Source organism: Adiantum capillus-veneris, chromosome 12, assembly GCF_014529385.1.
Source record: "Adiantum capillus-veneris isolate H3 chromosome 12, ASM1452938v2, whole genome shotgun sequence".
Lineage (NCBI taxonomy): Eukaryota > Viridiplantae > Streptophyta > Polypodiopsida > Polypodiales > Pteridaceae > Adiantum > Adiantum capillus-veneris.
The window spans coordinates 115313853-115385941 of NC_140942.1; the positions used below are offsets into that span (position 1 = coordinate 115313853).

General features: G+C 40.9%; 1 long non-coding RNA gene across 2 annotated transcripts; it reads left to right on the forward strand.

The window, feature by feature from the left end:
* The first annotated feature begins 9846 nt into the window (after positions 1-9846).
* On the forward strand, positions 9847-58178 carry LOC147446367 (uncharacterized). 2 transcript variants are annotated; one of them, XR_015189938.1, is made up of 2 exons: positions 9847-10246; positions 57840-58178. It is a non-coding gene; the product is annotated as an uncharacterized LOC147446367 (long non-coding RNA). The 2 variants fall into 2 exon arrangements; XR_015189937.1 differs by lacking the exon at positions 9847-10246 and adding an exon at positions 55391-57250.
* The last annotated feature ends 13911 nt before the right edge of the window (positions 58179-72089 follow it).

Below are 72089 nucleotides of genomic sequence, written 5' to 3' on the forward strand. Positions count from 1 at the left end.
GAATACTCGGCTGGAAGCTCTCAGACCGACGACGCTACAGGATGCCTTGTTAAGGGCCAAACCTCTAACTCTCGAGGTACAAAAGGCTAATCAGAACAGAAGGAATCATTGGGCAAAGAGGGCAAGGACCACTGCTTGGGATAACAGACCAGCCAACCAAGCGTATAACCAGCGCCCTATTGTGGCTACCACCACAACCATGGAGTTCCCCGATGTTCGATGCTATGGCTGCGGCGAGCATGGACATTACAGATCCAATTGCCCCAGGAACATTCAGGAAACCAACGCCAATGACATACCCTTGAATACCCGTGGGCGTGGCCAAGCTAATGGAAGAGGAGGATGAGGAAGGATGTACAGAGGGCGAGGGCGTGGAGCTACCGCCAGAGTGAATGCCACAGTAGTACAACCAAATGTGGGTGACGAAGCGGTGGAGAGAGAAACCCTACATGCTGCAATTGACAATCCCAATGGTTGCGAGCAATACGCAGTCATTCATATGCCAGGATCTCTCAGAGGTGAACAAGTTAACTTCCTTATAGATTGTGGTAGTACTCTTTCATTTCTTTCACCCCGATGCATGCGGAAGCTAAAGCTAGATAAGTATCCAACAAGCAAGCTAGTTGTAGAGTTAGCAAACGGCAAGGAGGTAGTATCTCAACACTCTGCAGGCGAAATTGACTTTGATTTAGGGGGACAACCAACTTTTGCCCAATTTCGAACCCTACCCTTAGGATTCTTTGATGGGATACTAGGGATGGACTGGCTAAAGAAAAATAGGGCCCACATACATTGTGCACAAGGGAACTTTACTTTTACAGATAACTTGGGTAATGAAGCCTTAATCCAGGGGGAAAATGGGAGACCTAAGGCTACTCTAGTTAAGGCCAACATACTTTTGAAGGGACTAAGGTAGGGTCAGCAAATATATGCAGTTAAACTCAACAAGGTGGACCAATCAGATACCTCACTTCGACCAAACTGGTTGAGGGAATATGATGATGTGTTCCCAGAAGACCTTACGAATATTCCGCCACACAAAGAGGTAGATCATGAGATTGAGACTATTCCTAGATGTGAACCTATCTCAAAAAGACCCTATAAAATGTCACTTCCAGAGGCCATCGAACTCAAAGAACAGCTTAGGCAACTCATTGAGCAAGGATTCATTCGACCCAGTACTTCTCCTTGGGGTGCTCCAATTCTTTCTCAGAAAAAGAAGGACGGGACCTTAAGGCTATGCATAGACTACCGGGGACTGAACCAGGTAACTGTCAAGAACAAGTATCCAATTCCAAGGATTGATGAACTCTTGGACAGGCTCCATGGCGCCAAAATAATTACAAAGATTGATCTAAGGTCAGGATATTACCAAATCAGGATCAAGGAATCAGATATTCCAAAGACAGCTTTCAATACTAGGTATGGGCACTACGAGTTCACAGTAATGTCTTTTGGTCTAACAAACGCTCCTGCAAGCTTCAATCGACTTATGCAGGATATTTTCAGACCTTACCTGGATGAGTTTGTCTTGGTTTTATTTGATGACATTCTGATCTACTCTAAGAACGATGCAGATCACGAAGAACATGTTTGCAAAGTACTTGATCTTCTCTGAAAACACCAACATTACGCTAAAGAGAGCAAGTGCACTTTTTGCTCGCCTAAAGTCCACTATCTTGGGTTTGTCATATCAGCTGAGGGGATTTCAGTGGACCCAGACAAGGTCATGGTCATCGTTGATTGGCCTCAACCATCCACCGTCAGCGAAGTAAGCGGATTTCTTGGAATAACGGGATGGTACAGGATTTTTGTCAAGGACTATGCACGTATTGCTGCACCTTTGACGGAACTCCTGAAGAAAGGAATGAGGATTGAATGGAAGACCAAGCACGAGTCTAGCTTTGCTAAGCTAAAAGAGTTCTTGGTCTCGGCTCCTATTTTAAAGCTTCCAGATTTCAGCAAGGAATTTGAAGTAGCGATAGACGCTAGCAATATTGCTCTAAGCGGAGTTCTTATTCAAGAAGGAAGACCAGTGGCGTATACTTCGCGAAAGTTGAGAGATCATGAGAAGAATTATCCTACTCATGATTTGGAACTTTTAGCAGTTATTCATGCGTTGAAGTTATGGAGACATTATCTTCCTGGACGCAAGTTTCAACTGGTTACAGACCACAAGAGCTTAAAGTGGATTTTTACTCAACCTATTCTCAATATGCGACAACGACGATGGATAGAGCTGTTACAGGAATATGATCTTGACATAAAGTATAGACCAGGAAAGGAAAATGCAGTTGCAGATGGTCCTAGCCGAAAATCCTTTCTTGGAGCTATCTCTATTCCAAATAACCCTATCTAGGATAGAATCAAAGAAGCATCTTTGGTAGATCCAGAGTACCAACGTATAGTATCTCTAGTCCAGCAGAATAAGATGCCTGAAGCTAAAGATTATTCTCTTATGGGAGGATGTCTTTACTACAGACATAGACTCTGTGTACCCAGAGACCCAGCTCTAAAGAAGACTATTCTGTATGAAGCACATGATAGCCCTACATCCGGACATCCAGGCTATGCTAAGACTCTTCATGCTGTCAAGAGGAGTTATTTTTGTTCTGGGATGAAAGGAGACATACTTCGCTATGTGAGGCAATGTCTTTCTTGTCAGCGGATAAAAGTCGAAAGAATCAAGTTACCAGGGCAACTTCAACCTCTTGACATACCCCAGATGAAATGGGAATGCATCAATATGGATTTTGTTACAGGATTACCTTCTACAGGAGTTTATGACTCTTTTATCGTGGTTGTTGATATGCTCACAAAAGTGGCTCATCTAATACCCGTAAAGACAACCTTTACTGCTTCAGATGTTAGTCGGGTATTCATCAAGGAGATTTTTAGGTTACATGGTCTACCCAAGCGTATCGTCAGCGATAGAGATGCCAAGTTTACATCAAAATTTTGGACTTCTCTTTTCCAATCTATTGGGTCACAATTAGCCTTTAGTACAACGTATCATCCACAGACAGATGTGCAAACTGAGAGAGCTAATCAAGTCATCGAGGACATTCTCAGAGCCTATTGTTTGCAAGAGCCAAAGAAGTGGTTACAATATCTACCTTTGGTGGAGTATGCTTACAACTCTTCCGAACACAGAAGCATTGGAATGTCACCTTTCAAAGCTCTTTATGGACAAGACTGTTTAGCACCACTGAACTTCTCAGATCCAACCATCAGGGTAGAACCCTCTAGAAAGATGTTAGAGGATATGGAAGCACAGACTAGGGCTATTCGCCAGGACATTCAGGCCGCTCAGGATAGACAGAAGCACTATGAAGATAAGAACCATTCGGAAAGAACTTTCAAAGAAGGAGATAAGGTTTTTCTGCGAGTCCGACCAAAGAAAAGCAACTTATCTCTAGGCAGATATAAGAAGCTAAGCCCAAGGTATTGTGGACCATTCGAGATCGTTAAGGTTGTGAGTGACCAAGCCTACAAGCTAAAGTTACCTGCAAACTTGAAGGTTCATGATGTATTCCACGTCAGCTTACTCAAACCCTATATTCCTAACCCTGATCAATTCTTGGACTAAGAGTAGATAGTCATGCCATCACAAGGAGTTCTCGAGCTCCAACCTGACTACGTACTGGAAACAAGGGAAAGGAAGTTATGCAACAGAACTATCACGGAGCATCTGGTAAAGTGGAAGGATTACCCTGAGGAAGATGCAACTTGGGAGGACGAACCAACGCTTATAAAGGATTACCCAAGCACATTCTTGAGATGAGGACATCTCAATTTTTCACGTTGGGGAGGTTGTAAGGTCTCTGACCCCGATCAAAAAGAGCACCCTTGTACCAAGAACTGAATATAATGGAATAAGTTACTATTTTTAGCAGTTTTCCACATTCTGTCAGTGCCATGATGTTTAGAATGTTTGAAAGCTCTGAAATGTGAATTAAAATAATTTTTGAAAAAAAAAATCCAAAAATAGTAAGTTTTTGGTCACCCGACCCGTCCAGTTTTGATCGTCTCGAAAAACTGCACCCGTACCCCGAATTTCAAAAAAATGCATTTCCGACCCCGAGGGCTGCTAAATATGGCAGGTACTCGGGCCAGAACGCCTTAGTTAGAGCTTGCTATAGCAATTTTCGGCATCAAAATCCGACTCGTATGACCCATTTTAGCCTAGAACCAATTTGCCTAAAAATTGTCCGGGAAGGTACCGGGGGCCCGGGACTGTGTGGGAACAGGTTTCAGCCCACTCCAGATCATCTTTAGCAGCTAGGGGGCGCCCTCTTGCTTTGTGGGAGTTTTGGGAGAGTTTCCAAGCCAGTAACTAAGTCTTAGAGTCAGTTAAACTAGCCAACCTGACACTTGGTGAGTAGGCAACTAGACTTGCCAATGCAGTGAACTGAGTGCTCCTCCAGATGCAAATAGCAGGGCTGGTCGATTTTCAGCCTGTAGGAGCCTATTTAAGGGCCTGCACACAGACACACACACACACACAGATGCTCACACACACACACACACACACACACACACCTACACACACTCTGGGAAGGTGCAGCCGGAACATACGCCTTTGAAGGAGAAGCAAGGAGGGAGGTGCTGTCGAATTCTCGCCTCAAGAAGCTCTATTAGATTAGAGAATCGAGAGGATTATCAGTCCTTAATCACGGTAACCACGGTCTAATTAATGCTTCTGCAAATCCTTTTCATTACCATCTAAATTTCTCGTCTATTATGCTTATTCCTAGTCGTAATTCTCTATAATCACTCTCTAAATTCTCCTTAACCATATTCTATTATGTAATCATCATCCCATAGCTGAATTATCAGCCATTCATCACTCTTAATTAATGATTAGTGCACGATTATTAGAATTTCTCTCTCTAGGTAGCATAGAAATTAATCGATAAGCTGGTAATTGTGTAGATTGATGAGAATCTCTCTCTGGTAATTCCATTAGTGAAATCCTATTATTCTTAATCATGTAAGCCGAGTAATTATCTTTAGAGCCGGTTCCCATAGGATTATGTGTCATCCATAATGATTGCTAGACGGAAAAATCTAAACCTCTCATGTAGCAGGCATTGCTTGATGTCGCTAATCTATTATTTGGCTTGTTATGACGCTTACGGACATTAGCTCTTTTCCCCAAGTTAATTACTTAAAGTAGTGAGTTTAAAATGGCCCCGGTAAAGAGGACTCGCTTTGGTGGAGCCCACAACCACGAGGCAGGAACGAGCAAGGTGAACGGAAAGGGAAAAGCTCCCATGGAGGAACAAATACCGGCCATCTCACGGGCCATCGACGAAGAAATGGAAGAGGTAGATCATAATTTCATTCAAGTTGTTTAATTTAACATTGCACACGTTTAGTTAAGAATGAAAATATCCCCAAACATGTTGGAGAAATCCGACGGAAACCTCGGCATTGAATTCATTGTACATTAAGTTCTAAAGTAGGAAGGAAATGATTGATGGGTATTCTGGTTGCAATTAGGAAAGAATGTTTGCTAGGGAAAATTTAGCTCGACATGTTCATTTTATTTCCAATGTTGAATCAGTCCTGACCTCCCTACTGATCATAGGGGGCAGAGTTCCTCATTAAGAACCTTTGAATCCACGACTTGCTTTCTATGCGGTGGGAACCCACGTCTTTCTTTCTATGCGGTGGGAGTGTCCATGACGTGCTTTCTATGCGGTGGACATACCTAGTTGTATGGGCAGCTAGGCGACAACGGGAGGAGTGAACTCTTGCTGGAGGGGGGATGTTGTACCTCCAGAACATTGGAACTTTTATGAATAAGTTTGAGTAGAATTTTTAGTAGAATTCTGTCTTGGTGTTGTTTGCAATACTTGTTGAAGGGCTGTATTAACGAACAATGCGATTCGGAATTAAACAAGGAATCTTTATGTTGAACAACCTTTGTGGTAGTAATTAGGTCACACAAGGAAGTGTGAGTGTGGGGGTGGAAAGTGGGGGCTTGGCTCAGGTTGCCAATGCCTACGAGATGGGTGGTCCCGATTGGTCGGGAACTCTCTGTCCCCATTGTGCTTACTTCGATATTAGTAATACTCATTGCTCCTAGAGCGGTGAAATCTCGAGAATACGTGCCTCTGAAACATGGGGAAAAAGGAACTCGAGGTTTCTCTCCTCTTGGAAGGTGGGTCTTAGGATCACTACATAGGTTAAATCACGCTTCCCCTACGAGGTGGAGCTAGATTTCCTTGCTAGTAGGCTCGAACTCAATTCACTTTGTGATGAGAGATCGTCCGCTAGATGAATCCAGACCACCTTGTTTGCTTCTGCTATAGATCTAGTGGCCACCAGTTTTACCATCAGATTCGTTGTTGAGACGACGGGGTGGGGACCTCACATTATACGATTGGTTATCGAGTCGATTAGGTGTAATACTCTCACACGAGTTCACTTCATTAGGATTGACACCCTAGTGAGTTTCCATGCCTCATCCTGGTCGCTTCCCCTATATTGATATTTTGTGTTGATGCTTGAGAGCTATGCTATGGATGTCCGTCGCGGCGACCCGCAAACAAGTTTAGAGAAGCTCACGAAATTTGAAGAGGGAGAAAGAACATCACTTTCCTTACCTATGATGGAACCTTTGGAGCAATTGATAAAGTGTTGGCCTTCATCCAACAATTTGACATGGCATTTTGAGATGAAATTTTCTCCAAATTTTCAATGTTACGTAATGTTTCTATGCACCTCCAAAAATCTACCCGTCAATGGTGGGCAAGACTTTGTGCCCAAGGAGAAGCTTTAAAGAATTGGAAGGCCGTGAAGACTACCATCATGAAGCAATTCTTTTCAAGAGATGCCAAAGACAAAGTCCTTACAGAACGACAAAGCTTAAAGATGGCACTCTATGAGTTGATTTAAAGGTATATAGACAAGTTTTGGGATTTACATCTCAAAGACAATATCTCTAAAAGAATATACTTTGCAAAACAAAAGCAACAATTTCGTGTCAGCCTATGCAAGGGATGAGTGAGTATGTCAAATCACAAAGGCCCAAAACCATCTCAGCTAGCATACATCATACAATGATCACCTCAAGGATCCATTCCTAGCAAGGAGGTACAAATTTTGTCCCTTCATCGTTCAATTAAAGCTGGTTGGAGCATTAGTCAGCCCAAAAGGGATTAGAGTTATTTGTATAAGACAAATGTTGTACGAAAGGCCGTCTTGTGAGTATCTTTTGGCACAATCCTTATTTGATGATAATCACTTTCAAGATCTATTTTACTAAAGTAGGTAGATCCTTGTAGCTTATCAAATAGATCTTCTATCTTGGGAATATGAAATATATTCTTTATGGCTATCCAATTTAGTGCACAATAGTTCACACACATTCTATAAGTACCATCTTTCTTTTGTACTAATAGAATGAGTGAACAGAATTGAGTTGAGCTAGACCTTACCATCCCTTTTTGTACAAGTTTGTTCACTTGCCTCATAACTTCCTCTTGTTGAGCCTAAGATACTCTATAAGGAGGCTATATTAGGGGGTGAACTGCCATGTAGAAGCTCTATTTTATGATCATATTGTCCTCTTGGGGGAGGTAACTTGCTAGGGATGTCATCTGTGAACACATCTTGAAACTTATTTAGGAGATTTGGCAATTCCGACTCCTCTTTAGTTTCTCTACATGACTCTTTATGAACACATACATCTTCTTTAGACTCTTTGACAAAAACCATGTAACAAGAAATAAAGCTTTCTACTAATTTTTCAAAAGCATGAGCATGTACAAATGGTATAGTGCTACTTGCACTTTTTACATCTAGTGTTAGCTTTTTGCCTCTACAAGAAAAGAGGACTTTTCTTTTAAGGAACTTCATTATGGCAGCCATGGAATCAAACCAAGGTGCCCCTAAAATAACATCTTCATGCTTGAGTGGGGAGATAAAGAAATATTATTTATCTTCATATCTTTGCACATGGAGCCTTGACTTTGCAATAAACGGAGTAACCAAAACCTCTTGCCCCTTAAAAGCTCCATCAGCTTTCATAGCATCCCCCTCTCGAAATCATTTTTCCTGGCTTGGTAGCGAGCTCAAAAGAGATGAAATTATGTGTGGAGCCAAGATCAAAAAGTATGAGAGCATCATGCTCTTTTACTTTTTCTCAAGCATAAGAAAGTGGTGATTCTTTGCAGTCTCGTCCTCATTTAGAGCTTCCACTGTGGTCACTCTAGGAAGGTCATTGCATTCACTTCTCTTGGACAAAAACATGCAAAACACATCCTTGCTCCCCACACTTGAAGCACTTGTTATCATTTTGCTAATGCACTATCTCTTTGATGAAAGCATAGCTTTACCTCTGTAGCCTTTGTCCTTCACCTTTGCTTTGTTATTGCCAAGAGCTTTGGAAGAATTTGGACAATAGTTTTCTTCCCCTTTTGCTCATGTTTCTTCCTAGCTTCCATAGGTATGGAGCCCTTAGTTTAATAGCTTTGATTGAACTGGAAGTAGAATAAACATAATGAGCATTTCATTGAAGAGATTCCTTCATATAGAAAGAGGGAGTGCTTGGTTGGAGATAGCAACAATTTACACATTTCTATTTAACATGGCATGAACAATAGTTTGTAAAAGTGAGAGAAATAGAGAAATTGACAATAGTTGAGGATCGGATTTACTTGGAGATGGTTCCCCCTCTAAAAGGCTTTGGTATTATATGTTCTCCCATAAAGAGAGACTTGGTACAATACAATCTTTGTGCTTTTTGAGACCTCTTTGGTGCTATGAAGATGGAGAGCTTCATGCACCAAGATTAAGCTTTAAACAACAATTATCTAACTTGTAATCAATAAGAAGTTATCCCCGGACTCTACCCCAATACCTCAAACACCATGAAAGGTGGCGAGAGCTGGCACGGAGTGAGGAGATAGAGAGAAAAAGAAGTAGCCGTACAAGAAAGAAGTAATCCTCTCACACATAATCACTCTTAGAGCTTAGTTTAACATAGTGAAAATGTATATGGAGAAGATGATTAGCATGCTTTGTAGCTTGACACTTGGTTGGATTTGCATTCCATAGCCAAGAGGTGTTGTAGTAGGCTCTCAACTTCTCTAGGTTTGTAAGGTCCCTCTCGTACTTCTTTACATTATTAAATTGATGAATTTATCATGGGGTATTTTCTTTTCAAAATGATAATTTTATTTATTAACTCTATTATAGAAAAGTGTGGAACAAGCCTCTTATAGACATGGCACAACTTAAAAGGGAAAATTCTATAGAGAAAAGAAGTTCACATTTGACTTTTACTCACTAGTGAAACACACCTCTTATGGACTTGAAACCACTCAAAAATTATATTTTATAAAAAGTAGGTGTCCACTTTTGACTTTTCACACTAGTGGGAAAATCCTCTCACCATTTGATTTTTCATTTTCTTCTAAGAATAAGAAAATACTTGTCCTACAAAAAGTACCCCATTATTTCAATTGTCACATGATAAGTATTTGTAAGGCATGTAAGAAAATGTAAGGATTGACATGTGAAGTGTAAGGAGAGACTTTTGAATTGTAAGGAAGAGTAAGAAATGACATGTGAAGGTGTAAGGAAAAGCATGTGATTTGTAAGAAGAGACATGTGAAGTGTAAGAACGTGTAAGAAAAAGCATGTGATTTTTAAGAAAATGTAAGATAAAGCATGTGAATTGCATTAAACACTTAACTTAACTCAAGTTAAACTTGCGTGGATTTGGAGCATACCAAATAAACTAAAATCTATAAGATCTTGGAGTCCATTGCTATATAAAAAGCTTTAATTTTGAAGAATGGAGACATGTAAATATCCATGCTACATCACACTTAAGCTTCTCCCATCTCCATAGCCCTCAACAAAACCCACTCTTTCCCTGTAAGTAATTCCAAATCCTCTCTCCATTTTGAACTTCCATAACTCAACCATGGAACCTTAAACATCATTTCCCCTTTCTTTCCTGATTTTCCTTCTCTCTACAATTGAGAGAAAACTCTTACCTAATCTTGAAGAAGTAATTTATCCTTTGCTTTAGAATATCTTCCTCTTAGCCACCTTCTATTCTTTTCCCTCACGTCACCTTGGACTACACATCACACTCAAGCTCTTGAAGGTCATCATCCTTGGAAGAAGAAGGGGGAAAAGATTTTGAAGAATAAGAGGCCAACCTCTCCCAAGTATCTCTCTCAGTTTCTTTAAAACAAGTAACACTACTCTCTATTTATTAACGGTATGTCTAAACTCCCTTCTATGTATTTTATTAACATGTTTACACACCTACTCAACCTTGAGCGGGTTGCATACTAGGTGTCATGCCACTCATTCAATTAACCTAAAGAAATCATAAACAAAGTTATAAACACTCACATAATTGCATGAGACCCATCATGCATTCATAAAAGGGTTGCATCCTACAAATTCTAAGAAGGATAAAAAATGTTATTGCACTCACACACTCCTACATGTCTTTTGTAATAAAGTAATCCATGATCACAAAATGCTAGGAAAATATATAGAAAATTTATATTACTCATCCCACTTAATCCAAGTAGGAAAGAATGCATCGTCACTTTTTGATGTAAATTGGTTGCTTGTTCACAAATAACAAACAAAGACTTTTGGTGAGTAGAAGAAGTCTCACATAGCATATCGCACCATTTGTACTTTAATATTCTTTCTTTGTTATTTTAAGTTTGTTTTTTGGGGCTTCAAGGGGAAGTAAGGGGATAGCTTCATGGAAGTGATAACCGTGTTGCTTGAACTTAAACTCCCATAGCTTCCATGGAGATGTTCCATGGATGGCAAGTGATGCAAAAACTAAGGATACTAATAAAAGACAAGGTTAACTTGAAACCTACTACGAGACATAACTCTTAAACACTCAAGAAACTAGTTGTATTCTTAAGGTCTTGTTTTATTAAAGCTCAAAATGAACTAAAAACCAAGAGAGTATAACTCAAAAAACTTAATCCAAATTTAAGCTAAGATTAAAACTTTACCGAGAATATGTGACATGGATAGACCTAGAATAACATAGAAAATTTAAGTGTGAACATTGTCGTACATGTTTGGAAAAGGCCGACACAGGTGTTTACTGTGGGATACAACAGGGGATGGTCCTTTCTAACTAGGATTGATAACCATTGGTCTATGTTTTGAGCTCGGGTTCATTCTCTGCCATAGAAATGTGATTGAATGGGAGTGTGTCGTGATCAAGTGATAGAGACCTGCGGATGCATCTGGAAATCGAAATAGTCCAGGTAGGCCTAATGGATCCATGAAGGGATCAGGAAAAGGGAGGAGGATGTGAATTTATTTAAGGTACTCTTCTAATTGTTTAATAAAAAGGAACTTTGGAAAGGCTAAGAACCTAAATAGGCTATTTTGCAATTGTCTACATCAGTCGAACCTTTGCTATGCTTCTCGGATTATTGATTTAAAAAGAATCTATAGTACATTATTTTTTGTAAGCCTTTCCCACACAAGATAAAGAAAAATAAGAATTAGAAATTGTGTCATGGTGCCACCTCCACATGTGGCGAAGGAAACAGGATACCCAAGTCTTGGGACAAGGATAGGATATGCTTGAGAGATAACTATAAAAATTTACTAATACTAAAGGAAAAAGGAAGTAAAATATTCTAAAAAGGAAAAAAGGTGGAAACAACCTAATAAATGCACACTTGTAAGGGTATACAACGGTTTGCATGCTTCTTTCAAATGTTTGAAATGTATTCTTGGTTTGACATGATTGAAATATTGTTTTCTAGTATGATTATATTACCTTGGAAAGGTGCATTTACCAAACGGTTTGGTGGGGGGGTGGATTTTGGAGGGTTATGTTGTTGGCCGAAAAGTTGATCCAAACTTTTATGTTCTAAATAAAGATTGTTTAAAGGTGGAAAAGAGACTCTCAATTCATAGAGTGGGGTTCTAACTTGGGAATGGGGGATACGTGTAGTTGATAATAACCCTCATCTTAGCAGCACTTGCTGCTTTGACCTTGGCTTCTTGCTCTTCTTATCTAGTGGGGTAGATGTGTCTTCCTCATTACTCTTTTCATACTCCGAGGGCCCTTTGGCTTCAGCCCCTTTCTGGCTTGCTTCTTTGTCGAAGCCTTGAGAATCTTCTTCTTTGTCGGTATCAGTCTTCTCGTCATCACTTGAACTCTTTTTAGAAGACCTTGTTGCCCTTGAAGAAGTTGCAATGGTTGTAGTTTTAATTGGCTTTGCCACAAATCTTGCATGTTGTAATTAGAGAAGCCCGGGATCCACCGGCCGCTGGTAGATCCTCGATCATACCCAAAGCCTGATAAGGAATCCTGGCTAACATCGGCCCGGCACTCATATAGAGTTTATTTTTTGGCGGAGCCCTTCAGGTTGGGTTCTACTAGGTTCTCCAGGATGAACTTTCCATAATCGTACCTTATCGTGCGGTTCTCTGCAACTGCTAAGGCCATAACCACTGCAATATGTAGTAGTGGTTTAGTGTATCTTGGTGGCTTCTGAACTCTGAAGTGCTGAGAGATCAGTCGGAGGGGAAGTTCTAGCTCACCGTATATCATATCACTGTACTTGTACTTGTTTCCCTTTTCTTTTAGGAAAGCCTTTTCGTTGTGAATGGACTTTGTTTTTGCCAGAAGATCATACTGTCTCGGATAGAAGTGTAGTGCTTCATTAATGATTTCCCTTGTAATCAAAATCCTTGACTTTGTGCCATCCTTGTCGGTCAACAATGCTTGACCATCATATTGTATTGAGCTCATTAGCTCATGCGCTTGCATGTAATCTGTTCCCCAGGGTGGCAACCTCAAAAATTGTTCGAGGTGAATTGCCCTCACTGCATTGACAACTTTTGGTCTTCAGTGAAGAGTCCAAATTTCTCTTGGCATTATGGTGGTCTTTATGCTTTCACCTTCAGCATCCTTGAATTTTGCGACGAAGATGTGGGCAGGGATCTGAGCCAAGACTTCATTAGATAAATGAGACTTCTCATGTGTCGAGAGCTCATCCACTTCATATGGTTCTTTCACCCATTGCTTGGCTTGCTTTTGGCGAGGCATTTTGCAATTACAGGCTATCAGAATTTTTTTTAGAATCGGTAGTTTGCAGACGTTTAGTAAAAACAAGTCAAAAAGCTAAAATTGATCATAACTTGAACAAATCTTATCCATTCTTGGCCAATATTTCCACAGTGGGACTAAGAAGACTAGGACTATCACTGATGAGGATCTGGGTCAAATCTGGGTCATAGGTACACCGATCGTGATCGTAGTACCTGGGCCAAATTAAGATTTGACTATATAGCTATGTTCCTGATAGTTAGTCGGTCATTTTGGTCCTACTACCCTGTGATTTGGATAACTTTTGAATTTGTTAGACCCAATTTTGGACTGTAAGTCTGTTTTGGACCAGATATTGATTTTCTATGGGTTTTTGGTGTCCAAATGGCTTGAAACTTAATGAGGGGCTTGGTCTTGATGCCTATGAGACAGTTGTATGGTCAAGGACTCATTTTGATGAAGAGGTACAACGATCGCAATCGTAGTACTAGCACTTTTTTTGATGAAAATTGTATGGTCATGATCCCCTATGTCTACCTAGCCCAATGATGAGTTTATGACAAGTTTGGACTTAAAATGAGTAGTTTAGAGAAATTTCTCACTATTTGACCCTATTTTACTAAGTCTGGACATAACTGACTTTTTTGGCTAACTTTGGGTGGTCCCTGGAGTTAGTAGATGTTAGTGGTCCTACTATCATCTGTCTACTCTTGTGTCAGATTCCGTCCTGTTCAGTCACTTTTAGGCCTGTCTTTGGGGATTTTCCAATTTTGGATATTTTTTGGGATACTTATAGTATATTTGAGTATCTCTAAGTCACAATATGGACTTTGAAGTCTATTCCGGGCATAATTCCTCCTCTGTGTGCACACATGTGACTGAAATGGTCATATTGGTTCTTGTGAGTGATTTTGAGCTTCGTTTCTAATTCCTCTTGATGTACAGACTCCTGGCAGTATATCTATGCTTCTGGGGTAATCCGTCTTGGTTTCTGGTCAGAGTCTAGTACCTGTGGGTCATTTTTCCTGTTTCGGCTGTGTTTGTCAATTCCTAACCATTCAATAAGAAAAACTTGTGCATTTTCTATTAAAATTCACAGAAGACTACCCTAAAGTATGGTCTAGGCCTGGGCAATGTCAGATTTGGCAAAATCACCCCCTGGGGTCACCGATTGCAATCGCAGTTGAGAGCCCAAATTGACTTTTGATTATACTAGTGAATAGACGCTGAGCTGGGGAGACATTTGGCAATTTCTGTTCTAAAAATGGGTGATGAGGTACACCGATCGCGATTGGTGTACCATCACCAAATTGTGATTTGACACTTGGAGCTTGATCTTGGCATTGAGGGGTACCCCATGGTGTTTTCTAACCTTGAATTGGACTCTTTTTGATGCCTCTATGGGCCCTAAACCTACCCATCCAAATCCCTTCCGGATGTGATTCGTGTGCATGTTTGTTCAGTGTTTTGTGCTTGCATGCATTATAGGACTCATCTTTACCTACTAGAGATCATACCTGTGAAATCTCGTGTGAAACGGTAATCCTGGATGTCCATATGGAATGAAAGTGCAGCAAGGAGCTCTAGGTCACAAAGCTCTCTCTCTCTCTCTCTAAAATCTCGCAGCGAATAATGAACTAGAAATCGGCCTACCCAACCTATTATATGTAACCGAGACTTCCGTGATGCAAGGAATGTTTTCATTACCTTTGGTCTTGAAATACTCAGTATACCGACTGTTCGTCATTCTGATGTCGTATCACGGTTTAATGCGATTCTGGCAAAATCTTGCCATCGTTCTTTAAGCTGAAAATTTGACATCTTCAGAATAACTTCATATTTTCCATGCTCAAAGATCATATCATACTATTTTGGAGGTTGCTTTCATATCTTGATTCCGACCCTTTTTGGGTATGTTTATTAAATTTGGAAGTTTCATTAGCAGAAATCAAACGAAATGAACTGAAAATACTTAGTTTCTGGCAAAAATTAGCCAAAATTTATTGTACTCACCCATAAGCATATGTTCACACTTGAAGCATCTCAATGCTCTTGATTTTGTCATTATAGGTCATTATTATGCTGGCAAAAAATTAGCCAAAATTTATTGAACTCACCCATCAGCATATGTTCACACTTGAAGCATCTCAATGCTCTCGATTTTGTCATTACAGCTCATTATTATGCTGGTTGCATGATAAAAAGAGCTAAAATTGCCAGATTTTGACCAAATTTGATCAAAATTGAATTCAAAAAAGTAAAAATCACACACAATTATACATATATACAAGCTGGACATTTTAATGACCACAATTGCTGCTAGATTCAGCTGTTATTTCCCTCTTTCCCAATCTGAGTCGTCCCGGATGAAGGTTTTGTGCTTGTGGTGCTGAGGGCCGAAATGCGGAGCCGTCAGGGGGTGGCCTGTACACCTCCTTGCCGATCCTCCTCAATGGAAATGGGGTAGAAAAAATCTGCCAAAACAATAGGGGGCACCACCTAACTTGTGTGTGGCTAGGACACAAAAGAGTGAGTATGTAACACACTATGCAATGGACCATATGGAATGATTCTTGTCATGAGAGAGAGAGAGAGCGGGAGAGAGAACACCACCAAACCCTTATGCTTTTTTTCATGAGAGAAAGAGAGAGATCACTCTATTTAAACTCAAAGAAAACATCACTCACCAATCTCCAAGACCATGAGAGAAGGAGAGAGTGAAAACATCTTGACCATTTGCATGACCTTGAGCATCGAGAGAGAGAGAGAGAGAGAGAGATTTTATTATCGTCCTCGGAGGTCAAATATGACCTATGGGACCAAAGTTACATGTGATGTAGTATGTGTATGGCTAATGAGTGACTCTCGATGCTCCAAAATTGTAGTGATGAGAGTCGCAATAGAGAGCCCACACTTTGGCTGGGAGAGGAAAGTGTGTAGGTTCAAGTTATGGCTGAAAATGTGAGAGAAGCAAGTTCGGATGTGATCAAAAGCTGAGCACTCTAGTAGTGTGTGGTACTCATACTCTCGAAATTGCAGTGAGCATAATGTGCACAATCGATTTGACTCTTCTCCATTGCCCCAATGCCCTATCTCGCATCGAAGGAAATGGGAGCTAAGCCGAATTGCTGCGATAGTGCGTATTGCGGACAAGGGAATAGGCTCAAGCATGTAAGTGTGAGTACGGTTTCCTCTCTCAGCGAAGAACATGGTTTTGTAGTTGGGGGCAATATAGGTGGTGTAATGTATGAAGCGTGACCCACCGGATTTCTCCCAAGCCGTAATACATTGGCGTTGTAGAAAAGCTTCATTCACTTGAGAGTCAATTGAAGAATCATGTAGCAAGTGTAATGCATCCCATCTCCCAAACCACTTCTTTATGTCTTGCATCCATCCCGTGCTCAAGATCTTGCTTTTATGCGTCTTTTGAACTTTTTTGCTTGCTTCCCATGCAATTGTAGGAAGTCGATGTGAGGGGTTTTGACGCATCTTTATCATGTACTCCACAACCCTTTCCATGCCCATAACTTCAATTGGAAGAGATCGCGACTCAAGAAGTAGGAGCATATATGGTGTTTGTGTCTTAACTTGGAGGAATTTTGTAAGAAAATGCTTTTGGACATTCTCAAACTCTTTCCAAGTAGACTTTGAGATGCTCCTGCCCCACACTTCAACTCCATAAAGAAGAACCGGTGTCACCAATGCATCAAAAAGATACTTCTTGAGAACCCAACACTTGATGTTTCCCGCATGACACATGTTCTCAAATGCATAATATGCTCTCTTTCCCGCTTCCAAACGACGCATAGCACATTCATGCCACTTGTGATTGGATGGAACCTCAAGGCCAAGGTACTTAAAGCTCTCAACAACTTCAAGTGTCTCGTTGTTGTACACAATGCATGGCTTCTCCTTATGGTTGGTTTTCACAAGCATAACCTTTGTTTTGGATTCATTTACAATCAGCCCACTATGCAAGCAAAAGTTCTCAAGGACAACCATAAGCTTTTGTGCATCTTCTAAAGTGTGTTCTAGAAGCACTACATCATCCGCATACAACAAAAGCATGATTACCGCATTGCAAATAGTGACCTCTTCAATGCCTTCTTCTTGCATAATTAAGTCAAGTACCATTTGTTCCAATTGATCGATGCATAGACCAAAGAGAGTTGGTGACAATGTACATCCTTGTTTAACCCCAATAGTGCTTACAAAAATTTCTGAAATTTCTCTTCCCATGCGCAATTGACAAATCATCTTCTCATAGATTCGAGAAACTGCAAGCATAAACTCACTTGGCACTTGGAGTTCTTCCATCCTTCTCCACAAATTGTTACGTGGAATCATATTAAAGGGTTTCTTAAAGTCCACAAAACAACAATACAATCGCTTGCCTTTCAACCGACTTTCCTCCATGAGAACACGAAGAGTGACAAGATGATCAATGGTGCTATGGCATCGACGAAAACCCGCTTGTCCCTTTGCACGCTTGTATTCTCTTCAGCCCAATCACTCAATTTCATCTCCATTATGCACCCAAACAACTTTTCCATAAGAGACCCAATCATTATAGTCCGGTAGTTGCTTACATTCTTTACATCCCCTCCTTTATGCAAAGGCTTAACCCAATTAGTACTCCAATCATAAGGCATACCATGTTGAAGTGCAAGGTTGAACATATCACACATCCACTCATGGGTAAAATCTCCCGTCCATTTGATCATCTCCGGCTTGATACCTTGAAGATCTCCCGCTTTGCGAGTGGCCAACTTTTCAAGCCCACCGCATACATCCTCAATAGTAAAAAAAGACGGCATACATGGGAGTGAACCATAAAATGGCATTTTTTCAGTATTTTCTTGCTCATATAATTTCCTACAATGTGTGTACATATCCACTAGACTTAAGTTACCAAAATTCTCAACCCGCTTGCCTCTCAAGTTTCTCCAAAATCTTCCACATGCATGTGCCTTTTCTTGGACTTGAAATTCTTGTTGATTTACTTCCCATCTTCTTCTCTTCTTTTGAATCAATGCTTTGTATGTATGCAAATGACTTTGATAGTTGTCTTTGTCCATAGTTGCATCAAGCTTTATCAAGGACTTTCGAGCATCTTGACATTCTTTATCAAACCACCTTTTTCGTGATCTATCTTTGTTGATACCATGGAGATGCTTTATGGCAAAGCATTCTTCCGCACAAGAACAAATAGCTTTCTTGAAAGCTTCCCATTTAGTTTCCAATGGTGCATCACATTGAAGCTTTGTCATCCATAATTTTTTTTCAACCATTTCAATGTACATTGGTGCCCGTTTGAAATCCATACATAGTGATAACTTCTCTTTCCTTTGGTTGAGATTATCATGCTTAGTTGCTTCTCCACATGAAAGGTCAATACATAAGGTGCGATGGTCGGATTCCGGGGTCCATTGACCAAACATAAAACTCTTTATGCGATACATGATGGCTTCAGAGAGTAGCATATAGTCAATCACACTATCCCCATTATGTCTCCTACATGTAAATCCATTGGTTCCACTCCACAAAGATGCACCATTGGCAATGAGCATACCCGTGCTATTACACATGTGTAAAAGTAACTTTCCATAGTGATGTGACTCTTTCTCATCCATTGAAGTACGATCATACAAGTGAACTTCCTCCAACTCCCTTGAAATGTATGGCATATCAAATTGTTGAGTATCATGTTGCAATGTTTTTGTGCGAGCATTCATATCCCCAAATACAATAACATCACCTTCACCTCTGAAATAAACAATGTCCTCTTCCAAATCAGAAAATGGTTGATCTCAATCCATGCAAGCATAAAAGGGAGAATCATGATGAGGAATGTAGCAACCGGCTACAAAAATGGGTGCTCTTTTTGGTGTCATAATTTTCAGTCATACATAACGTTTGTACTTGTCATCTTTCACAATTGATACAAAATCTTCCAATCCTTTCTTAACCATACATGCTAACCCTCCTTGTCCTCTTCGTTGCTTGAGATTCTTTGACCACATCAATGAATGTACATTGTAATCCTCCAAGCCGTTAATCCTTTGTGTATCATGCTCCCAAGTTTCAACAAGAAGTACAACATCGGCTTTGCTTGTTAGTTCATCAATGCCAACCCCCGCATTCCATGGGTATCCATTACAATTCCAAAAGCATATTTTCAATTGTAACTCGGTCTCATAGGTCACGCATCCCTATTTTCTTGAGAGACTTGACTCCTCCTTGGGCACATTTTCTTCATGAGAGATCTCCTTGTTTTTATTATTCTTTTCCTCATATGCCTTGCGACGCATATTTTGTTGCTTAATAGTGCGATCTTCACATACAAAACATTTTGTATCCCTCAAATAGATCCAACTATTATCAAGGATAATCTTTCGCTTGGTCTCATCCGGCATGGTGCATACAATTGGCCGTTCTCCCGAGCGAGGAGCTCCTTGCTTCCCCACTCTATGTGCTCCATAGACCATAACTCCGGACATGCCAAAGTGGGTTTTGAAGAAATCTTCAATAACAATGGCAAGAGAAGGAGGTGTCTCTAACTTCTCTTCGGGAATTCCACGAATAACAATGTTCTTGGAACATCGCTCCCGTTCCTTCAACTCCTCCACATCCACATTCTCAACATTCTTTGTTTGAACCATAGCTTGCATGAGTGAGGAATTAGAAACCACATTGCTACCACATACATCAGCCCAAGACTTGTTTGTGGATACATTTTTCATGTCGCATACATCCCGGCTCATAGTGTCAAATTTCTCCTCTTTCAATACATGGTCATGCTCTACTTTGCTCATCCGCTCCTTCAAAGCATTCAAGTCCACAAGAGAGCGTTTACATTCCTTGACTTCCTCTTCAAGTTGCATCAAACGTGTTGTTTGCATCTCAAGTGTCCTCTTGAGATTCTCATTCTCAACCACAAGTACCCTTAGTGTGCCATTCTCCATTGCAAGTGCTCGTAACTCTTCGCCTTGTTTGTTTACGGTCTCTTGCAATGATACCAAGTACGCCATGATCATGGTTTCCGATGTCGTTGGTTGGGTGGTTGTGTTTCTATCTCCACACTTAGGAGATTTTGGATCATTTTCCACAATGGTTGTGGACCTTGTTGAAGAAGAAGAACCCTTGCGAGTGCCGGAAGACATTGTATGTAAAATAGGAGATGAGAATCAATTTTGTTGAACCTGTTCACTTCGGAAATGCTGCTATAGAAATGCCTTCCATAACTTTGAAAATTTCTGTCTTTACATCAATGCGTAGAGGACTTCGTGCTCTTCGATTGAGGCTATAGATCACCCAAATCGGAGTTCGGATGAAGAAGTTATGATCAAAAGAGTGGACTGCTGTCTACTAGGTCAAAAAACGGTTGTGTTTTTTGAGAGAGAGAGAGAGAGTTATGGGGCTGCGTTTTAGGTATTGTATACTTATTCCATCATGAGAGAGTGATAGAGAGAAAGTTTTAGGGCTAGGAGTTCATATACCACCAAGTGATAAGCAATACATCATGCACAATAAGGAAGAGAGAGAGAGAGAGAGAGAGAGAGAGAGAGAGTTATGGGGCTGCGTTTTAGGTATTGTATACTTATTCCATCATGAGAGAGTGATGGAGAGAAAGTTTTAGGGCTAGGAGTTCATATACCACCAAGTGATAAGCAATACATCATGCACAATAAGGAAGAGAAAGAACCACGAGAGAGATTTGTGGAAATATGGCATAAGGAAACCATATGACTATCAACACAAGAACATAATTATATAATAGAGGCTTAATGGGCAGCCATGGATGCTCCAAGTGTAGGCATGAAGCTCAAGCACCAAGGCGCAAGAGGTGGTGTGTGTAGCGTAGCACTCTAGCAACCTGCTACCTTGCTGTCATGTGTGTCTTTTGTGTGTAGAAGAGGCCTCTTTATATAGGAGAGGGGAAGCTTGATTAAGATGGGGTTAATTGCTAATTGCAATTAACTTTTTCAAAGATGAAGGTGCAGTGAGGATCACGCTTCCTCCCCACCACTTCAGTTTTTTGCATGATGGCCAAGTGGTCACTAGGCCTAAAAGTTGCCTCTAGCCATGTGAGTGGCCACTCTAGCTAGAGGTCCAATGATGTGATAAGTGGGGTATGATGATGTAAAAAGGTGAGAGAAAAGGGGTGTTTTTACATGAAAGTGAGAGAAAGTAGAGGGTGAAGTGGTTTTGTGTGTGTGGAAGCAGGGAAAACAAGGCAGGAAAAAACTGTCATTGTGAGCTGTCAACTGGGTCCCACCACTTTGAACATAGATCCTTGCTCAAAGCTCCAAAAAATAAAATAAAATTATGGGCAGAAAGGTGGGCTCACAAGCTACAACTTTCATGTGTATCCCTTTGACCAATTTGGTGTGGAGTTATGCGCTAAAAATTGAGCAAAAAAAAGTGTATTTTCCCATAGCTCAAAGTCTTTTTGGTGGACCATATGACCTTACCTTTCCTTATGCTTCCAAAAATGACTCATTGATGCCTTATGTAAGCATGAGACATGCCCATGACTTTTCATGCAAGCCTCCAAGTGTAGATAATGTGAGAAATATGCACATAAAAGATAATAGATAATAGTGAATAAAGTATAGCAAAATATAGAAAAAATAATTAGTGATGAGATAATAAATAGTAAAAATATTTAAAAAATAAGTAATAGAGTATAAAGGGTCCCCTCAATTTATTGAGATAAATATGATGGATTTTATTTCATTTTTATGAAGGATAAAATAGGAAAAACAAGCCAAGTCTTACTAGTAGGAGAAATATTGCTAGAGTAAATAAGATAGAAATGCTAGAGGTGGTTCATACATGAAAACCATTTTCCTTCTTTGGAAAGGATACACATGAAAAAAGATCGAGTGGTGGTGCATGCAAAAACCACCATCATTAGCCCTCCCCCAAAGCTAGAGGTATCTATGCCTCTAGCAAATCTTCGTCCTCGCATTGTTGCCGAATGGAGGAAGCTTTATCCCCCTCCTCCTCTTCTTCTCTAGTGTCTGGTGGTAAGTCAACTACTACTTCTGCATCAAACCTTTGAAAATATGGCTTCAATCTCCATCCATTGACTCTAGTTTTATGCAGCTTACCACAAATGTCTTACAGCCTGTAGCTTCCATTTTTGTACTTCTTTCTAATGACATAAGGCCCTTTCCACCAAGACATAAACTTTTTATCATTCCTCGTGTCAAAATGGTTGTCGTAGGGTAGCACCAACATACCCCTTTTAAGCTCCTTTTCCTTGAGACCTTCATTAAATTTTTTCCTACATCGTTCAGCTTGCATTGCGTAGTGCTCAATGGCCATCTCTTGATCAAGATCTAGCCTCTCCAAATCCAAGATTCTTTGCTTTAGTTGATCACTAGGGGTTCCCTCATTTTTGGTGGCTAAGATCTTCATACTTGCCAACTGCACCTCAATGGGTAAAATTGCTTCTTTGCCAAACACTAGGTGATAAGGGGTGTAGCCAAGAGAGGTTCTAAAAGAGGTCTTGTAGGCCCATAGAGCCGCACTCAAATGCTTATCCCAATCCTTTGTCTTAGAAACCACCTGTTTGGTAATGATTTTGCAAATCATACCATTTATCTTTTCTACCAAACCATTGCACTGAGCATAGTAGGGAGTAGAGTGTCTTTTTTCAATCCCTAGCTTCTTCATGAGCTCCCCTACCAAGTCACCTCTAAAACCTAGCTCCCTGTTAGAGAGAATTTCAAGAGGAACACCAAACTTACAAAAAATAGACTCATACACAAACTTGACTACTTCTTTTGCAGTGATCCTAGTAGAGGTGGTTGCTTCTGCCCATGTGGTCATGTAGTCTACTCCCATAATAATGTAGAGTTTACCGGAACCAGACCTTGGGAGGGGACCTATAGCATCAATGCCCCACTTTTCAAATGGTCCATAGGAAAGGATAGGAGTTTGTGGTTCATAAGTGAGGTGCCTATCACCTGCTAAGCTGACACTGCTTGCATGTTTTACACCAATGTTGCATATCATGATGTAAACTAGGCCACACAAAACTTGCTTGCAAAATCTTTCTACTTGTGATGTCATGTGCAAAATTACCACCACAAACACCCTCATGGAAGCTCGTAAGGACCTGCTTGATATCTTTGGAGTGAGACACCCTTCTCAACACAAGATCCTTACCTTTACAATAGAGATGCTCATTGATTAACCTATACTTTGTTGCCTTACAGACTAGCCATTGTCGTTGACCCTTGCTCATGTCTTGTGGGCATTCCCCTGTTTCAAGAAAATTGACAATGTCATGCATGCAATCACTTCCTTGAAACAATGGATTTTGGAGTTTAATTGCTCCCACAATGACTTCTTGCAGTTGTTCGCTGGCTAAGGCATCTGATCTTGGTTTTCCTTCCTAGGAACATGGTATAGTTGGATGGCTTCAAACCTTTTCATCAACTCTTTGACTCTGCTTAACCTAGGTACTAGGCTTTGGTTGTTGCATGCCCAAGTACCATGCACCTGTTTGATTAGTAAGAGAGCATCACCAAATACATTTAGCCGATTGATACCCACACCTGTTTGATTAGTAAGAGAGCATCACCAAATACATTTAGCCGATTGATACCCACACTTACACACCACTCAAGGCCAAGAGCTAACGCAACATATTATGCTTCATTGTTGGAGTGAGTGTTCTCCATGAGTAGCCCTTTTCCAAACACCTTATGACCATTCTCATCTTGGATTGAGATGCCCACTGATGCTTTGTCTACCTTCCTCTTGTAGGCTCCATCAAAGTAGAGAGAGTGAGCTCCACTTAGCTTTGCTTGTACTTCTACTGGTTCAGGTCCTGGTGGTTTAACCTTCACCTTCCTTTCATAGCATCGATGAGTGAGCATGCCGGCTAGGCTAGCTCGAGTTGAGCTCTCCACCTGCACTGTGTACTCAAATTCTTGCAACCGCACTAACCATTTAGAGATGCGTGCAGACACATCCATGTGTTGTAGTACCAAAGGAAAAGCGTCCTCCATAGTTAGAATTACAAATAAGTATGACCTAAACCTTCCCACAGCAAACATGAGAGCCATAACCAGTTGCTCAATCACAGTGTAATCCTTCTCAAAAGGTGTCATTACTCTACTCACAAAATAGATAGGTCGCATAAAAGAAGTCTCCCCATCTTTTTGCATCAAAACTACCCCAATAGAGTCACTCCCCACACTTGGATTCACATAGAAATTTTCCTCCCACCTAGGTGGTGCAATGGTAGGGAGAGAGCTTAGTAGATCTTTGATTTCATTAAATTGCTATTCATTTTCCTCACTCCAACTGAAAGTGTTGCTATGAGTTAGCTGTTGCAAAGGGAGAACAACTTGAGAGAGTAGGTGGATGAACCTGCTAAGGTACCTTACCTTTTGAATGAAAGAAACCAACTCCGTTGCTGACTTTGGAGAGGGTAAGCCTACCAAAGCTTTCACTTTACCAGGGTTTGCTTCAATACCTCTTGAAGATACTACATGGCCAAGTTAAGTAACTTGGCTTTCAGCAATGTAACACTTGTCAACATTTAACTGACCACCCAATGATTGCAACCTAGCAAGACCTTCATTTACTTTTTCTAAGTGAAGAACACGCAAGTTGTAAATGCAAAAATCATCAATAAAAACCCTTATGGACTTGCCAAAGAAGGGTTGAAAAACATGTGTTACAAATCTTTGAAAGGTGGATGGCGCATTGGTGAGGCCAAAAGGCATCACTCTATAAGCAAATCATCCCCATGGTGTCACGAAGGTTGTCTTCTTTTGGTCTTTCTCTGCAATCCTAATTTGAAAATACCCTGAGTAGCCATTACACACAATATACCTTTCATAACCTGCTACCTCATTTGAGAATCTCATCTTGAAAAGGAAGGGGTAAGTGGTCCCTTTTGGTTCCCGCACTGAGAGGTTTATAATCAACACACACCCGCCATTTGCCATTCTTCTTTGGGGTCACTACTATGTGGGACACCCATTCTAAGTCTTCTACGGGGTAAATGAACCCTGCATTTAAAATCTTTCTTACCTCTGATAGAAAAGCATCTTGTTGTACTACACCCAGCCTTCGTAACCATTGCACCACTGGTTTGGCTCCGTCCTTTAGGTTGATGTGATGTTGCACCACAGAAACTCCTGCAATCTGGTCGTAACTGTCAATAAAAAGCTTAGGATAGCCCTCCAACATGGCCAAGTAGGCTTGCCTTTCCTCTTGTGTCAAGTCCTTAGCTAGAATTTTGGCTAGCTTGCCTTCTTCAACCTGTGATAAATTCATTGAACTTACCATGGCTAGATTAGTGAGCACTACTCCCATGATCTCGGCTTGAGAGCTATCACTGTCATCTGTGATTGTTGACTCCTCTTCTGACGTTGAGTAGTCGGATGAGTTAAACTCATCCATAGGGGTTTCTAAGTCCAATGAGTCATGCTTTCCATCCCTTAGATCAATGTGAATAGCCTTACCCTTCTTTGCCCCTTTGTGTGGTTGCAATTCAAGCATGCCAGTACCCCAGTTATGCCTTGCCTGCATTGCCGTTAGCCAATGCCTCCCAAGGATGATGGGATAGCCCTCCCCCTTGGTTGGCATAACATTAACATCAACCTCCACTTCAATCTCACATACCTTGATCTCCAAACCATTAATGACACCTAAGCACTTCACCTTTGAGTTATTGGACGTTTTTGCTTTGCATGGTGCAGGTGCATTTACCTTTAACCCAAGATGATGCATAGTTTGCTCTGTCATGACACAAATTTGAGCACCTCCATCAACATAAACATTAGAGACTCTTTGTCCCTTTACACATGCTTCTAACACAAGTGTGATGTCTTGCAAGTTTCTACCAGAGACAAGACCCACAGCTTTGGTCTTCACACTCCTTGTACTCACCATCTTGGTCCATTGCCTACACACTTTTGGAGCCAAGTGAGTAGCTAGGGCCAAGTGATCTTTGGGCCTTGTACAGACACATCATGAACTAGATTATAGGGTTGAGAAGACTCACCAAGTGCAAAGTCTTTGATAGTGAGATTTCGCCTTGGCTTTGATTTCTTCTTGCTACTGCTCTTCCCAGTCTCCTTTGACTTTCTTCTTTCCTCTGTCTCACTCATAACTACCTCCTCTTGCCTTGCTCTCTTTATGGGCATGGCATCTACATCCTCCACCGTGGCCTTTCCTTTGTCCTTTGGCAAGCTTTTACCTCTTTCTTCCTCCTCTACTTTTACCTTAGCATCCAAACTGATTACATTAACACCCCTATTCTCCGGTATAGGCAAAGGTGGAATAGGTGAAATAGGCGGTGGTGGCGGCGGCTGCTGTTGTGGCTATGGCTGCACTGGTGGCCTTAGTATTTGCACAGGTGCTGCTTGCTGGATAGGGAATGGTGGTTGTTGTTGTTGTCTCTCCCTAGGTGGTGACACTTGATTTCTAGGCCCTCTAAAGTTACCAATCCTCCTAGGGTGTGGACAATAGTACATACCATGACCGTTGTAGCAGTGATACTCTTGGGCTTGCCTCCTTGGTCCTCTAGCTTGTTCTTGATTTGGTGGTGGTTTTCTTCCTCCCCGCACTAAGTGTACTGACAAATCCTCCAATTGATGAGTGATCCTATTCAAGAAATCTTGCTGGTCTTGATTACCTTGCCTTTGATGAGCTGTTGGTGCATTCGTTGGCGGTACTACAGCCATCCCTTCTTCCTCTTGATCTGCTTCCCTTTGTTGCAATTGGTACCTTATCTTCCTCTCTTTAAGGCAGGTGCTAGGTCCCTGGCATCCATCCAAGTCACAAGGGACCTCTCCTTCACCTTCTCTCTAAGAGGAGGGCACAAGCCAGACTTAAACCAATCTTTTTTTAGAAAATCGGGTGTTGCTTCTCTCAATCTTAGCGATGCAACCCACTGCTCCTAGAGCTCAACAAACTATAACTCATACACATTATACTCAAACAAACTACCTTGCATTAATTCACACACCTCCACCACCAAAATTTGCTAAAAACAAGACCCTTAATCTTGCCCAATCTCCTCTATTGGCTGGCAATAGAGTGTTAAACCAGGCCTTTGCCTTGGCCTTCATTAAAAGTGGAAACACACATAACCTTGTAGTATCATCATCCCGTCCAGTGACAAGATATGCAAGTTCCAAGTTATCCAAGAACTCTTGGGCATCTTCGCCCGCTGCTCCATTGAAGGTGGGAAATGACATTGTTTCCAAGCTTCACAATAACTCACAATATTTTTTTTTTTTCCTTCTTCTTTTTTTTTGAAATTTTCATAGAGAGAAGTTTAAAAAGGGTACAAGAGTAGGGATTAAACTAAAATGTAAATAAGAACATCAAAAGAAGCATCATGATGTACAAGAGGAAGGATGAATGGACGATCCGAGCGATTGACCTCTACAAGCCTTTCCCTGCCAAACATAGACATGATAATTTGTTGGTATAACATGTTGCAATCTAAAACTATCTTGATAGATTGTATGGCTTGAGGAGAGAAAGGTTGACCCCTTGGAAAAGGCTGGTTAAGACGGTCCATGTTGTCTTGGATTCTTTGCTTCAGGGAGAGAGAGGAAGAGTGTAGGTCCAGTGGCACGTAGCAATCGCTTCAAGTTGCACAAACTTGTCTTTGGTGCTTGTGAAATTGGAGGCTCAAGTGGAGGTGTTGGAGCATCGAAACTTGGTGCCATGTGAATACCAAATGATGTGATGATACCTGTGTATATGTCAAAGGAGAATATGGCCGCTCCTTCTTCACTTCCTTCTGCGGCATTCATTGACAAAGTGTGGCTTTTGACAACAATGTTCACAGCTTGTAGCCCTCCCCCTTGGTAGGTTTTTTCGGCGAGTAGGATGAACAAATGATGTACTTTGAACAGAAGGTGGAGCACTTACTTCTTCTATGTTGATGACGGAGCAGCATGGCAATAACACTTCAATGAATTCCTTCAAGGCTTCCAATGCTTCTTTCTCATCAGTTCTCCAATTGGAAAACTCTTGTAGCCACTCGTCCATAGAGCATGGTTGAGCTTGTAAACTGAAGAGACAAGAACTCCTCCGTGGGGGCACCAAATGAGGGCTGGAATGCAGAGCCGTCAGGGAGTGGCCTCTACACCTCCTTGCCATTCCTCCTCAATGGAAATGGGGCAGAAAAAATCTGCCAAAACAATAGGAGGCACCACTTAGCTTGTGTGCAGCTGGACGCAAAAGAGTGAGTAGGTAACACACTATGCAATGGATCATATGGAATGCTTCTTGTCATGAGAGAGAGAGAGAGAGAGAGAGAGAGAGAGAGAGAGAGAGAGAGAGAGAGCAAATGAGAGAACACCACCAAACCCTTATTCTTTTTTTCATGAGAGAAAGAGAGAGAGCACTCTACCAAAACTCAAAGAAAATATCACTCACCAATCCCCAAGACCATGAGAGAAGGAGAAAGTGAAACCATCTTGACCATTTGCATGACCTTGAGCATCGAGAGAGAGAGAGAGAGAGAGAGAGAGAGAGAGAGAGAGAGAGAGAGAGAGAGACAGAGAGAGAGAGAGAGAGAGTTATGGGGCTGCATTTTAGGTATTGTATACTTATTCCATCATGAGAGAGTGATGGAAAGAGAGTTTTAGGGCTAGGAGTTCATATACCACCAAGTGATAAGCAATACATCATGCACAATAAGGAAGAGTAAGAACCACGAGAGAGATTTGTGGAAATATGTCATAAGGAAACCATATGACTATCAACACAAGAACATACTTACATAATAGAGGCTTAATGGTCAGCCATGGATGCTCCAAGTGTAGGCATGAAGCTCAAGCACCAAGGCGCAAGAGGTGGTGTATGTAGCATACCACTCTAGCAACTTGCTACCTTGCTGTCATGTGTGTCTTTTGTGTGTAGAAGAGGCATCTTTATATAGAAGAGGGGAAGCTTGATTAAGATGGGTTTAATTACTAATTGCAATTAACTTTTTCAAAGGTGATGGTGCAGTGACAATCACGCTTCCTCCCCACACACTTTGGTTTTTTGCATGATGGCTAAGCCTAAAAGATGCCTCTAGCCATGTGAGTGGCCACTCTAGCTAGAGGTCCAATGATGTGATTAGTGGGGTAGGATGATGTAAAAAGGTGAGAGAAAAGGGGTTTTTTACAAGGTCAAGTGAGAGAAAGTAGAGGGTGAAGTGGTTTTGTGTGTGTGGGAGCAGGGAAAACAAGGCAGGAAAAAACTGTCACTGTGAGATTTGCCAACTAGGTCCCACTATTTTGGACATATCTCCTTGCTCAAAGATCCAAAAAATAAAATAAAATTATGGGCAAAAAGGTGGGCTCACGAGCTACAACTTTCATGTGTATTCCTTTGACCAATTTGGTGTGGAGCTATGCGCTAAAAATTTAGCAAGAAAATATGTATTTTCCCATAGCTCAAAGTATTTTTGGTGGACCATATGACCTTACCTTTCCTTATGCTTCCAAAAATGACTCATTGATGCCTTATGTAATCATGAGACATGCCCATGAATTTTCATGCAAGCCTCCAAGTGTAGATAATGTGAGAAATATGCACATAAAAGTTAATAAATAATATTGAATAAAGTATAGCAAAATATAGAAAAAATAATTAGTGATGAGATAATAAATAGTAAAAATATTAGAAAAATAAGTAATAAAGTAGAAAGGGTCCCCTCAATTTATTGAGATAAATATGATGGATTTTATTTCATTTTTATGAAGTATAAAATAGGAAAAACAAGCCAAGTCTTACTAGTAGGAAAAATATTGCTAGAGTAAATAAGATAGAAATGCTAGAGGTGGTTCATACATGAAAACCATTTGCCTTCTTTGAAGAGGATACACATGAAAAAAGACCGAGTGGGGGTGCATGCAAAAAACCACCATCAGTGCCTGGGATTTTAAGCCTATGTCTATGCACGGCCTTGAAATTGGCCCTATCCTCATGTTTGAAGCAATGCATGAGTAACACAGTGCTGTGCGAGATGTGGGTATTGAACCGACCGTTCAATTGCTTTTGGCAATGAGGTTAGATATTTATGAAATAGAAAAGCTTGCAGTTGAGTTGCTCTCTCCTTGATTGCCAGTTTTGTAACAGCCACTACCTTTGGAACCCATTTTTATTCCGTTTTCACTTAAGATATAGATTTTGATGTCTATTCTTGTGTTTTCATGGGTTTCCATTGCATTTCATCGTTTCAGGCAACTTAGATTGATGTTTTGGCCGCCATTCATAGATAGAAGCTATTTTTTTGGTAGTTTTTTGCTTTGGTTGCCATTTCCATTCTGTTTTAATCTCTGAAAGTCTCCAATTAGGTTTGGTTGTGGAGACTCTTGATTTTGGAAGCCATATATGTCTGGGGTTATTATTCATTACCGTTTTCTTGATCCAAACTTGTTTAAGAGCCGTGTTTTGTGTTTTTGGCCGAATTTGTGATGTTTCTGTTTTGACTGGAATTATCGGCCGACCACAATGATCTAACTTTGCAAGCACATTCATATATGTGTTTGTATTATGTGTGTATAGCAGGGCATTTTGTGACCATTCTAGTGCTGCATTGTACGTCTGCATCCATGGTACTCCTAAACACATTGCTTCACTGATGCAGTCATATTTTACTACAAGAAATTGATGCGGGCAAATATTTCCATCTATATTGATGTTTAGATTGACAAATCCCATGGTTGGCATTACTGATTTATTTGCCCCAGCTATATTCCGTGTGCAATGCATCAGTGGTTCATTTGTGAGTAACTTGTATGTGGAATAGTTAACCACATTGACTCTTGCTCCTGTGTCGACCAATGCTTGTTGGTATCTGCCGTTTGGTAGTCTGACATTGATCCAGACATTGATTCCTATTAGCCATTGCTCATTGCTCTGAATTGAAGCTAGAGGAATTGGTATCATTTCTTCTGGCCGAGGTTTCCTTTGTTGATGAATTTTTTGCTTGCATTTAAGAACTCTAATTCTGTCTTCCTTCTGTGCCTAAGCTTTTGTTTCTTCTACTTTATTTTTCCGCTTCTTTTTTGCAGGGATCTTTGCAATCATTTCCATGGTCAGTGGTAGATTATACTTCTTTAGTCTGCAGCCACTAATCCAGTTAGGCATCTCCTCTCCCTCCAGTGTTGCAAGTTTGATGGCTCCACTAGATGATATATCATGAATCATATAGGGTCCATTACCTCGCTTTTTAAGCTTTCAGGAATGTTGCTTTAGGGTATACAGTAATACATAGTCCCCTGTTGCAAATTCCTTGCTGATAACATGTTGATCAAAAAATGACTTCATGTTTCGTTTTTGTGCATAGATTGAGGCAACTGCTCTCAATCTAGTTTCATATAGTTTTTCCAAGACTTCTAGTTGCTCTGACAGCTCATGTCCTGTCCATTCTAGGTCTTTAGCTACCCGAAGTGTAGCGATAAGAAATTATAGCAGTAAAATTGCTTGAATTCCATATACCATGTTGAATGGAGTCGTACCGATGGACGTTTTGAATGCTACTCTATAGGCCCATAAGGTTGAATGTAGCTTTTGGTCCCAGTCCTCTCGAATCACTGACAATTTTTGTGAGAATTTCCACGAGTATTTTGTTTGTGCTTTCGGCTTGGCCGTTAGCTTGTGGGTGATAGGGAGCTGATTTCCTATGAGTCACCATGAACTCATCTAGTAAAAATTCAATTACCTTGTTTATAAAATGAGTCCCTCTGTCACTCACTATCTTAATTGGTAACCCGTATCTAGTGAATATATTCTCATACAAAAATTGTGCTGTCATAATTGCATCATTCTTTGATGTAGCCTTAGCTTCAACCCATTTGGTTAGGTAATCAATCACTACAATCGTGTATTGAGCATGTGTTTGGTATGCAGGGGCTGCTATGGGTCCTACAAAATCTATAGCCCACTTTGCAAATGCCCTTGCTCCCATCATTGGTCTCAATCGTATGTCATCCCGACCTCTAGGAGTTTTCATTCTTTGGCAGTCATCACACCATTTCACGTACTCTTCAGCATCCATGAATAGTGTAGGCCACCATATGCTAGCAACTAGGATTGCTTTGGCCGTTTTATCAGCTGAGAAATGTCCTCCAGCTTGTCCGGAATGTGCTTTCTCTAAGATAGGAACATATTCCTCTTTTGTTGCACACATTCGCAATTGATTGTCCTTTCCTCTCTTATAGAGATTGTCTTCAATCAATACATAGTTTTCTGCCTCTTTAGTGATCATTTTGATCCTAGATTTGCTCATTTCTTCAGGCAGTATTCCATTAGTGAGGTAATCTACAATGTAGTTACTCCACTTTGGTGCTACACATATTCTAAATAGGGTAGCATGTTCTATTGGCATTTGGGAAGTGCAGATAATACATGATTTAATGTAGTTATGCACACTTTGTTGCATTTTTTGCCAATATATCCCCATTCTCATCAATCTCTGATATGTCTGTGCATGTACATTGTGAATTCCGGTTGTCTACACATGAGATTGACTAAGATATAAATCTTGTTCATGTAGTTCAATACAAAGACTAAGGATTTGATCCTTTCCCTGCTTGTATAGCCTTCCTACTAGTATTACCAATGATCTGGATGCTTCAATTACTAATGGTTGCCTCGTTAAATACAAGGTCCAATTGTCAATAGAGGAATTACATCCTCACTCCATCTTGGAATCATGTCTATATTGAAGAGATAAGCATCCAGCAGATCATCATTAATTCCTATAGGAGCCTTTCCATGCATCATTCTTGATAAGTGGTCAGCTCTTTGGTGGGTAGTCCCCTTTTTAACTACCACACTGAAATGAAACTCGAGCAGTATGATAAACCATCGTACTATGCGTCATGTACTGCAAGGTTTGTTGACAAGATATAATAGCGCCTGGTGATCAACGAAGAACACAAATTTATTTGAGAGTAGGTAATGTCTAAATTTTTTTACAGCCTAGATCATACCTAAACCTTCTCTTTCAGTGATCGTGTAATTCTCCTCAACACTATTTAATTGTCTACTGGAGTAACTAATTGGAAAATCCATGTTCTTTTCACCAGGTTGTGCTAGAATGCATCCTATAGCAAATGCAGAGGCATCTATGTGGATATGGAATATTTTATCCCAATCCGTAGCTTTTAGAATAGGAGTGGATATCAACCATTGTTTCAAGATCTTGAAAGCTTTTTTGCACTCATCCGTCCATTCGAATTTTGTGATTAAGGCGTATAGTGGCTTTGCAATTATAGCGTACAAGTAGATAAATCTGCGATATTATCCACAATGGCCCATAAAAGCCTGTACCTCTTTTACCCTTAATGGTTTAGGAAATTCAACTATCACAAGGTCTTCTCCATGTTTTTCGAAATATCGTTCTTGGACACTATATGCCCCAATATTTTGCCCTGTCTTACCATGAAGACACATTTTTTCAGGATTTAGGCAAATCCGATATGACTTCTCGAACACTTTTGTTAAGTGCTCTATATGTTCACTCCTAACGAGAGAATGCACACATAAGTCATCCATATAAATCTCTAAGAATTGTCTTAGATATTCTTTGAATGCGTGACTCATGAGCCGCTAAAAAGTGGCCGGTGCATTGGTTAAGCCAAATGGCATTACCCTGTATGCAAAGATGCCCCATTCAGTTGCAAATGCAGTTTTATGTCAATCCTCTGGCTTAATTGCTAACTGATTATAGCCTAAAAATCCATCTGAAACATTGTAGGATTCTTTACTTGCTACTCGTTCAATCACGTGATCAGTGATTGGCAAGGGATAATTATCTCTTATGGTTGCAGCGTTCACCTTCTTGAGATTGACACACACTCTTAACTTTCCATTCTTCTTAGAAACCACCACAATTGGTGATACTCAGTCAATGTGATCTATTTCATAGATAAACTCTGCCTCCTTGAGTTTGTCTATCTCTTCCTTGATCTTCTTAGCAAATGTCTCATTGTAAGTATAAGGAAGTTGCTTGCTTGGTTTTGCATCACTCTTAAAAGGTATGGTGTGTTGGCAAATGCTTGGATCCACCTCCTTAAGATCTTTATATGACCATGCAAACACATCTTTATACTGTTTTAGAGTATCTATTAAAAGCTTCTCTTCTTCTTCTGTAAGATCAATAGCTATATATGCAGGCTTAGGCTCCTCACCTGGCTCAGTTAGATCTATCTTTTTGGCTTTTTCTGGACCATCATATGATGTTCTAGGTTCCCTGTAGCTTCTCATGGGCTGTTGCACTATGACCTTTCTGTCCTGTATGGTGTACTTCTTGTAATGGGACGGTACATCTATCTTGTCCGAGTTTGTATCTTCATCCATCTCCATTTCAGTTGTCCATAAATCTTTGAGGGTCTTCTTGAGTTTGTTGTACTCATAGTTTCTCTCTGCTTTTGTCATCCTAGACCTTATTTCCCAACCCTCATGCAGTTTGGTTTTGTCTCTTTCATGCTTGTTTTTCTTGTTGTTTTATCGTTGTTTTGCTTTAATAAACTGGCCAGTGACTTTGTCTTTGACGCAGGCGTTAGATTTTACAAGCCTGAGATATCACGATCTATCACTGATAAGAGGCATGGGCTCATTTTTGTTCCTTTTTGTTTTCCTAGTTCTTTTGGATCTATATCGTTCTTGCCGATGAGGTTTTTGATTTGGAAAGTCATAAAACACCTACGTCTTTATTACATATTTTTGCTCATTCTCGGATTCACTTAATCTCTCATCATCCGCATCTATCATTGGAGGATCATCATCCAACAATGGAAGATCCTCACTGAGTGAGTCCACAAACTCCTCTTCTTTTTGTTTTTCCACATCTATTACGGAGATTTCGTCAACTATTCGCTTACAATCAATCTCCCCTGTTGATTTTTCATATTCCTCGCTCTTAGATCTTGACTCAAGGATAACACTAACCATTTGCAACGTTACTAGGGTATATCCTTCGTCATCAAAAAATTTTGTAGGTGTGAGCTCACTTACGCATACGTCCAATGTGGATAATATTTGAGTCCATCCAAATGGCTCAAATAGATTTTTTGGAAAAGGTTATCGAATGTATGCATCATCCTCTACTGACCTTTCCAACATGCACTCTTCCTTGATCAAGTCTCCACACTCAGATGCTCCACACATCCAAGTATGTGCCTTTGCTTGTAACCAGGCAGGTACTTCTTTCCCATTGACTATAGTTGAGTCAAACTCCTGCACAGGTGTTTTGGCTACATCCCTATAGCTGTGATCTTTCATGTTTATTTTTGTTATCAGCTCCTTATGCCTTAAATAGATTTGGTCATAACCCCAATCTTGGATCATTTTGAGTTGACGCATAAATGGTTGTCCCAAAATAATGTCAAAGTTGTTAGTTTTCCCAAAATCTACTACAGCAAAAGTGTGTTTGTAGTCAATTCCACATGATGTTACAATCACTTGCTCTAGGATCCCGACCGGTTTCTCTACATACCCATCCGCAAGTTGTACTTTCATTCTAGTTTTTTTGAGAGCTGGTTTGCCCCACTTCTCCTAGATCTGTTTTGTTGCAATGGCCACTCTTGCTCCACTATCTAGGATAGCTATTGTCTTTATTTCATTATATTCCACATGCAAGGTTGTATTACCCTCCTTGCCTTCACAGTAATCTCCGACCTTGTTTATAGGTACGGGTTGTGCTTTCGGCTGATCTCCGGATTTCTTCTCTTCCATTACAGGGTTTGTTTGAAGTGGAGTTTTTATCCCCTTTGCTTCTAGATGTTTACCCATCTCTTCTTATAAATGGGGTCTAATTTTCGAGAGTTTCGACAGTGTTATGGTGCATGTTACTGGTGTTGAAAACATCTCTTGGAGGCTTTTTGTGTCAATCATTTTTGGAATAGCCCTCATCTAAGATGGAACTATTCTCACCTCCAATTTGGCTTTGTGCTCGGCAATAAACAACGGCAAGCTCTCCAAGGATTGCGGTTTGCTCTCCATGGAAACCTCCGTTCCCGCATCACCATACAAGGATTGTATGTCCCCTGGATAAACTTCATTGTCCAGGTGAATTTATGGAATTTGTGCAAACCATAAAGTTGCACTTCCGTCCTTCCAATTTCTAATGGTTTCCCATAATGACTATGGCCATGGTTCTTCCACTTCAGGAATTGGCATCATTACCATTGACTTAGTATCATCAGTGGTGTTTGGAACCATCCTATGATCTAATGACAATATTGTATCTGGCCTGGGTCCATTCACTTGTTCAGATTCCTTGAATTTTAATTTTTCTCGCTCTTTATGAATCAGCACTTCTTGTTCAGGAGCTCTAACTGCATTAGGTTCCATTAATTCTTGTGCTGCTTCAATGAGCTTCTTGCACATCTCCAAACGCTTCGATTCAACTTTAGGTTGAGGGTAAGTTAACCATCTCTGCTCCAAGGTTTGGTTGGTTTTCAATCTAGCCTCGTATGCTTGTAATAGAGCATCTAAAGGCTCTAATACTTTGTCCACCAGAACTAATCCCCCTAAGGATGCTTTCCTCGGCTTGTTGTCATCAGTGACAATTTTGCTCTCTCGTTCTTGTTTCAACTGTTGCTTTGTTTCTTGCAGCTCTTCTTGTATTGCTGTTTGGTTTTTAACCCTCTTGGCTTTCATTTTGTCTCTTTTAGCCTTCTAGGATTTTCTTTGAGTTCTTACAGATAAACTTTTGTTTTTGTGGGCAAGGGTAGTTCAACATTGTATTCCAAGTGTTTGTTTTTCTCTATCTCCTTGGCTTGGGCCCTAGTTATCGCGTTGACTTGGACCACGGGTTCGGTTTCTAATCCGCTATTGGCGCTCGGTAACACTCCCACTATATTAACTGTTGCTTTTCCTTTGTTATCTATATTTCTTGAGCAATCAGGCAGTATATGTTTAATGCCACATTTATCACAAAATCCAAATATTTTAACTCGTTTTCCCTTGTGTGGACAACTTCATTCCCAATGGTCTGGACTTCCACAATTAAAGCATGGTCCAGTTGGTGGAGGTGGTCCCATAGGTTGTCTTACCCTATTAGGATACCCTCTTGCTTTATAGTTTTGATTTGCTATGAACATCAGCATTCTCTCATCCACCAAGTATTGATCTTTCGAACGTCAACCCCCCATGTGTGGTAAGCTTCATACATTGGTGGTTCAAGTTCAGCTATGTAAGGTTCATTTGGCTCCTCATAATATGTGATTAGAGGTGCAATGTTCATCACTTGCAGTGCTTCGTATGGCTGGTCATATCTGATCATAGCCCTATTCTCATGAGGTAAAGGAGGTTGTTGACCCAACACAGGTTGAGGTCTGTCTGTTCCTACTACCACATTAGCATTAGTCTCGACTTGATATCTTGGGGTAGGTAGCTGTGGTGGTCCTGCTAGAGGGCCATAAGGCCTTTCCCTCACATAGTTTTTATTGTAAAAACACTCATCTGTGCCATGGTTGGTCCATTTTTTCTCTATGGCACACCACTTCAGCACTCTTCCTTGTACCACAGGTGCTTTCGGCTATTGTGTACACCAAGGAGTTGGGTGATCTGCTCCACACATGTCACACTTCCGCATTTGTGGCTGTCTCATTGCAGGGTTTTGTCTCATGTGTTGCTGCATCCGCTTAGTTACTTCCTCTATCACCTGGTCTGCTGTTGGCATCGACTGAGCCTGAGCATCCTTCTTTGTCGAGGTCTTGCTTTTCACTGATGAAGCACCACTGGCTACTGAGGCGGCATCCTCGTTGACTTCTCCATAAACCTTGCAATTATCCATAAGATATAAGGCTTCCCTTGTAACCTGTTCAAATGTGCTACAGGCTTTCAAGTGAAGATCCTTCTTCAATGTTTCGTTGTTGAGTCCTTCAATGAAGAGCACAGATAATCTCTCGTTTTGTGGCAGCTCTTTCCCTTGACACCTTTTGATGTATTGTTTGAGCCTCAAGGAAGCTTTTTTTACTTTTTCGTTTTCCCTCTGTTTGAAAGCATATATTTGTGAGACAATATTATGCTTTATGCCTCTTTTGGAGAATTCTTCAGTGAACTCTCGCAGTACGTTGTCTATGTTGGGAAAACTTTCTCGGTTTAGAGGTTGGAACCATGTCAAGCCTATTCCTTCCAAGGTTAACCCAAATCCGTCATATTGTGTATGAAAATCTGTGATCTGCTTAGCTCTTAATACTTGCTTGAAGAGCGATACATGAGCATAAGGATCGCCAGACCCACTATACTTCTTAGGCATGCACTTGGCTACCTGAGACGGTCTCATTTTCTTAGTGTCAGCCCACATTCTCGTTCTATCTGACACATCCCTTCTTCTGTCCAGGCCCTCGTTATCGATCTACTGAAACTCTTCCCGATGATCGTGCATCCACATCCCTCTCACCATAGGACATCGGCTCTCTGGCATGACTATCTCTGCTATAGGTTCCACTTCCCAGGTGTGTGGTTACTATCACTTGAGATCCAAAAGATCCCATTGTTCTCACTTAAGGGTATAAAAATTATCCCATTGACTTGGTTGGTTTAACTAGTGGCTCTAGTTTTGGAGGAGTAAAATAATAGTTTGGGAGAGGTCCCCCATAATACGTGTATCCATCTAACTCCTTCGGTTCTACGTTCACATAAGTACGGTCATACTTGTCATCCATAATGAGATCCATTTTCTTGTTGTCCTCATATGTGAACAGATGGAGTCTCTTTTGATCTGTCAGCTCAATCACAAGGGGTTCTTCGCATCTATAATAAGTATTATGCTCCCCTCCATCGTACTTGTACAATCCCAGGAATGTGTTATCTGTGTTGACCCTGGTCATGTTGTTTATCCTTCAAAGTTTAAAGCTTGGTTTATTCAGAGCAGGTGGTGCCTCCTCCGGTTCAGCGTTTACCTTTTCTTTAGTGCCGGTCATTCTCCATTTGTCTACGATGCTAGGATTATACACAAATAAGTACATAAATACTGGTCATCAAAGTGATGGTGGTTTTTTGCATGCACCCCCACTCAGTCTTTTTTCATGTGTATCCTCTCCAAAGGAGGCAAATGGTTTTCATGTATGAACCACCTCTAGCATTTCTATCTTATTTACTCTAGCAATATTTTTCCTACTAGTAAGACTTGGCTTGTTTTTCCTATTTTATCCTTCATAAAAATGAAATAAAATCCATCATATTTATCTCAATAAATTGAGGGGACCCTTTCTACTTTATTACTTATTTTTCTAATATTTTTACTATTTATTATCTCATCACTAATAATTTTTTCTATATTTTGCTATACTTTATTCACTATTATCTATTATCTTTTATGTGCATATTTCTTACATTATCTACACTTGGAGGCTTGCATGGAAATTGATGAGCATGTCTCATGCTTACATAAGGCATCAAGAGTCATTTTTGGAAGCATAAGGAAAGGTAAGGTCATATGGTCCACCAAAAAGACTTTGAGCTATAAGAAAATACATATTGTTTTGCTCAATTTTTAGTGCATAGCTCCACACCGAATTGGTCAAAGTGATACACATGAAACTTGTAGCTTGTGAGCCCACCTTTTTGCCCATAATTTCATATTTTTTTTTGGAGCTCTAAGCAAGGAGCTATGTCCAAAATGGTGGGACCCAATTGGCAGCTCATAGTGACAGTTTTTTCCTGCTTTGTTTTTCCTGCTCCCACACACACAAAACCACTTTACCCTCTACTTTTTCTCACTTAACCTTGTAAAAAACCTCCTTTCTCTCACCGTTTTACATCATCATACCCTACATATCACATCATTGGACCTCTAGCTAGTGTGGCCACTCACATGGATGAAGGCATCTTTTAGGCCTAGTCACCACTTGGCCATCATGCAAAAAACCAAAGTGGTGGGGAGGAAGCATGATCGTCACTACACCATCACCTTTGAAAAAGTTAATTGCAAATAGCAATTAGCCGCATGTTAATCAAGCTTCCCCTCTCCTATATAAAGAGGCCTCTTCTACACACAAAAGACACACATGACAGCAAGGTAGCAAGTTGTTAGAGTGCTACGCTACACACACCACCTCTTGCGCCTTGGTGTTTGAGCTTCATGCCTACACTTGGAGCATCCATGGCTATTGGTTAAGCCTCTATTATGTAAGTGTGTTCTTGTGTTGATAGTCATATGGTTTCCTTATGCCATATTTCCACAAATCTCTCTCGTGGTTCTTACTCTTCCTTATCGTGCATGATGTATTGCTTATCACTTGGTGGTATATGAACTCCTAGCCCTAAAACTCTCTCTCCATCACTCTCTCATGATGGAATAAGTATACAATACCTATAAAGTAGCCCCATAACTCTCTTTCTCTTTCTCTCTCTCTCTCTCTCTCTCTCTCTCTCTCCTCTCTCTCTCTCTCTCTCTCCCTCTCTCTCTCTCTCTCTCTCTCTCTCTTTCTCTCTCTCTTAATGCTCAAGGTCATGCAAATGGTCAAGATGGTTTCAATCTCTCCTTCTCTCCTGGTCTTGGGGATTGGTGAGTGATGTTTTCTTTGAGTTTTGGTAGAGTTCTCTCTCTCTTTCTCTCATGAAAAAAAGCATAAGGGTTTGGTGGTGTTCTCTCTCCCACTCTCTCTTTCTCTCTCTCTCTCTCTCTCTCTCTCTCTCTCTCTCTCTCTCTCTCTCTCTCTCATAACAAGAAGCATTCCATATGATCCATTGTATAGTGTGTTACCTGCTCACTCTTTTGTGTCCTAGACGCTTACAAGCTAGGTGGTGCCCCCTATTGTTTTGGCGGATTTTTTCTGCCCCATTGCCACTGAGGAGGATCCGCAAGGAGGTGTAGAGGCCACCCCCTGGTGGCGGCTCCGCATTCCGGCCGTCATTTGGTGCCCCCACGGAAGAGTTCTTGTCTCTTCAGTTTACAAGTTCAACCATGCTCTATGGACGAGTGGCTACAAGAGTTTTCCAATTAGAGAACTGAGGAGGAAGAAGCATTGGAAGCCTTGAAGGAATTCATTGAAGTGCTATTGCCAGGCTGCTCCGTCATCCAAATAGAAGAAGTAAGTGCTCCACCTTCTGTTCAAAGTACATCATTTGTTCATCCTACTCGTCTCGCAGACAAAAAATACCAAGGGGGAGGGCTACGAGCTGTCAACATTGTTGTCAAAAGCCACACTTTGTCAATGAATGTTGCAGAAAGAAGTGAAGAAGGAGCGGCCATATTATCCTTTGACATATACACAGGTATCATCATGTCATTTGGTATTCACATTGAACCAAGTTTTGATGCTCCAACACCTCCACTTGAGCCTCCAATTGCACAAGCACCAAAGACAAGTTTGTGCAACTTGAAGCGATTGCTACATGCCACTGGACCTACACTCTCCCTCTCTCTCCCTGAAGCAAAGAAGCCAAGACAACATGAACTGTCTTAACCAGCCTTTTCCAAGGGGTCAACCTTTCTCTCCTTAAGCCATACAATCTATCAAGATAGTTTTAGATCTCAAGATGTTCTACCAACAAATTATCATGTCTATGTTTGGCAGGGAAAGGCTTGCAGAGGTCAAGCGCTCGGATCGTCCATTCATCCTTCCTCTTGTACATCATGATGCTTCTTTTGATGTTCTTATTTACATTTTAGTTTGATCCCTACTCTTGTACCCTTTTTAAACTTCTCTCTATAAAAATTTCAAAAAAAGAAAGAGAAAAATATTGTGAAGCTTGGAAACAATGTCGTTTCCCACCTTCAATGGAACAACAGGCGAAGATGCCCAAGAGTTCTTGGATAACTTGGAGATTGCATGTCTTGTCACTGGACAGGATGATGATGCTACAAGGTTACGTGTGTTTCCACTTTTAATGAAGGCCGAGGCAAAGGCCTGGTTTAACACTCTATTGCCAGCCAATAGAGGATATTGGGCAGGATTAAGGGTCTTGTTTTTAGCAAAGTTTGGTGGTGGAGGTGAAACCTCTGAAAGCTTGTGAGATAAGGTGTGTGAATTAAGGCAAGGTAGTTTGTTTGAGTATAATGTGTGGCTGAAAGCATGCAATGGTGGTACAAAAAGGACCGTCCTTGACACAACATGGGCTTGGTGGTTCATTTGTGTATAAATTGGACCTTTTAATTGGAAATAGAGAGAGGCCATATATTTCTTTGCTTTTAGACGTTTCACTATTTGGAGGGTCCACTCCAAGAGAGGTGGGGGTAGAGGGCTGTACCCACACATTATGGTTATTGGCTTTCATGACACCACCTCTCTCTCTCTCTCTCTCTTCTCTCTCTCTCTCTCTCTCTCTCTCTCTCTCTCTCTCTCTCTCTCTCTCTCTCTCACGGTTGTGATGCTACTGTGCACCTTCTATGCTCCATAGCCAGCGATTGTGGCATCTGCTCTCTCGTTATCTCTCTTTTTCTCTCTCTCTCTCTCCACCAGTAAGATGAGCCCTAGTTTTGCAAAGCATCAATGGATAAGATAATCGAATTGACCAGGCGGTGCATCTCTTTCTCTCTCTCACTCACTCTCTGCACCAGAAAGATGCACATGAAACTCTGGTTTTAATTGATGTTTATTGATCACTGCTGCATGCATGCATGTGTGTGTGTGTGTGTGTGTGTCTTGCTCCTTGCCAATGGACAATACTACAAGGGTTTACCGCTTGGGTGACCCACTGCCACTCTCTTTCGACGAGCTGGATGAGGAGGGACCGCGCATGGATGAACAGATACAAAACAATCCCATTGTCAGTTCCATTGAGACATGTGTCACTAATCAAGTTTTTCTTCGTGATTATTCGGCTGCAAAGAAACACGAACAGAGAAGGAAAGAACAACATCCTTCTTTTTCACTAGGATTACCAAAAGCGAGGTCAAGGAAGAACATTTGTGCAGCGGTGGCACGATGTTGGCGCAAGAAAACACTTGGGCTGTCAAGGAATGAGCAAAAGGAAATATTTCAGCAACTATTGGATCACCAGACATTTTCCGAGCTGCAAAAATCAAATTTCGACAATGTCGAAGACACCGTTCTATCGAGTGTGCGCAACACTTTGGCTCAAATTAAGGTCCCGCACTCATCAAGTGAGCTTTTTGTTAAGAAAACCTCTCTGACGATGATCTTGAACAATAGTACAGTTGTAGCCTTAGTAAACCAATCTAAAATTGCTAGTGTCCTGGGTGTCCATCTAAGGAATATAGCTGCTGCAACTTCAAGGCTGGAGAATAAAGATGAGGATGAAGTGTTGCCATTGAGTGCTTGTGAGAGACAATTTCCACAAGGAACCATTATCACTAATGAAATAAGAGATTTGGTGTATGCCTTTTGGACATCAGAAACCAGAGTTGCACCTAACAAGAAGGACATATGTAAGAAGAGAATTGGAAGGAAAAGTGTTGTCAAACATCCTGTGCATCTACTTGATGACTCTCAGGTACCAACAAATCTTAGCAATTGTAATTTATTTGGTGATTCTTAAGGCTGATTTGGTCTTGTGTTGTAGTACCAAAGTCTTTGTCCAGTACCAAAACTATTCCCTGTATAGTACTAAACCATTCTTGTTTATCACCAAAGCATTTTCAAAGTTTCCATATGGGTACTCTTCTGCAAACAATTCTAAAATGAGTCAAAAGCACCAAAATTTGATGTAAACAGTACCAGACATAGTACTATAGAACCCAAATTGGTTGTAAGCAGTACCAGAAATTGTACTATCTAACAATATTTGGTATTGTTTACATCCAGTTTTTGTTCTACATTACTAGAATTGGTACTGTTTACATCCAATTTTCGTTCTACAATACTATCTTTGGTACTTTTTACATTCAATTTTGGTTTTCTATAGTACAATTTCTAGTACTTTTTACATCCAATTTTGGTTCTACAGTACAATCTTTGGTAGTGTGTACATCCAATTTTCGTACATTACTATCTTTGGTACTGTTTACAACCAATTTTTGTTCTACAGTACAATCTTTGGTAGTGTGTACATCCAATTTTGGTACATTACTATCTTTGGTACTATTTACAACCAATTTTGGTTCTACAATACAATCTTCGGTAGTGTGTACATCCAAATTTGGTACATTACTATCTTTGGTACTGTTTACAACCAAATACATGTTTTTCAGTACAATCTTTGGTAGTGTGTACATCCAATTTTGGTACATTACTATCTTTGGTACTATTGTTCAACCAATTTTGGTTCTATAGTACTATCTTTGGTATTGTTTACAACCTATTTTAGTACTACAGTACAAGCTTTGGTAGTGTGTACATCCAATTGTGGTACATTACTATCTTTGGTAATGTTTAAAACCAATTTTGGTTCTATAGTACTATCTTTGGTATTGCTTACATCCAATTTTGGTTCTACAATACATATTTTGGTACTGTATACAGCCAATTTTGGTACTGTTGCACATTAGTGGCATTTTACCATTTTCATGAAGTTGGAATTTTCTAACTCTTATTGTATTGGTTCCACAGGTAGAGCTATACCAAAGATTCAAGAGGACTCATCCTTCAGTGCTTGCGTCTCTTAGATGCTTTGAGGCATTAAAGCCGTACTTTGTTCGGAAGTTGAAAGAGCGGTATACCTGTTGCTGTGTATCCCATGTGCAGATACTTTATTTCAAAGAGGATTTTAATCAGATGCGGAAAAACAAGTTTGGGCATCATGGGAAAGGTCACCTTTGCACTTGCTCCGTGTGTTGTAGAAGTGATGCTATAGGAGAGTGTTTTGCAAACCAAGTAATATGTCAGCACATCATTAGTATGTGGGAATCCATCATGTGCCCAAAGCCAAGAGATAGTGAATACCATGCCAAGAAATGCTTGATGGGGGACTGCTCCCAATGTGGTGTACGGAAGTTGACATTTTGTCCCGATGAGATAGCAAAGGATAGCAGGGAGGTGTCTGTGAAGGTCTTCATGGATGTTGGAACAGGACAACTTGATGCAGGTGGGAGTGAGAAGAAGAGAAAGGACTTGATTGTGCGACAGATGAAAAGTGCTACTTTTCTTAGCCTGTTTTCAGCCCACCTCAGAGGCTTCATCAAGCACAACTTTGTCTTTCGTTGGCAAGCTGAACAATTCAAGGATTGTTTGCTCAAGTTTCCTAGCAATGTTGTTGTATCAGTTATTGACTTTGCAGAGAATTATTCTTTTGAAATTCAGAATGAGATTTAGTCAATGCATTGGTGGTCTACCCAAGTCACAATACTTGTGCACATCACTTATGTAAGAAATGTAGTAGGTGGTGTTCAAAAGACGTTGCACTTTTACATATCCGATGACAAGCAACATGATACATTGTTTGTAGAACATTGTCTCTTGCTTCATGACAGGTGACTGAAACAGCAAGGACATTGTTTGCAGCACCATTGGGTGTGGTCAGATGGTGCGGCTTCACAATTCAAAGCATGTAGACCTTACTATTTTGTGGCCAGATACTATCAGATGACAGGCTTGCGCATGATGCATAACTTCTCAGCATCTGGGCATGGAAAAGGAGAGCACGATGGGGCAGGGGCAGTCATCAAGAGAACCTTGACACATGAGGAATTGAAACTAGATGGTTGGCCTATGAAGTTTACGGTTGATGTGGTGAACTTTTTGAACGCAACATTTCAGCCAAGAGATCAGTCCCACATGTGTACTACATAGAGAGTCTTTTGGCTTATTGGCATGGATGATGTGCAGCACGATGTCCAATGGGACTGTGAGCGCATTGTGGGATCCCGCTCATTTCATTGTGCTAATGGGTATTCAAAGGACAAACCGTGTGTTGTGCGCTTTCGAACTCTTTCATGCTTTTGTGATCCATGTATGAGTGGGGTGTGGAGAAGATGCAAAAATAGACTACACATAGAAGAATGGAAATATGTTTCCATCAAACCACTATCAGAGTCTGTAAATACAGGAAGGTACAATGAAGAGGATGATGAGGAAGATGACAGATATTCAGATTTTGTGCCAATGAGCCTAGTTTCTAACCTGCCATTGTATGAAGGAAGCCCTGAAATGTTATGTGAAATGTTGTCCATTGGGGATAACTTTTCAGTCAAAGTAGCCGACACTAAAGAGGACTTCTACCTTATCAAATGCACAAAGGAGTTGTACCAAACGGTGAGATCACAAAAGGATATGTGGCATAACAAGATTGTTAGAGGCGGGAAGGTTGTTGAAGGTTTCTACTATGGCCAAGTCGAAGGAAAAGTGGATATATATAGCTTACTGGATCAGACAACTGTAGTCATGATCTACTCACATCTTGTAAGGGCCATACGTTTCCCGATGGAGCCTATTGTTCGAGTCCCTAATCAGTTCAAGTTATCTGCTGAAGTATATGAGAACATATACAATAGCATGCCATATGATGATGATAGGGATGATGGTGTCTCCATGATACTTGAAGTTACACAATGCCAAAACCCCTAAGTAATCAAGTCCAGGCTTTTCCTCTCGATCAAAATATATCTTTTTGTCCTCATGGTTTACTGTTGTTCTTTCTATCCTTCACTTCCTCTGTTCAGTACTTGAGATTAACGTAAAATAACTGCCTAGGTATGGCTTTTTGTCCTCATGGTGTACTGTTGTTCTTTCTATCCTTCACCTCCTCTGTTCAGTACTTGAGATTGATGTAAAATAACTGCCTGGATATATCTTTTTGTTTTGATGGTTTACTGTTGTCCTTTCTATCCTTCACTTTCTCTGTTCAGTACTTACATCTTGTTGTCCTCATGGTTTACTGTTGTTCTTTCTATCCTTCAATTCCTCTGTTCAGTACTTACTTGAGATTATATCTTGTTGTCCTCATGGTTTACTGTTGTTCTTTCTATCCTTCACTTCCTCTGTTCAGTACTTGAGATTGATGTAAAATAAATACCTGGATATGCACCAACTTGACCCTAACCGGTATCAAAATAATACTAACCCAACGTCCTAACCAATACCAAAATGATGCCAGAAAGTACCAAACTTTGGAACTGTAGCCAACTTTCCATAATCACAAGACTATGGATCCAAGCTGCAACCCTAGGCTACAAAAATACAAGTATGCACAGCAGGGTCTTCAATTACTGATTGTCTCTTAAGACTTGCCCCTAACGAGAACTAAAATAAAACTAACCAGTACCAAAAGGGTGCTAACCAGTACCAAAAGAATGACAAGAAGTACCAAAATTTAACACTTTAGCCAACTTTGCATAATCACAAGACCATGGATCCAAGTTGTAACCCTAGGCTACCAAATACTAAAATGTATGAGAGAGAAAATGATATACACCTTGGCATACAATGTTGGTACTACAAACTACCAAATTGGGTACTCTAGACTACCAAACTGGCTACTGTAACACAATCTTAACAGTACCAATAACAGAGACCAAACAGAAAACTTGGTACTTTGTAAGTACCAAATTGTAAGTACTAAAAGTTGGTATTGTGAGTACCAGTACCAAAGCAGGTATTGTGTAACACCCAGATACACAATATTGGTACTTACTGATACCATTGTATTAACACCAATTTCAGGGATCTTAAAAAATTTTCTTTTAAGACTAACAACACCAAAAAAAAGACAGTACAATTCAAGTACCAAACAAACAATTTGGTACTTTGGAAGTATCAAAGGTTGGTATTGTGAGTACCAAAGTAGGTACTGTGTAACACCCAGACACACAGTACTAGTACTCACTGTTACCATTGTATTAACACCAATGTCAGGGATCTTCAAAAAGATGCTTTTAGACTAGAAACTACTAGACAACACCAAAAAAAAGACAATTTAGTTCAAGCTCCAAGACGGTGTACAAAAATAGTGGGTTTCCATTGTATATGTGCATGACACGATACAAATTTTGTTTAAGTACCGAAATTCAGGAATCTCTATTACATTTTTATGTGACATGATACACAAGTCACCAAGTACAACACTTTAGGAATCTCCTAGTTCAGGGGGATATAATCTGTAAAAGTACCCCTCCATCTGTATGAAGTACTCAACAATGTATGCAGAGACATCATCTTGTGTGTCAAAAATTGGGTTTTTGTGAGTGTATGTTGTTGGGTACCGATCGTGTATCCATCCTTGCAACCAGGGCAAAATACGGTCCAGCAGGTAAAAAGGGTAATCTTTTTCAACCACCAAAGGTTTATATGATCTAATGGCAAGACAATTCTCATAGTCGTTTTTCAACGACTTGTATCTGCAGTCATCCACCAGTATTGTGTTGCTAGCATCCTAATGGGGGTGCCTTGCCCACATTGTCCATAGGTTCTTCAGAAAAACAGGCTTGTTGGCCACATGGTCGGGCACGTGCCGCACCTCCGCCATAGTTTGCCGCTAGGTCTCACAGTCTTCTTGTGATAGTATACCTACCATGCCATAAGGGCGGTTAGAAGTCTGAGTAGCTTAACATCTAAAGGACTCAAGGCATTGTTACCTGCAAAATACTTCTACCTGACATGGTGGGGGAAGCAAGTGTTCAACATATCTATCAATTTCTACCTTCTACAGCAGTACCACAAAATTATCTTGGCTTTCTTCTTAAGAGTTCGCATGAACTCTCCAGCATCTGGCCTTACACAACAAACCAGCGAGCTATTGACATGGACAATCCGTGGTTGGAGCTCATCCGCCAAAACCCAAAGGCCTTATGGCAGCTCTATGTAGCTTGTCAATAAGACCCCATTAAGGTCAAGCACAATCAGCCAGCCAGGTTTAGCAGCCAGATCATCCGCGCAAGTCTTGTGTTTGGTTTTGTCTCATCTTGCCACCAAGATCTTACTACAATACCAAAAATCCAAATGAGTGGTGGAAAATATACAATGCAAACATTATATAAAAAACAGAGTACCATTATGACACAAGAAGTACAAAATTTGATACTGTACTGTACAAAATTTGTGATACTATACAATACCAAATTTGGTAGTATATAGTACCAAATTGGGAAGTATACAGTACCAAATTGGGTGCTATACAGTATCATATTCTGGTACAATATTGCACAGTAGAAGTGTAACATTGGAAAATTGCATTGTACTATACATTATCATATTGTGGTACAATATTGCAGAGTAGAAGTGTAACATTGGAAAACTGCATTGTACTATATAGTACCAAATTTAGTACTATACAGTACAAATTCGGTACTATACAGTACCAAATTGGGTACTGTATTTCACTGTAGAAGTGTAACAGAAAGAGAACTCCATTGTACCATAGTGAGTGGTAACATTGGAAAACTGTATTGTAACATAGTGAAAAGTTACATTGGAACACAATTGATGAAATACAAAGGCCAAAAGTTGATTGTATTGATAGAATGAAAAGCACATTGTGCAAAATACATAAGCATATGAGAAGGGCTACAACTTGCATGCACAAGAAAACTGGTCACGGGCGCGGTTGCGCTTCTTTCTTTACTGACTAGAAAGCTCCGACAGTGTCACCGAATTAGTGGATTCACATGACATCTTTTGCACAGCATCTTCAGCTTCAGGATCCGCACTCCCGTCAATACTGTCCACTTTTGCATCCTCCACTGCCACTTCCTTCTTGGCATCCTCAGGCCCGTCCCCCTTCATTGCATTGCCCGCCTTTTCCTTTTCTGCCTCTTCCCCCTTCCTGGCCTCCCCCGTCATCCCCTTTCTTTGCATCCTCTGCACATTTTTCATCCCTGGCTTCCACCCCCCTCTTGGCCTCCCCCTCAACCCCCTTCTTGTCCTCCTCTCCCATAGTGGCCTCTTCCCCTGCACCTTGCATTTGCCTGTTCTCGTCCTCCCTAGTGACTCAATCCTCAAGCCCCTTGGCAGCAGCATCTGATCCATCCATCTCCACTATGTGAGACACTTTTACCTCCAACATTGTCTTTATTTCTTTTAGCATCTTTGTCCTCACAATCTTGACTATTTTCTTCGTTGTCCCGCATGGTATCACAATGCTATCCCTTCTTAGTCCCTTTCCCTTCCACACCACCATGATTTAAATCCTGGAGAACATCCCTTATCTGTGCAGTATCCTCATCTTCCTCCCATGCATGACTTGCAGCAGATTTTGTGGCATATGGTCCATCCTTGACTGCCTGTCCATTTTTCCCACCGGGCCCAGCCGCTACAGCATCCTCTTTCTCTGCAAAAAGAGAGAAAGACAGCACATACTTACAAACAACCTCACATTCAATGCAGGTAAGCATATGATTTGCAAAACACACACATACTTACTTTTCACACCACGATGCCCACCGACCCAAGACTTTGCCACCTCGAGGATCACCATGTTACAACCAGGTTTGGCACAATGATCCCTGCTTAGTAGCAAAGCACTAAAGCAAAGGGGGTGACTGATGTCGGCACTCAAGCATAATGTTCCTACAACTCCTGGTGACTCCAAGAGCTCACCACATGCAACACACATTCCAAACACATGGATCATCTCCCCCGAATAAACAACCTAGGGCCTAGGATATAACATAAATTTCTTCCCGCGCTGAACATCAGCAATCATCTGCTTCACAAATAGGACATGGCATTGTGCTTCTTTCCATGTTGCCTCCAGCACATCATACTCAACCTGTTGTCAACCAGCAGCAATACAAACAGTCCCAAATTAGAACCCAAAAGCTAGCTGACAGTACCAAAGGCATCATGCTACCAATTAGTACCAAAACGTAGCAGGCAATACCAAGGCCATCATACTACCAATTAGTACCAAACAATAACAGACAGTACCAAGGCCATTATACTACCAGTTACTACCAAAAACTAGCAGACAGTACCAAGGCCATCACCAATTAGTACCAAAAACTTTTAGACAATACCAAAGCCATCATACTACCAATTAGTACCAAGAACTAGCACACAGTACCAAAGCCACCATACTACTAATCAGTACCAGAACCTAGCAGATAGTACCAAAGCCATCATTCTACCAATTAGTACCAAAAGCTAGCAGGTCATCAATGCAAGAAGACAACCTCAAACTACCAAAATTAGTACAAAATCATAACCAGAAGCTACCAATTAGTACCAAATCATAAGCATGAGCTACCAATTAGTACCAAATCATAACCATGAGCTACCAATTAGTACCAAATCATAACCATGAGCTACCAATTAGTTTCAAAAATCATAATCAGAAGCTACCAATTAGTACCAAATCATAACCATGAGCTACCAATTAGTACCAGATCATAACCATGAGCTACCAATTAGTACCAAAAATCCTAACAACCAACAAAAAAGCATTGTAAGAAGCTACCCTAAAACCCTAAAAGTACGAAAACATTCAAATTAGTGTCGTTACAAAAGAACCATAAACTACCAAAGGGAGTGTCAAATAGTATCAAATGCTACCAGTTAGTACTGAAAGCATTACGAATACACCCAAGTCCACCAATATACTACCCAAAAGCAACCAAAACTACCAAAAGAACATTGTTAGTTCCACTCCAGAACCTACCAAAGCATTACCAAGAACTACCAAAGCTACCTGTAAGGGTTTATTGGTACTAGCAACAACCAGAACTACCAAAACCACCAAAACAGTAGATTTATCAGACTACCAAACTACTAAAAACAACATGATAAAAGATACCAATACAAGAAAGTATATCCAAAAAAACCCAAAAGATACCAGTATGGACAAAAAATACCAAAATAACATAGAGAAAATTCACCTGGACCTAGAAATCTACCTAGAATATGGCCATACAGAAATTTGATGATGCCCAGGAGTGGATAAACAGAGTTAGGACTGATCTAAAAGATAAAGATGAAACATTTACCCAGGCACTGGTGAACGAAGCACTTGTTTCTCACTTGGAAGATTTGGAGAATAGAGAAGATGATGATGAGGAAGAGGAAGATGAAGACAAAGAAGACCCTGCAGGTACATCAGGCCATCAAGGACCTAATGATGATGATGATGATAATGATGATGATCAAGGTTTGCCTGGCATTAGCCCTTCATCAAGAGGAGCTCCTAATGAACCACCTCCTGTTTCTCAGCCAGAACCCCCTGTGTCCAAAGGTACTGAACCAGAGCAGTGTGACATAAAAACGCGTTTCGTAGGTATGAAACCCCGAAATGAACGAAACGTTTTGGCGAAACTCATGAAACGGGAAACTGTCCGGAACACAAAACAATCAGTTTTTTGAAAAAAATTAGCAATTTTTTTAAAAATCGCGTAGTTTAAAAGGAATTTTTTGTACTCTCTTTGCATTATCTCCTCTCTAGTCCATATGCACACACACATATCATACATACACACGCGAATCTTTATCAATCTATCCATCCATCGATACATAGATACATAATTACATAGATACATCCATACATGCATGCATGCATATGTAAATAAATATATATTTATATATCTTTATTTAAATGTATTTCTACAAAACCTGTTTCATAAATTTTGGGCCCTGAAACGAAACGTTTCAAAACCTCGAAACCCCGAAATGGCCAAAACCACAAAACGTTTCATGTCACACTGAACCAGAGCAAACACATGCTACTGGGATAGTTGGAGGGAGTCAGTCTCATACTACTGCAACTCTGTTGACATACAAGAAGTGCAGTAATGCAATGGTTTCCTCTGACAAAGGCAAGGAGTTGGCCATTAGTTCTACCGATGGTTCCCTCAACAATATTAACCCATGGATTCATAAGGAGTTCAGGATAGCCAAAGACCTTCAGTTAGAGGATTTCTTGAAGGCTGATGACATGTACAATGATATGGAGCGCATCTCTGTGTGAAGCAGTTGGCTCAGAGTTGGAAAATGTTTCACTACCATGACAAGACAAAATGTGAGCTGCCCAAACATCCTGCAGTAATCCAGCTACTGGAAAGAGTTTCAGAGGTTACTGTGAATAATGCAGTGAAAGATGTCAACCCATGGGCCAGGCAATTAACTACTGATAAGATCAGTAGTATGGGCCTACAGGTGGAGATGTTACTGGGACATAAACCCCAATATCAATGTGTTCAGGACGTAAGGAACAGCCTTAGAGAAGGCTTGTCAAGGATCAAGGCAGCCAGAGAAGTTTGGGACCAAAAGCTGCAAAGAATACTGGACTTTACTCAATCCAGTAGTAAACACACCCTCAAGCCCATGACATTGGTTGAACAAGAAAAGAACATAAGAACATGCTGCATGTCCTCAAAGTCATCAAAAGAATGCTTTCATAGGAGAATGATATATTAACCAATTATTTTGAGTTAATGCCTGAACCTCCTGCATTGGTATATGCCATTAGAATGGAAGAAACAGAGTTACCCAGATTCTATCCAGCCCTGTATCCACCACACATTGAACCTGCAGATCAAATGAAGTATATTCAAATTGTGGAAGAGATTAGGGAATGGTGGAGAGGTCTGAAGGGCTTTGGTTAGAATGGAAAGAGGTAATCAATTTTACTGAACAGAAGAAAACTGTTAAAGAGCTCAAAGCAGGACTAGTTGACTTCAGAGCTGGAATGCGCTTTTGGAAGAGGCACATGCATGTGTTAGTTAAGCACACTAATGCTCTTCTATAGCTTTCCATTGAAGCTTCCAAAATTCCTGAAAAGGACATTGAAAATCTACCCACTAATGAGGACACCTATAGAGAGAGAGGTGAGATCCTTTTTGAAGCAAGAGTCAAAGCAAATCAGCCTAAGCCAGCAGGATGGCTAGCTAGTGCTAGTCACTGTCACAAACTGGCCAGGGCAAGGGTCACTAGAGGTAGAAAAACCCCGTACTGTCTGGAGAACAAGGAATGGTTAAAGATGACTTGTTATGAATAGCAAATGATAGTTCAAGAGCCGGAAGTCTTGGAACAAACTGCTATTTACAGAGTCGTCAAGAAGCAAACCCTCAGGACTAAATAACACATAGTATTAAAGAGGGGGGGGGTAAGGGGATCGAGGGCAGAGAAGTGCGCGCACGAAAATCGGAGAGGTTGTAGCCGTAGATGGACACTTAAAAACTAAACCCGGCCACAGGCTAAACCCGGCCATAGATTAAACCCGGGCAGCGCCTATGTTTTAATAATAAAACCCCAAAAACCCGGGCCATGGGTACAACATGCGCGCGCGGGTGGGATGGTTACCCCATGCGTCACAATCTGGGAAATGAGGCCCTGGGTTCAAATCAAGTCGCCGCCCGGGTTCCTTTTCGCGTTGACTTGCCGCGCGTCCGGGTTTAATCTGCCTCTAGCTCCGTGCATCCACTTCCGCGCCGTCGATCCCCTTACCCCCCCCTCTTTAATGTTATGTGTCACTTAGTGTCGTGGGAAGCCAACGACAGCAAAGGCAATGGAGTCCGCTACCAGTACGACCCATAAAGGTTAAAGAAAAGAAACCTCCATACAAAGACAAAGGCAAGCACAAGAAATGATTAGTATCAGTACTTTGGTATTGGGTACTGAAAAATGATCATTATCATTACAAAGATATTGAAGACTACTGATAAATTTCACTATAATATGAAATTCAAAGAAAGGGGAGAAGGATGTAGCAGCGGGAACCGACTCTAAAGAAGCTGCATTAGCAGTTGCATGGCGGGCACGGCAGTGGCAGTAACAGTACACAGTCGTCAGAGCACACTGGATGCCTATAAAAGGACCCACTATTCTTTTGTACAGACTAATGTTTAGCCCAGCCTAGTCTAGACATTTACCTAGCTGAGCCTTGTAACTAATTGTAACCTTTTGGTAACCATTACTGGAGTTCCCTTTTGTCATACCTTTTGGTATTGATGCATCCTTGTACAAACTCTTTACCGAATGGAACCTTCTAGTTGTACTGTCAAGGTCCAGGGTCGTGGGGCAGGGGATCTCGGCCACTCATCTACTGTCCATTACTAACAATAATTTCAGCATGGGCCGTCAGATGTGAGACAAATCAGCACGCGTAATCACTCATGGCAATGATTGGCAATCATTTTATGACACCTCAGCATGCGAAAAAATGGCTGCCTGTACTTGCGCTGCAGGACTGCACATGCTCGTTGTCAGAGTCAATGCTTGGCCCCCGTCCCCTAGACCTTGACGGCCGGGAAAGGTCTTTTACTGACCTTTCCCTCGTAAAAACTGCTCCCGCCATGGCTCCCGGCTCCCCGCCGGTCGCCATGGGGTCGCACTTTTTATAGGGAAAGGTCAGTAATGACCTTTCCCTACCCCATCAAGTCTTAATGCAATCACCAGTATTTCTGTCCATTGTCTACAATCTACTGTTACTGTTAACTGTCTACTGTCTATTGTCTACTGCAATTACCACGGTCTACTGCAGTTACCATTACCTTCTGTCTAATGCAATTACCATTGTCCACTGTCCATTAGCAGTACTGGTCTGTCTACAACTCACTACCATTAACTGTCAATCCTAACTTTCTGGAATTAGCCCAAGCTATTCCAGTCCTATAGAGAGAAAATCTCCCAAAGCATCTCTGAAGGGACTCCCAGTGTCAAAAGGCGTGGAAGAGTCGGTTCCGTGGAACTGTGTCAAAAGCTTTGTGGAAATCCACAAAGCAGCAATGTACATGTCTCTTCTGCGCCTTGGCCTGATCAATCAAACAGTGCAAAATGAAGATGTGGTCTATGGTGGAGCAGGCTTACTTGAAGCCGGCCTGACTTGGTGCTCATAGCCCCTCACGCTCAACATAAGAACTCAACTCTGCCTCCAAAACTGCTCCATAGAGTTTGGCCAATGTGTGACCAATCATGATAGTGTTGTAATTGCCTAGGTCCAAAGCATCCCTAGACCTGTGGATAGGCACAATAGTGTGCATAGTTCACTCTACAAGCAATCCCTCTGCTAATGCTCTGTTTTAAAAGAGCATTGCAATGAAGGGGCAAGTGTGTCTGGAGCATATATAATGTGCTCACTCTGCACACCTGTGTGGTCCATGGAGCATCCATGCTGTAGGCGATGTATAGCTCTCTCCACCATGCCTGGTGTAAAAAAAGTAGATATAGCCAGACGTGATCATGTAGGCTCTGGTGTGGGTGGTTGTCCTTAATCTCATAGAGTGACCATAATCATGTCATCTGTGAGAGTCCTCAATCAGGTGGGTGGGTGGGTGAGGCTCTCCTAATCGGCGCTAAGCTATTGTTGAATCTCGACTCATGAGTAAGTGGAAAAGGTCTAGCTCGTGTGCCTCTTCAAACTCTCGCGTTTTATGGTGGATGAGGCTCTTCATCTATCTGCGAGCCTCTCTTTGTGATCTCGCCAAGCGCGCGCTAGGAACGTAGATGTTTGTATAGCTCTCTGCACTCATCATCATACCATCTATTCTGGGACATGGTCTCAGGACAAGTCGTGCTGCTATTGTGTGTGTGTGATGTGGAAAGCTAGCGAGTGATGAATCATGTAGCACAAATGAGAGTTGTGTAGTGAGCATTTTCGAGAGGTGCAGATGTGTCAAGCTGGTATGTCACTATAAACGTGTTAAGAGTATAAATATCAAAGAGAGCATGCGTGAAATAGATGGTGTGAGGTGTGGACGTAGCTAGTGTGTGTGGTGGGGGTGTGCTATCCAAAGAGAGAGATGTATGTATGGTCAGCTCAATGGGTAGGGGTGGGATGGTAAGAGATGGAATCAAGTGTGCAGCCTCTCTAAATCCAATGATATAATCCAATGTACTCCCTCCCTGTGGTGTTGATGAAGGAATGCATGTGAGGCCTCCTAACTCCGGCCTCTGGGTCATCCCGTTATAGATAACGAGATGATGTTGTGAGCCCAACCTGAGTAAGTGTCTCACATAGGGTGTAGGCACTGATGTGTGTGTTGGTGTCCTCTCCACTCCCACCTCATCTAGTGGGTGTAGAAGCTCCGAAATCCTCGAAGTCGTATGTCTCTCACTGTCAGCTCTGTGCCTGCCCATTGAAGTCTCCTATAAGGAAGACCTCCTTAAGGCTAGAGTACTCGACGATCTTCTCTGTCAAACATGCATACGGCGAGTGTCTCCCTCTGTCTCTCCTTCTCTCTTTAGCCTTTGTGTCATCTCCTACTGTATCTCCACTGACTGGAGCAAATCTCCATCGTGATGGGGCGAAATAGCATAAAGCAATATGGATAAAACTCCCCTCGTGTAGCTCCATCCTAATTTATATGAAGTGCGCCTTCTCATCTCTCGCCACAATCTGGATCCTGCCCTGTAGCTCTCGTCTAAATAATATTGCCACACCGGCTCCTCAACCTCTGGAAGTGAGGTGCGCATGCATTTCCTATGTGATGACTCCCACACGTATCCGTGTATCCTCAATAACCCTCTCTCTGGGCCCTCATGTGTCTCTGCGAGAAGTACAATGTCCTGATCCTCCATCGCCTCCTCTAGTTTCACTGGGTGTGTCCACAAGCAACCATTGCAGTTCCATACTGCCATATGTTTTTCTGAGTGAGGTGTCTCATAGGCCGCAAATCCCTAGTCAATGGCTTTGTCATCAATGATGACACGGCCGTTTTTGTAGATGGCTTGCTTGACCCCTTGGCGGGCATGTAGCACTCGGGGCATGCATGGTTGACGATGCTCAACTTGCATGAGTGTGAGGTCATCATCAAGGTATATGAGTGTGACTGTATATGTATCTGGCTGAATTGGGGGGGTGCGTGTGTGTGTGTGTTGGGGGGGGGGGGGGGGGTTTGTGGAGAGAGAGAGAGAGAGAGAGAGAGAGAGAGAGAGATTTTTAACGTCTTTGTCAGACCAAACTCGGCCTATGAGACAAATCTGATGAGGTCTCATCAGGGAAAAAAAAAGAACCTCTGTCCTAAGCGTTTCTTAAAAAGCCTTGTGTGGCACAGGTTTATAGAAGAGTCACATCAGGTTCTTCTCACAGATACTGGCTTGAAGCGGAGCTGGAAGAGCTTTGTGCAGCTTGCCGGCTGATCGACTACAGAAAAATCCGAAGAAGCGGTTTTATAATGCTGTGCGCAACCAAATCGAGAGAGGCAGTTGATGGCTGATCATTAGCACCCATGCATATGTATACAGAACAAAAGTTGAAGGTGTCTTGCGCTTGCGAGTTTCTATGAAACATTTCTTGATTTCTCATACATCTTGTTAGCAAAATGGTATCACAATATTATCAGTAAAGTGTAATTTTCTTTACATGAGTTCTTTGTTCTTTTAGCTCACCTATATAATTGGTCATACGTCCATGGCTGTCACTTGCTTTCTTGTGAAATTTCTTTCCAATAGTTTATTTCATGGGTGTAAACAATCAACTTAATTAATAACAAAAAATTATCAGTCAAAGTAAATATTATGTATTTTCATATTGCAATGTCAAAATGTAAATGCTATTATCATTATAAAAATCAAAACGTTACTTGGAGGTTTAATTATATCAAAAGTTTGAAGTTGATCTATCATGCATTCTAACATTGTGCGTCTGGGCCATCTCTACTTAAAGAGGGATAAAAGAGAAAAATGAAGCAAACAATTCAAAAGATTAAAGTTAAATGTAGACGTTTTTTTGAACTTTGTTTTTGTAATTCATGCACCATCTAGCACAACATATTGTTGATTTGCATCATTACAACAATGCAAACATACTTTTGCATATAGATTTATATTGTTCGAAGCTGGTAGTAGAAGCTTTTAGAAAACTTTTTCGTGCATTCTTTCACAAAAGATATGGACATAGTATACATATGTTGATTATTGCAAAGTGCCAAATGGTCCAACACTTGTAGTAGATAGATATTGCTAGCTCTATTGCAAAAATCAATCCTTGTGGCAGATGCTCAATTAATTATAACCGTATAAGGTTTTCAAAAAGTTTGTGAGCTTCTTTTCTTGCCACTCTTTAAGGTAGGTGCATGGTAGTGGGAGGTGATACTGACACAAATGGTAGGATCTTTTGCCTTCTTAAGCTTGACATGTGACTTTTATTCCTTTTGAACATCGTCACAATTGGCAACTGCTATTGTGTGCTTGTTTTCCATGCACAAACCTACCTCCTTTTAGCTACTCTCTCTTCTTTGATTGCTCTCATGGTTAATTTTTTGTGTGCGTATGGTTAGTTTTTTGTATTTATGGGTGTGTATTGGCATCTTTTCAAATTGTATGCTAGCAAGTTTTTGGATTTATCCTCATCAAACCATGATAAGAACATGTAATAAATAAATGTGTACACATTACTTCAAGTATTTTTACTAAAGAGTTTTGATATCGTGCTTACTACATTCTCCTATGTGTGGCATAATTACTATGCAAGGCAATCTAGACTCATCACTTGGATCTGCTTAACCCATCCTTTTTGCAACTTTAGCATGTTGCTCTTTTATTTTCCTTCACATCAACTCATTATTTCACCTCTTTTAGATAGCGTGATTCTTTAATGATCATGAAACACCCCTTTGGACTAGACGGCTTACCAATCTCAACCTTTATATTTCATAATTCAACCTCTATATTTCATAACCTTACTTAATTAGCTTTTTGCTCAATTTTAACTCCTTTGTCCTTTTCATCTTCTTCTTGTTTTTATCGGCATCTATTGTTCTTCTTCTTTTGGTTTGAGTTTAGTAATGTTCTAATTTTCTATTCGGCAATGCCACGGCCTAAAATTGATACTTGTTTTTCTTGTCAAGGGTCATTTTGCTTGTCAAAACAAGTGCTTGGAAAAACCTCCTGTCATTTGACATGCTTGAATGTATAAATTCCCTATTAGTTTTTCATGTGTATGTGCATTTGTGTATGTAAACTATGAAGATATCTTGTCATTTGACATGCTTGAATGTATAAATTCCCTAATATTTCTTCATGTGAATGTGCATTTGTGTCACCTAAGCGTGGGAGGTCGCAACCTACTCTAATACCAATTGTTGGAAACAAGGTTGCTAGAAAACACACACAGCTTGGAGAAGACAAAGGAAGCTCAAGGCACACAACAGAGAGTGTTTTACCTAGTGTGCAATGGAAAGATAAGTAGCCCTAGAATGAATGGGCGTATATACAATGCATGAGGGAAAAAACCTCCTAAAGAGGGAAAAAATGCCCCGGCGGTCCTAAGTGTGTTCACACACATCACTACCACATGTATACAAGGAACAACTTTGCCAGCTCGTTGAGCTTCATCCAACCCAATAATTCACCATGGGGAGCACCAATTTTTATTTCAAAAAAAGACAGACGGGTCTCTACATTTATGCGTTGATTATCGAGGCCTTAACCAAGTATCTGTGAGGAACAAGTATCCCATTCCTTGCATTGACAAGTTACTTGATCAAATTCATGGAGCCAAGATGTTTACAAAGATTGATCTCAGATCAAGCTACCAGCAAATTTGAATCAAGGAATTTGACAGCTACAAAACCGCCTTTAACATACATTATGGACACTATGAGTTTATAGTAATGCTCTTTAGTCTTACAAATGCCCCGGCCACTTTCAATCGGCTTATGCAAGATATATTTTGGAAATACTTAGATAACTTTGTATTAGTCTTCTTTGATTATATATTAATATATTTCAAGGACAAAAGGGAGCACTAAAATCATGTCTACAAGGAGTTATAACTTCTTTGAGAGCATAAATAATATTTTAAGTTAAGCAAGTGTGTTTTCAACACACTTGCAGTTGGTTATCTTTGGTTTATTATAGCAACTGAAGACCCAGCAAAGGTCAAGGATATAGTGGAATAGCCAACTCCTAAGGCTGTCAACGAAGTTTGAGGGTTTTTAGGTATCACTAGATGGTACAAAATATCTGTCAAGGATTATGCTCTCATTGTTGCACCATTGACAGAATTATTAAAGAAGTCATATGTATTTGTTTGGCAGCAAGCACAAGAGAATTTTTTTAACAAATTAAACAATACCTGACTTTTCCCTTAGTGCTCAAACTTCCTAATTTCACTCTCAAGTATGAAGTGGTAACAGATGCAAGCACCCTTGCAGTAGGGGCGTTTTATCACAAGAAGGCTAGCTAATTACCTTCACCTCCAGAAAGCTGAGAATCCATGAGCTACGTTAACCTACTCATGGCTTAGAACTTCTGGTTATTATACATGCCCTTAGATTATGGAGACATTACCTTCTAGGATGAAATTAAGTTTCAACTAGTCACAAATTATCAAAGCTTAAATTGGAGTTTCACCCTACCAACCCTTAACATGAGACAACAAAGATGGATGGAGCTTCTATAGGAATATATGATCAACTACAGGCTTGGTAAGGATAATGTGGTTGCTAAATCCCTAAGCAAAAAGGCATTTCTTAGGGCTATCTCCATGGATGATAACCCAATTCTTGAAAAGATTAAAGAAGCTTCTATAAGGGATAAAACCTTGGGCCATTATCTTGAGATCCTTGGTAAGGAGGAGCCCACAAGAGAAGAGAAGGCCATGATCAGGATTATTCCAATGATGAAGGGATTCTACACTACAAGCAATGGCTTTACATTCCCAAGGATTCAACTTTACAGGAGCTTATCCTTTATGAAGGACATAACTCTCTAATAGCAGGACACCTTGGCTATGCAAAAATGCTCAATGCTATAAGAAGGAAATATTTTTGGCCTAGAAGGAAGGGAGATATATTGCAATACATCAAAAAATATCTTTCTTGTTAAAGAATTCAGGTTTATACCACCATTGAAAGAGAGTCCTTGAGAATGGTATTTGCTGTTGAAAAGTTCAACCATTACCTTTCTGGAAAACCTTTTTGCGTTTATGTAGATCACCAAGCATTACTACACTTAATGAACAAGGTGGTGATATTGGGATTACTATATAGGTGGAGGTTGTTATTACAAGAAATTGAGTTTGAAATCATTCATAACTTAGGAAAAGATAGTTTGGTGTTGACTTCCTCTCGAGAGCAGCACCATTGAAAGATACGGCCATCAAAATTGACAAACTACCTGAAGCGAGATTATTTGGAATCCAAGGAATCATGGAGGTATTTAGTATGGCCAGGTATTTACAAATTGGTGAGCTTCCCATGGGTTGGAGCATGAAAAAGAAGAGAGCCCTATTAAGCAAGCTAGAAACTTTACCTAGGTAGCAAGAGCCTTGTACAAGCTGGGAAAGAATGGTGTGCTAAGATGGTGTGTACTAGAGGAGGACAGGATTGAGTTCCTAGAAGAAGCACATGAAGACCAAGAGGCCATATGGCAAGTTTAGTGACTGCTAAAACGCTACTTCAAGTTGGCTATTGGTGAAATTCCTTGTTTAAAGACTCACAAGAGTGGATCAAGGGTTGTGATGTGTGCCAAAGGATAGGGAGGCCATTGGAAAAGGACACGGGGCCACTACAACCAATTTAGTCAATAGCACCTATCATGAAATAGGGGACAAACTTCATGGCACCATTTAAAAACATGGGTAAATACAAGTATATAGTAGTAGCCACTAATTATGTCACCAAGTGGGTTGAGGCCAAAGTATTGATTGATAATTTAGCCAAGAAAATAGCCAGCGTTCTAAATGAACACATCATAATTTACTAGGTATGGGTGTCCCTTAAAGTTGGTTAGTGACCAAGGCACATATTTTTTGAATGAGAAAATAGCACTATTTTTCATTAGGCCTAGCAACTTGTCAAGGATCCCAGCAGGGTTGTAGAGCCAGTGGGTTGGGGACCTCTCAATTGGTATCAGAGCATGGTTATGTTTTTCCTATTCTCATTGAAGTTAATGATAAAGTTTGACTGGTTATTATTTCATGCTTGTGCATTGGAAATTGTTTTAAGTAAAATGTAGAGAGAGATTCTCCCATCAATGCAGGAAGACATCCACTAGGCCCACCGACAATTTATGGTTTTTGAGACTATGTACAATTCAGGACTATCAATTTTGCAAAACTATGATGAAGATCTTAAACAAAACTTGGTTGCTCCCCTACCCTCAAGGATTAAGAGAGGATGGGGAATTAGTTCATTGGTAAATGGTGGAATCTTCATCATTGATGTGGAGAAGTTGGGATGCTTTGCACAAAATCTCAAGAGGCTCAAGTGGGCAGAGACATTGAGAGTCATAGAGGTTTCCTTTTTTATTGGGACTTTGAGGTCAGATGCGACCATCATAGTGGACAATACCCAGGTTTCTCAGAACCAGTGGACGTTTGACCATGTGTCCACAGTCATACCCCCGGGTACGATTAGACCCATGTGTGTCTCTTCTAGTTTTAGGGGACCACGGGATGTTGTATGTTTGGACCCTATGTCAGAGCCACCTGTAGTTTGTAAGATTATGGTTTAGAGCTACCATCAAGCGTGTGTATGACAGGATGCTCACGAGTTAGTACGCTTTTATAGTTATGAATCTTTTTTATGATGATTCATATCAGGTGTGTTGAGTAACATATTTTTTTGATTCTTGTACTTTAGAAAAGGAAAGTAAAGAAAAGAAGATATAAATTAAGCTACATAATAAATAAGAAAAATCAACAGCCTCATATAACTTTAAATATTCATTCTCAATCTCAGGTTAACAATCGTGCAAATAGTCTATATACTGCAACTCAGGAGAAGAAGTTATTGCTTAAGAAAGTCCAAATCCCAACCTTTAACACTAGGGTTGTGTGAGCATGAGCCACTTTTGTGGCTATAAGAAACATTTTTGTAATTCCTTGTTCTCATGGACCACAAAAAACCTCATCAAACCCTTTCAGAGATTTGTCCTCAAGGCATGTGGAGAGTTGAAAAAAAAATAGAAATAATTTTTTTCATGTAAATTATTATTTTTTAAGAGCCATCTTCTAGGTACACTCGAATAAAAATCACTCAAAAGGTTTGATACCTCATGTAGAACCCTTAAAAACCTTCAAAGCATATTGAAACTTTTTTGAAAAATACATTGATATGTATAGAATGAGAATATATGCATACATTATTTTTTAAAAAAACTGCCGACTTGTTTTAGGCCTCAAATATGTGTATGCTGTTAAAATTAAAAGCCAGTTTTGTGGCGTCTTACTATTTTTAGAAAATTAAAATTTTTAATATTACATTTTTTGGGATAAATGGTATACTAGATTTTTTCTCTATGTCATAGGATCTCATTTGTATCCTATAGTCATGGTTTCTTAAAAAATAGACAGTCCTAGGACCAATTTTATAGAATGAGGTGCGAAACCATTATTATGGTTCAAGCCACTTAAGTGGCTCAAACAAAAACCTAGTGTTAAGGGAGAAGGACCAAATTTAGAGCGTGATAGGAAAACATGGCTTGACGCCATGGATGATTACTTTCTAATAGCTGGGACAACACCAAAGAATCAAGCAATGTTGGGCATGTTCCACCTAATATGAGATGCTAAACTCTGGTGGAAGCAGCACTATAGGGACAATCCTACTAGTAGCACATCTTGGGAAAGGATGAAGCAAGCAGTAAAATAATGTTACCTTCCACCTGCACATCAGACTATAAAGATGAATCAATTCTTTGCTTTATGATAGTTAGCACTCACCATGGAAGAATATTACACCAAGTTCGTCTCTCGAAGGAGGTATGCTTCTGAAATGTCCATGGAGCAACAGATTGCTAGATTTTGTCAAGGATTGAATAGACCCCTAGGTACGCGTCTTTAGGCCATGGGGCCAACCTCTATCTAAGGTGTACTCATCAGGGCCAAGCCTCTGGCCACAGAAGTAGGTCTAGCTCCAAGGACACTTCAAAAATACTCGACATGGTGGTGGAATGGTGCAATCCAATTATTTGGAGGAGATGTTCAACTGGTTTTTTCGCACAACATTTGCTCGTAAGCTCACAATGGAGCGTGCACGACAATCCAAGATTGCTATTGAAGTGCGCAAATGGAGTCGTCAAGAGCATAGCAACGAGTGGCAAATGTCGCAAGGTCCCACCAAGCATGCTGCATGGCGGCGATGCAAAGTGTGACAAGGATCAAAGTGGATACTGCGCGAGTCACTAAACGTGAACGCAGGGTCCAACTCTTAGCAAAATGTTTATTTAAAAAATAATACTTCTTTTAAAAAAATTAGTGTGAACAGGGCCCTTTTTAAATGGGCCCTTATAAATATTGCATGCTCTTATAAATCACTCATTTCTTAAGAACAGGTGAGCTCTTACCAACAAAATGGCGCGCACCAAACAAACCGCGAAAGAGCATCCGCCTGCCAACAAAAACACCCTCCAAGGATGTGAGAAGCCGTCATGGATTAAAGGCACAAGAAAACGGCCACGAACACCTGGCCGTTCCAGGAACTCTTCTAGTAGTGGGCATGGTGGTAGGGCACGAGAGTCATCAAGGACTGTTGAATCTCCACCTCCTCAAGATATAACGCCTAGAAAGAGAATGAAGCAATGTGCCCAGCGCTGGAGAGAAGCAGAGGGCCAGCAAACATCAGAGTCCGATAGGGAGCAGCCGTCGCGCCCCCAATCACAAGCAGGACCATCCAGGACTCGGGTGGTCAATACAGACACCGAATCAGAGAGTGAGCCACCATGGCTGCGAGAAAAAATACCGCGCACACACCGGGTGGCCGTTGGGGGGAAGACATTGCCTCAAGGCAAGGGAGCTCTCCCCACATGACAAGATCGGCAACCAAGGGAAGAGGAAGAATCAGAACAGGCTGCAGAACCAAGCCCTAAGCATGTAAACAGATGCAAGTCTAAGTTTTTCAAGAAGCCTTCACGCCGCCCGCCAGCAAATGTGCAAGTGCCCCCAAGACAACCGCAACGGCGCCGAAAAATAGTAAGGGCATTTGCAGAAATCCGCCACTACCAGAAGACGACGGAGCTCTTGATTCGACACGCCCCCTTTGCTCGCACTGTGAAGGAAGTGCTTCAAAGCTATGGAAATCAGTATAGAATGCAAGCAATAGCGCTAGAGGCTATTCAAGAAGCTACAGAGGCCCACATCATTTCAGTGTTGGAAGATACCAACCTATGTGCCATTCATGCAAAGCGAGTGACAATACAGCCAAAAGATATGCAGCTTGCACGACGATTGCGACGAGACTTCGAGCATTAGCCGAAGTTACCCCTCTTTTTGTATTGCACACCCTTATCTTTGTAATGATTTGACTTTCCAATGACAATATGATCAACAGTTGTGTCTACTCTGTCTATTATCTTTGTAATTTCAAGTTCTGCAGTCAATTTCAGTAAATTTGTGCATCTTAAGTACCCTTAGGGGTAGATAAGCCTACAAGGGGCAGAAAAAGGCCTGGCCACAAGGGCGCGCAAATGGCCCATCCAAAACTGATGGATGGGCCATTTGCGCGCCCTTGTGGCCAGGCCTTTTTCTGCCCCTTGTAGGCTTATCTACCCCCAAGGGTACTTAAAATAACCAAATTTACTAAAACCTATTGGTTTTGCATCAATATTTTATATGGATCCTTATGGACACCTTTTTTTGGTCATTTCAAGCTTTGAATTCCTTATAGGATATCAAAACAAATAACATATTGTGAAACCAAGTGTCCAACGTAATTTGACTTTTTGGTGCAAGGGTGTAGAAGGTAGAGCTAAAGCAAGTGATAGTTTGCTGGAAACTTCATTTCATAATTGATTTGAGCTTTTCTAGTGTCCTTGAGTGTGAACATATACTGGAATTGCCATAAAAAGGTTGCATTTAAATGAATGATGCAAAACCAATCCATTGCAATAAATTTGTGATTTTTAAGTACCCTAGGGGGTAGATTGGCCTATAAGGGGCAAAAAAATGCCTGGCCACAAGGGCGCGCAAATGGCCCATCCAAAACTGATGGTTGGGCCATTTGTGCACCCTTGTGGCCAGGAATTTTTTGCCCCTTATAGGCTAATCTAACCCCCTAGGGTACTTAAAAATCACAATTATACTCAAATTGACTGCAATTACATACCTTGAAATAACAAAGTCAAAAAACAATTCATATCACCAATTGAAACAATTTTCAAGATTGACAAATCAGATTGAAAAGAATTTGCAATATAGAGAGACAATTTCAAATATTTTTTATTCCTTCTAGCACGGTGATTTTACATCATGTATCTGAGGAGTTCAGAATTTTTTTGACCATTTCCTGGCGCCTATTTTGCGCGTAAGGCAACTCCCCAATCAAGAGGGACTGCGCTATGGCATTTGGGTCAGTTGAGCCAATGGAAGCTTGTATCCCTATCTGGGCAAGCACTTTACCACGAAAGCCAGTGCCAAACGCTGTGCATACAAGGGATCTACGCACTAGGAACACTTGATGCGCAGTTTGAGCAATGGTACTCAAACACAAAAACTTACTCAAAGCTTTTAACGACCAAGTCATAAAATGGGCTTGGGGAGTAAATTCATTATGGATAATGGCCACATCGCTAGGGGGGAGTTGTCCGAGGTAATGCGCAAGGGAAGCTTGAGGTCCAAAGCCCGTCCGCTTGCCACCCGTCCTTGCAGCAAAATCATCAACCTCCACAACATCCTGTCATAAACCGATGAAGGTTGAGAAAAAAGACAACGAAGGATAAAATAGTAACATGAAAATTAGGATACAGTTTACCTCCTTCTCCTTGTCGTCCTCCTCCCTGTTGCCCTTTGCATCCAAGTCAATGCTCCCATGCACCACAGATATAAGCTTTGGATCATCAGATGGGAGGTTGCATAATGGCATAGGCATCCTAGCAGCCTCAACCTTGGCTTGCGTGGCTTGGAAATATTCATCAGCCACGTGCAACTGCTCTGCTGCCAGGACCTCCGCACATACAACTGCAATAGTGTCAGCAACAGAGTCCCCATCTGGAAAGAGCTTGCTTTCTAGGGCATCTGGCGTATTGTCTAAGGGACATTTGCTGTTGTTGCATAGCATGCTCAAGCATTCATCCATGCGCAGGCCAAATGCTTTTTCCAAATCATGCAGGAACACAAACTCCTCCCCATCCACTAACACTGAGGAGAAGCGGCTAATTTCTACCTCTGGGATAGCCACATCCGTCAGTGGTAGTGGCACTGGAGTGTCACTAGGGCCAGCCGCAACTATGGATTTCTCAACCACTTCCTCAAGACCCCTAGGGTACTCGAGCTGGTGTGCTTTTCCTTCCGCTGCAGGGTTCATGGGGATAACCTGCTGCTCCTTGGTGTCCTTGATAAAGGACCCAACTTGAAGGTGTGGTAAGAGGAGCTCCTCCAAATCAGGTTCCTCGCTCACCAAGAAGATAAATGTTGCGAGCCGAGAAAGGTACTCCACCCCCAACTTGCGCTTCTTGAGCGCTGACACCCCAGGGGCTTGCTCGTCCAAGTAATGGCCTGCATTGGTTGCAATTTCTTGGAATCGTTGCAACCGCTTGGAGAATGGGCGATCACCTTTGTGTATATAGCGCAAAAGATCGCAAGGCACCCAGATCCCTGGATGTGGGGGGATAGATACAGAATATTTTATGATGTGCTCCTCCATGAACGCAGAAATCTCCTCAAATGCATCCATGTGAAGGGCAACTGTGGTGTCAAGGTCAGGGAGACAAGTACAAAAGGTGTGGAGGTGCAACTTCCCTTTGTATTTGGTGTCCTTGAGGAAGAGGATGAAGCATGACAAAGGGGTGGATATGGGTACAGATGCAGAGGCTGTGGCAGCATCCATGTTTAGCCTGGGGTGTGGATAGAGAGTGGAGGAGCTCAAGAGTTGCAAAAGTGAAAATAGTGAATGAGTTAGGTGGCCCCCCTTTTATAATGTACCCTTTTTTTAAGACATTAAAAAAAAGGCACTTTCACCAAAAAATGATTTCTCATCCCAATGCAAAAAATTATATTCAAAGGCATGATTTGCCGAAGCAAATCATGTTGATTACAGCGGGGATCAATATGAAAATTGCAAGAGTTACAAAGTTATAAGATCGATAGCATAGTTCCATCTATCCCCCAGTCCTCCTCGACCTTCAATTTGTCTTCCATTCTCTTCCCAATCTGCGGACATTCATTACAATAAGCATCTAATGATCGACAAACCATGATGTATTGAAAATGCGGTGGAAGGATTCTCACCTTGTGACCTTGTAAACGAAATTGTGCTTGTTGAAGGGCCTCAAAACCCATAATAACCAAATGTTCTCGAACATTACTGAGAGTCCAATGCTTATTCACTTGGACTGCCTCCAAAGCATCGTTGGGCATCTTCACTGCAATGTCAAAGCTTGCAATTGTGCCGTCTACACTCTGTAAGGGAGTCCACACTCCAAGCTTGCACATCCAACGATCATAGTGAAATCGTATGTACAAGGAGGTGCGGGATTTCAAATAGCGCATTCCAATACCTGAAGCTCCAACCTTACAACGGTACCGGTCCCCTTTGTGCATGCCCTCCACAAAACCCCAGTCCTCTTCTAAAAGCCTTCCTAATTCCTCGTAATGCGCATCTTTACATACAAGCATTGTGGTAGTCTCCACAAATCCAAACTCTTTAAAAATGTGCACAAAACAATGAATAGGCAAACACCAGCTCAAGCCCACAGACCTAGATCCTTAAATAAATTAGTGGTGGTATTCATCACTATCCTAGGCCTCTCCATTGCGTATTTTGGTTTTATGTCAGCTTTTGGAATCCCATTTAGTTTTTTTGGTTCTCATTAAGGTGGTACTATAGGTTTTGGAGGTGGAACCTCTACCCAATCTTCTAGTTTGGTAATCGGTGGCTTTGTTGAAGTTTGGGCTATCTGAATCATTTTTGGCACGTCTCTAGCCACTGCTTTTCTAGCCATGTGTATGGATAATTCAGTCATCTTTGTTCTTGGGTTTGATTATTTTTGAGCTGTGCATCATCCGCTTTCAAGAGGGCATCTAGAGGTTTGTTAAATTTCTCAACTAGGACTAATGCTCTTGAGCTAACACTTATAGGCTTGCTTTTTGTGGATAGCTCATTTGATGGTTGAGGCATTGGTGTTATATTAGGAGCAACCTTTTCTTCATGATGTTTTATTTTCTCTTTTGCTTGGGTAAGTTCTTTAGCTAGGGAGTTTTGCTCTTGTTATGTACGCACTTTCATCCTAGCCTTCCTAGTTTTCTAGCTATTTGGTTGACTATGTGGTTTTTGGCTAGGTGCATCTACTTTTGGTTCTTCAATCATCGGTTCCTCAAGAGCTTTTAAAGATTGTGCTCTTGTTATGGCCTAAACAAGCACAACATTATCATTCTTTGAACTTCTAGGTTGTTGTACAATTCCTTGGACAACCTTTGTATTCTTTGCAATTGTGACTGGGCTATGTGGACCATTAGGTATTAAATGGGTTTTGCCACAGTCAATACAATAGCTATTATCTTGGATTATCTTTGGACTAGGACATTATAGTTTTGGGACTTTTGGCAACTCTTTATGACTGTAGGTATTGACATAGTCAGCCCCCTATTTGTAATGAACAACAGTGTCCATTCATCAATATTATATTTGCAAATGGGTAGAGTGGGCTCTACCAAGATTGGTTGTGCATATCTCCCCTTGTGTGTCCTTGGTTGTAGTAGTTGTAGGTGCAATGGAAGCAAGTGCAAGTCAAGAGTCGAGAGAGAGAGGGAAAGCACGTAGCAAGGTTGGGTGGAGCTTAAGGGTTAAAGATTGCTCTTTCTCCTTATTCTTAGTGTACATTAAGAATAAGGTTAGTTACATGGGTTAGTGTCCAAGCGCGGCCAGTTGGTTTGCAACCCCAAAAAACTCCCACTTGAAGGCCAACATAGCCTAAGTGGTGTATATATATGTACAACCATGAAGCTGAGTAGCTTCACCCTATACCCATTAACTCACCGCTACAACCATGAAGCTGAGTAGCTACAAGACTTTCTCTATGTATGTTTCCTGTGATAACTCAAGAATACGACGCTTGCAATCCCTCTTGCTTTGCATGTCAAAAAAGTGTTTAGCATCCCCCAAATCTTTCAGTGCAAGATTGTTGCTAGGTGTTTTCTTCTCCTCAGTGGATTTCCCAGCTATAAGCATTTCATCAACGTACAAAAATGGAATGATCATTGAACCATCATCTAAATTTCTAGTGTACAAGTAGTGATCGTCTTTGCTCCTCTTATACCCTTGAGACCTCATACATGCATCAAATTTAAGATACCACTGCCTTGAACCTTGAGCTTACAAACTAGATCCTGACGTCTTGCATCCTCCTGAAGAAACCTTTCAGGCTACTGCATGTAAACATCCTCATCCAGATCCTCATGAAGAAAAGCTATCTTCACATCTATTTGGACATGTCCTCAATTGCCACAATTCCAAGTATGGTTCTAAGTGTTGTCATCTTGACCACAGGCAAGAAGATTTCATCAAAATCGACTCCTTTTTCTTGCTTGAACCCGTTGGCTACAAGTCTAGCCTTATACTTTGAATTGGGATCACTCGAAGTAAATTTCTTCTTGTAAACCCATTTGCAAGGTAAAGTGGCAGTCCTACCAAGTCCCAAGTGTCATTAGCCACAATCAAAGTATACTCAGATTGCATAGCTTGCTGCCACTTTAGCTTATCATCTGCCATCATAGCCTCTTGGTAGTAGCTTCGCTCACCGTATTCCGTCAACATGATGTAATCAAGACCTAGTTCAAAATTCTCACATGGACGAGAGACTCTAATAGACTATCTTAGTCCTTGATTGCTACTATCTACTCCCCTTAGAGCATCGTTAGTGGAAGGTTTGTCACTAGCACCCTGAGTTGATCTTACTGTCTCTGAGGCAACATCCTCAAAAGTAACTTTGGAAACCTTTATTTCTTTGATAGGTTTCTTATGCATCTTTGACTCATTGAAGATCACATGTGAACTATGGATGACTTTATAAGATTTTGGGTGCCAGAGGCCATATCTTATCTCTCCATCAGCACCATATCCAACAAAGATACATTTTTGTGACTTTGGCTCTAACTTCTCTCTAAGTTGCTTGGGCATGTGAGCATAAGCTTCACAACCAAAGACACGTAGATGGTCATATTGAGGCTTACATTTAGATCATAACTCTTTTGGAATCTCATAATTCAATGGCGTACTAAGTGAACAATTTATGATGTGCATGATTGTTAAGACGGCTTCTATTCAAAAGCCCTGTGCAAGATTCGCCATAGAGAGCATGGTTGTGACCCTCTCTTGAATCATATGTTTCATACACTTAGCAGCTCCATTTTGAGCTGGTGTGTAAAG